Here is a 72,089-nt window from a genome sequence, read left to right on the forward strand (position 1 = left end):
GCGACAAAGTGTTATTGAAAGTACTTGGAAAGGTGTAGTAAGGTTCGGAAAAAAATGAAAACTAAGTCCAAGATTCATTGGACCTTTCAAGATACTCGAAAGAGTTGGGCCAGTTGCCCTATGAAATGAAAGGAATTCACGACGTGTTTCACATATCCAATCTACGCAAGTGTTTAGCCGACGAAACCCTTGCAATGCCATTAAAAGATGTCAAGATCAACGAGAAGCTTAAGTTTGTAGAACAACCGATTCAAATAGAGGATAGCATGATTAAGTTTCTCAAGCACAAACGACTCAAGCTCGTAAAAGTCAAATGGGATTCAAAACGAGGACCCGAGTATACGTGGGAACTCGAGTCAGAAATGAAGAAAAAGTATCCCAATCTATTCCAATAAATCTCTAGGACTAGATTATTCAAAAGGTGGGGAGGATGTAACACCGCGTCCTTTACCCTCTTTAATTTAGACTTAAAAATACTAACCTATAAAGTACAGGGACCAAAAGTGCAAATTCTGAAAATTTGCTCCCATTGCGGCACGCGACGGGGTAACAGTCAACCCATCGCGTAGCGCGATGGGCTTGGTGAGTCACCGGACACGTGTCCAACACCGTGTCAACACGTGGCGCAATGTGACAGGCCACGTGTCACCACCGCAAAAGGCGGTGTAAAAGTGCGGCATCGCGATACGCGATGGGTCACCAAGACCCTATCGCGTACCGCGATGGGGTCCAATTTCGGCTATAAAATGGGGGTGACGGGCATAAGCTCCATTCATCCCAAAAACACCTTTCTTTACACACACATAGCCTTGGGAAGCGTACGCCGTTGCCGTAACAAGCCGACATGCTGTTTTCTCGTATTTCGTGCAAGAAACGAAGTTATAATCAAGTAGCAATCACTTAAGCGAGTAGATCAAAGATTCTGCCTTTTTCTTATTATCAATCTAAGTGTCCGCTTTAAGGTAGGGTTTACGCTTAAGTTTTCAACACCGACGGTACAGATGAATACGTTAACCTTTTCAATCAGTCAAAACATATTTGTACTCAATGAGACGAACGAGTGTTTGTCTTAATGAGTCAATCAATGTCTACATGAGATAATGAATTCTCTAAAACGTTATAATACAAAGTAGAGAATAATATCAACTCAGACCGAATACGCATGTGTATGGATCCAAACATAACTGTTAGAGCTCAATCAATCAATCAAAGGCAATGAAGCCGCGAGCTTAAACGGTCATGGCCAGTTCTCAGTTCAGGGCCGTTTGGCTCGGGGAATACCGTTGTGTGTGTAGGGCAGTGGTACATATACCGGAAGCAGAATTACTTCCGCTGAGATTGTCAAGAAAACTACATTTGTATTGTAATCGTCATTCAAAATGTTTTATTGAGTCATACGTGTTCACCAGCATATAGCTGACGTATTTTTCCAACCCATTGCAGGTAATTAAGCATAAGTAGCATTAGCAAGGATTGGAGTCTATATGAAGATAGAAGCGCATGACAAGATGGCTCCGTTTTTGATAAACAAATCCTTGTATTATGAAACATATTTTGTAAACAAATACTCGGGTATTTAACTCCCGAGTAAATTTTCAATGTAAATTAATATTATATTCAACCTAAAGTCTTCCGCTAAAATTAACCCATAAACTCTGATATATTTACAAAACAGGTACCAACTTGTGGTCACACGCCTAGGCCCTAAGCCGGGGTGTGACAAACTGTAATAGTACCTGGTTCACTCAAGTGGACATAAAACTCAGTCCAACTAGCATCAGTATTAGCAACAGATTCAAGATAGTCAGACCAATCCCACTTCTTACTTTCTTCAAAATGCACATCTCTACTAATCACAACCTTTTGGTTTGCTACATCAAACAATCTATGTGCTTTTGATCCAGGTTCAACCCCTAAATAAACCATTGGCTTGCTTCTATCATCAACTTTCTTTAATCCTGGCTTGGTAGTTTTCACATTCCCTGTACACCCAAACACTGTTAAATGTTCCAGATTGGGTCTTTTCCCTTTCAACATTTCATATGGTGTACACTTATCTAAAGACTTAGTATGAACTCTATTGAGAATGTAGACAGAGTGTCTAACACCCTCAGCCAAAAATTTTTGAGGCATAGACATTGCCTTTAAAAGACCTTGTCATATTGAGCACTGTTCTATTCCTCCTCTCAACTGCACCATTCTGTTGAGGAGAATAAGGTGCAGTGAGTAGCCCAGTGATCCCTTCACTTTCACAAAACTTATTGAACACTTCTGATGTGAATTCCCCTCCACGATCTGTTCTTAATGTCTTAATTTTTAGGCTATGTTCATTTTCAGTCTTTACTTTGAACAACCTAAAAAAGTCAAAGGCTTGGTTTTTACTCTTTAGGAAGTAGACCCACATGAACTTTGTATGATCATCAAGGATGAGCATAAAATTATTTCCAGAATGAGTTGTGGGTGATATTGGTCCACACAAATCAATGTAAATGTATTTCAAAGACATATTAGCTCTATTGTGAGCCTTATCAGGGAATGCTTACCAACCAAACAGGCATAACAGACCTGTATTGGGTGGTCAATAAGTGGTAACCCTTGTACCATTTTTCTCTTTTTCATTTCTCTAAGTGCATCAAAGTTTACATGACCCAATCTCCCATGCCATAGCCATGATTGATTGTTTAGTCTAGCCAACATGCACTTTGGTGACCCAATTCTCAAACAAATCTTATACGACCTATTTGCACTTCTAGAAACTTTCATTAGCAACTTTCCAGATCTGTCAAACATCCACAAAAACTCATTCCTCTTCCTAACCTCACATCCACCTTCTGTGGCCTGACCAAGGCTTAAGATATTACTTCTCAGATGTGGTATGAAATACACATCTGTGAGCAATCTTTGCTCATCATTTCTTCCCTCAAGAACAATTGTGCCCCTGCCTTTTATGTCTACACATGACCCATCTCCAAATTTCACACTACCACCAACTTTCTTGTCTAGATATGAAAATATAGAAATGTTACCTGTCATATGATTAGATGCCCCATTGTCAAGATACCACACTAACTCCTCTTATCCATAATTGGAAGGAACAACACTCTATTCATTCAAGAAAACCTCTTCCTTCTTGGCTTCTTCTTGAATCATGAACAGGGCTGGATCTTTATCCTCTTCTTGAGTCAGATTTGCCTCTTGATCCATTACTTTTACACCAGGGCAATCACTTGCATAGTGACCCATGTTATCACACTTAAAACATTTGATTTTTGACTTATCAACTCTCTTTTAACAATTGATTCTTGAGTTCTTGTTCTTTCTTCTTGAAATCAGATTGGGACCCTTGTCCCTGTTCAGTTTTCCCCCATTTTTTATTCTTCCCTTTCAAGTCCTTTTTCTTATTATGCCACTCAGCATAAGTATACAATAGATGGTCTTCTTTGGCTATTGTTTGCTTCTGTTTTAGAGAGACACGCTCATCAAACGCTTTCAATCTTCCAATGGCTTCTTGGAACAACATTGAATCAAGATCAATGAATTGCTCAATTGAGGCTACTATCTGGATGAATCTTTCAGGAACACCATTAAGCAATTTACTAACCAATACCTTCTCTTCGTATGGTTCTCCCAAATCACTAGCTCTTGATTGTATTGCAGTAATCTTTCCTGCAAACTCATCAATGTTGTCACCGTCCTTCATCACCAGTGCCTCAAATTCATTCTTTAGAGTTGCGAGCCTTGCCTTCTTTACACGGTCAATTCCCATAAATCTTGATTTCAACGAATCCCAAATTTCTCTAGCCGTATTAAGATGAGCAACCTGGAGAACCATCGCCTCCGGTAACGCCTGAAAAAGGTATGCTATTGCAGCATTATTCTTCTTGACATCTACAACAGCACCGGCGGCCGTTCCAGTTTCCGGTGGCTGTATCACTTCCCACAGGCCGTGTACATTGAATATGGCTTTCAATTTAACAGCCCAGATTGTGTAATTCGTCGATGTCAGAAGAGGACATTGAAGAGGAATTGTACTGTACGTTTCACGCACCTGATTATTGGCCGTAGAGTTTGCATCATTCACCATTCTTGTTCGTCGACGAGTATATCTTTGTGCGAATCGGTTATCAGAATCCAGTCCGTTGGATTATCTGATATGTATGAACAGACAGAAGAGCAGACGAATCAATTGAAGGATTGAAACGAAGCTCTGATACCAAATGTAGAAATTAGGTATCTTGAACAAGAGAATTGATCAAGAAGGAAAAGATTTCTATTAAGAACTGTTGAATTGGTTACAGAAATTGAATTACAAGAAATCCCCAGCTTTATACAAACCCTAGCTAACGATTAACAAACTATTTACACTATACACCCTCAAGTTTGGAATTAATACAAAATGATCCTTGAACTTCTAACAACAATAGCCTTCCAAAAAAAGAATTTGTTACAATATTAATATCCAACTCAGATAATTACTTTGATAAAAATGGCGTTTACCAGTTCCACATTCTCAATATTCCTCTTTATAAATGGAATAACATGTCGTGTCTCTGGGTAATTGTTTACAGACGCTGGCTTTAGATGAGGGTTTTCCTTGGTTCGGAGGCGAGTGTATCCCGATGGAATAACATTGTTGTACTTTAGGACGAGTGTTCTTAGGTATTGGTCTTAGGTGAGGGTTTTCCTCAGTTCGGAAGCAAGTGTATCCCGATGTGGTGAATTTTGCTAGTAACCCATTTAAATAATTCTATGGTTGTTAAGAAAATAAATGGAATATCACATCTCGTTTTTTAATATCTCCTCGGTTACATAACGATTAATGTAGGACATTTGATTAAAGCTCTCACAAAATATTTAAGCATTTGTTAAAGCATTCTAAAATAACATTGTGTCACATGGTGGTTATATCTTGTTTGTACGTTTAGCTATATTTGATTACACTAGGTACCCTTAATTTGTTGAGGTTGATGTTTCATGGAAAACAATTAACCGACATATATCAATATATGCACTTAGTGTCGTCCTTGAGACTCAACTAGAATCACTAGACCCCCACATGTTGTCCTTGAAACTCAACTAGAACACAATAGCATTAACCCCCTCCATCAATATATTTACATCATTCTCATAATCAGGGTCATTTCAAGCTTTTTGAGCTATAAAACGAATAGAAGATTGGGGTTTTTTGCTAAAATGAATTATTTTAATTTCGATCTTTAATTGTATAAGAAAAAACAAGGAACATAAGTTCACTAAAAATAAATATGAAGATGTCACAATACCCTCACATCCATCAAATACAAAGGGCTTTCTTTGTGGACTAATCGACCAAGCAGTTAGAAGTGAATGGTAATCTAGTTATTGATCTCTTCGTTCCCTACTTCTGAAGCTGGTGCCCTTATTGAAGTCCCGTACTCTTCGTTCAGGTGTTTAGTAATTAGCGGTCTATGTATCACTTGATATTTGAAAGGCAACATACATAATTTTGTTTTATAAAGAAAATGAGACCATTGCTTTTCCTAACATAATTGTTGTGATGTTCATGCCCCAATGTCCACTCATACATAATAATGAAGTATAAGAGTGTAAACGATTCGAATTGAGCTTGAGCATGTTCAAACAAGTGCTTGACTCATTTTCTGGTAGTTGTTTTATTTTTATAAATTTATATATCACATGTTATATGTGATATATAAATTAATATATTAAATAAAATAATTGTATTTACATAAATGATAGGCTTGTTTAGGGTCATGATACTCTGGTCAAGCTCGGTATATGGAGCTTGAGTTCATGATTGTTTGTTAAATGAGCTTCCAATTAGCCTCGAGCTTGTTTAAGCTTGTCATGATCGAACTTTTAGCAAGCCGATCTCGAATTATTGACGCCTGACAATCAGATTGACTCTTTTATCTGGCTTTATCAATGAACCCTAAATTTGTGTAAGCATATGTAGGTTTTACTTTAGTTGTAATTTGTGATAGCTTGATTGATGATCATAGATTTATTCTTGTGTTTGCTGCTTAATTAAACAAAAAGGTACGTCCTAAACTCCTAATGGTGTTTTTTTGGGCATATGAAATCAGAAATAAGGGTTTTGTCAAAGAATTAAATGAGTTTTAAAATCATAAAATATAATAGAAATTAGCTATTCGTCCCAATATTTATGGAGCTATAAGTCTGCTAATTGGTTTATTGATGCAAATGTATTTTGAAAGGAACATGTTATTGATTTTCTTGCTTTGTACGTAAGTGATTTTTAAATAATGTGATATATGTTTCTTTGATTTACATTAAATGTTTGTGATATGATCTCTAACAAATTTTATTGTTTTAACTTGTGAAAATGCTTTAGCAAAATAATAATCAATATAGGTTCATCACATAAATCACATGCCCTCATTATCCATCATACGTTATAATTTATAAATATGAGAATAAGAGTGTAAACGATCTAGAGTTGAGCTGCGTTGAGCACTTTCAAATAAGTGCTTGACTTGTTTTATTATTTGTTAATTAATGGTTTTATTTATACACACAGATTAAGAATTATCTCTAAATGACATGTTATGTAAATAAATTACTATGTTAAGTAAAATAGTTATATTCATTATATAAATAATTAGCTTGTTTAAAGTCTAGATAGCATGGTCAGGCTTAGTATCTTCAATTTTGCCTCGAGCTAGTTTAAGCTCGAATTGATTCAACCATATGTTAGTTTTACTTTAGGTCTAATTTGTGATTGATTGTAGATCTGAAGAGTTATTCTTGTGTTTGTTGTTTAATTTAACCAAAAAAATACGTCTTAATGTTTTTTTTTGACATATGAAATCATAAATAAGGTGTTATCAAAGAATCAAAATGAGTTTTAAAACTATAGACATTAGCTAGTTGTCACAATACGTACACATGGATCCAAAATTCTGTTAATTGGATTTGTTGATGCTAATGTATTTTGAAAGGAAACATTTTTGTTGATTTTCTTGCTTTGTACGTAAGTGGATTTATAATAATGTGATGTTATATGTTTCTTTGGTTTATATTAAATGTTTGTCAAATGACCTCTTAACAAATTTTATTGTTTTAACTTTAACTTGTGCAAATGCTTAAGGAAAATATTAATCAATATAGAATATATTTATAATTTCTCTCTTGTTTTTTCTTTTTTATTTTCGTTTTTAAATTACAAGAGATAAGTTTATTACGTTTAGTAATTACTAATTAGCAAAGAGCTCAAAATAACTATTCAATCAATGATTTGCCCTTATCTCTCTGATGTAGGGATGAGTGTTTGGGTATCGCATCGATAGACTCGGTATAGTATTCGAAACCCACGTTTCTTAAAATTTGTTACAAGTATTGTCGGTACCAATATTGTAACGAGTATTGGTACCATCCCGATTGATTCGGTATAGTATTCGGTACCCACTCTTTTTGAAATTTGGTTCCAATACTTTCGACACCGGTGCGATTTGGTGCAAAAACACAATAATCTTTCCCTAACTTCATGTTAGTAAAAGTAAATTCATGTAATTAACACTTTTATTCCATTAATAAAAGTGATTTAATAATAATAGTTTTTCGGTTAAAACATTAAACATTTTTTAGTTACATTACTACATGATATAATTTACGCACGAGAACTTTGATTAGTGGAATAATAGTTTTAATTACATGAATTTACTTTTACTTAAAAGAGATTCTAACTTTATGACTCATTAATAATAAGTACACGACTTTTACAAATTTTATTGTTTTAACTTACAAAGTTGCTTTAGAAAAAAAAATTAATCAATATAGACTATTAGGTTTTATTCTCTGTATTACGGAGGTTGTTTTATATTTTCCGTTTTCTTTATTCTTTTGGTTTGATGATGAAAGAGTTTCACAAATAAACTATATGTTATAACTCGTTTAAAAGCAATCTGGGTTTGGTGACCCATGATCCGTTTATTTTTTTACTATAAAATTGTTTCTTAATTATAAATAATATATTTTTTTAAAATCGGATATTAAATTATAGTATATCCCTATTTTATATAATTGTCATATCAAATATTCTGTAAGACTAATTTTTAGTTTAATGAGATTTTATAACCTGTGTAAGAGCTATATGAGTTTGATGAAACTAATGTCCGTGAATTCGGGTCAAATGCATGAGAAAACTCAATTTACAAATAAAACAATCTGATGGCTTGAAAGAATTCAGAGAGCAACCAAAGAGCTTATAAAGGTTTCGTTTATGTATATTATAGATAGATATTAACTTTTTCTCTTACACTCCTTTTTGTAATTTATAACAAGAGCCGGTTTATGATAAATAAGTGATACGGGTGTGTACATGTTACATGGTTTTATGCGTTCTCATATTAACATGTTATGTTTCATTGTTACGTACTTACATGGTTACATAGCACTTCGTATGAAAAGATAAGGTTTACCTAGCACGGGCTACATTGGGCTCCCTTTAGAACCACCCCTGCCTTATTGTATACTATTAAGATAAATGTCAAAAATCCTTATGTGACAACTATGGTTGAATATCTTCATATATTGTATAGTGATGCCTACAGTTGATTGATAAACTGACCCAATAAATTGTACCAATTAAATTAGAGTTGAAATAAAGTTTTATTCGAGGGGTCAACGAGTTGCACATGGAGGCAAGAAGGCTGAAGCGTGAACAAGGGTTTTATATTGATGGGTGCAAGATTAAATGTATCAAGAGCTAAAATGATAATTAATAATATGAGGTTGGTCATATTTATCTATTTCAGATAATGGGATATTTCTTATTCTTTTCGTTTCTCTTTTTTAGCAGCAAACTAAGCTACTACTAAATGACACCATATTTTCTAAACTAATGTCATTCTCACAATTTGAACCTGAAACTTCTTCTAAGAGAACAAGACACTATCATAGCACAACTACTTACTACTAATATTTCTTATTCTTCTTCTTCTTCTTAATAATAATAATAATAATAATAATAATAATAATAATAATAATAATAATAATAATAATAATAATTTTTATCAATTATTCTCATTCGACCTTTCTTAGATGACATCACCTCCACCAACAATCATCTATAGAGTAAAATAATGGAGAGTGAGTCGATCAATCTAGTAAAACATAAACGGGTATCTATACAAGAGGTTACCAACCTTATTTGAGTTGGAGATGATTAGTAATAATAATTACAAATATATCGTTTTAACATTTCCTTGCAGAGTTGGACTGGAAGCGTATGACAGAAGTGGACGCAGACTCTTGATAATTACGACATACTGGTAGTAAGTCATAAAATGTAGAACTCGAATAAAATTGACGCTTAACTTTCCATGAACAAAGTGAATTTCAATTTCCAAATTTTCCTTTCGTTATTGATGCACTGGATTTTGGAATAGCGGATGTACAAGTATTATATGGTCTTTACTTATTGATTCTATTTTGAACAAGTTATGTGAAATTTTATACAAAGAGTAACAAGAAACTTAGTGTTGCATATGCATTTCATACACATGTGATTCCTAATGGTTAGGATTTACATACCATAGGTGACAAATAATTATAAATTTAAATTAAAAAGGCCATTCAGAAAAATATTAAGTACCATGTGACAAATTTAAAAAGATTTGTAAGCCATTTATATGAGACATAATAAAAGGATTAATAACAATCCAAGTTCTGCATGTCGCTTTACCGTCGATCTATCTAATGGACCATGAACATAAGTGTCTTTTAGCGGGGTTATCTTTTGAGTTGGGTTTAGGAAATTTGTATATGAACATACATACATGTGTGCATTCAATGGACATGTGATTATCTATCATAGTCTAATAGTCTTATGTATTGATGTTATTTTTGGCATAAATAAGCATCACGGATATAAAATGGATACGTTTGTTCACGTACTTGATGTATTCCATGATTATAGATTTATAGTATTAAAGTTTTGTCTGACATTAAAGCTATCGTGTAAGTATATAAAACATAGTCAGTAATTAAGATTTTTCTTTCCATTTCATAAAAATGTGTTTACTGATCGATTTACGTCGATCTATGTTAAATGTTGCACTTGTCTTTTTCCCCTTTTTTAAAATTGATTATTTCTTTAAGGTTTCTTTTTCCTTTTTACATTTGTATAATTCCTAATGGTAACAAATATACATATATAGCTAGCTTTGTTGGAGATATAAAATTTATTTTAAACATTTGTTAATATAAGACTGTATGAATTTGTCTAGTTGTAAGAATCATGATTTGGCGTCAAATAATCACAAACTAATTCTGATTTAACGCTAGTCCCACCCCACCGCTAGACTACGATTTCTTCGACACTTAATAACATAATGATATGTTCTTCTAGATTCATACTTAATTTTATTTATTTATTTATTTATTTATTTTACTATAGAACATTTGATGTTATACATTTAAAAAAAATCACTACCTCCTGTAGTCCTGTGACTATTATAAGTTATCGATAAGAAATTCATATTTTACACATTAAGTTTCCCGTTCATGATTTTAGACACAAATAGTAAAGAGTAAAACATACAATCTTTTTTGAAATATAAACATGTTTCATATGCTATCTAACATGAGAAACATATATCTCAAAGGTACTCGCATCGACATCATTAATTTACTATCATGGCATCGTTTGACCAAAAGTCACATGAATTATTTTATATGCATGCATATAATGGTGGAATTAGTACTTATTTTGTTTAATGTATGGTTGGTGGTTGAAGGTTGAGTCACGTCTGTTGAAGTGGGACTCACGGTGATAAAAATATATAATTATTTTTAAATGAATTAATTATACAATGTATATGTGGTTCCACAAAAGGAACATGTACGTTGCTACAACATATAGTAAGAGGGGAATGGTGTAGACAAATTCCGCTCGTAGGACCAGGGGCGGGGGTGTTTCAAAGGCTTAAAGGGATATGCAAAATGAACAAATCGTTAACTCATGGTAGGAGAGGGTCTCATGTAATTAGCCTCTAACTTGAAAATAAATTTGATATTTTTATGATCGGAATAAGAGAGTGTACGGTGAGAGATAAGCTTAGATTGTGTTTACATGGAATGCAAATTCATCCTGTTATAGTGGAATGGCTGGACTGAGCCGACCTTTTGTGAACAACTCAGAGGCTCGAAATGGTATGGCGCTCTACTTCTTTCCTTGATCGTGAGTAAGAGTTTATCATTTGGGTGAATGAAGGCTTGGCCTGCTAGACAATCGTTATCCCTCGCCCAACCACGTGCTACAAAGTTGATTTGGTGGGCACTTAAGCACTTATCTTTTGGTGATGAGCCCTGTCGTCCAACTACACCTCCGCTAATCTTAAAGGTGTAACTATAAAAGTTTAAACGGTTGAGATCTCTGGTATAGGTTTCTTTTTCTTTTTAAATATTTTTGTCAATTAATTTATTATTGATTTTTAACATTGCATAAATACTCTTTGCATTTCTACGTAAAAAGGTAAAAATGTCCCAACTTTGTTTTTTAAATATGAATCCACTATTAAAACCGAAACCACAAATCTCAAAGATACAATGTTTTAAACCTAAAATGCAATATCTAATTTTCATCAAACGATATCATTATTTGTAAAAAAAATACTCTTTAAATAAACAAACAAATAACAATCACACATAGCAAAAATTCTGTTAATGACAAGACTATTAGCAGGGTCTGGAGGGAGGGTTGAGAAATAGACAAATGTAACATCCCAAAACTTGAGAGTTAATTTTATCAACTTTAGAAGTTAAAGGACCATTTGGTCATTCTGACAAAGATAGTGCTCAGGGAATAAACTGTAGTTTAACCAAATTTGGTTTGAGACTAGCCGTCTCATCCATTAGACGGCCGTATCAAGCATGCCTTATTCATTTAAGATATTTACTGACACGGACCGTCTAACCCGTCTACAATTTTGAGACACCACGTCTCAACTTGAGACTCTCAAGTCTATCTTATCCGCGAAGAAAGGATGAGACAGACCTTCTCATCATTAGACAGCCCGTCTCAATGCTAAGTCAGCAAAATATTTGACAACTCAAGCCATAACGTGTCAAACTATTATAGTTCATTATCCATGTCTTCTTGCTATAAATATGCATGCGTGTACGTTTCACTTCATTCACAACCATCTAAAACGTTTAAGCAAGTTCCAAGGTGTTAAGCAAGTAAAGAAGGTGTTAAAAGAGCTAGAAGTTATGTTCAGTAGTTTCTAGAAGATTTAGATCACAAGCCATTGTTAGGTTTCTAAGTTCTTTAGAAATAAGGTTAACATGTTTGTATTCTTGTAAAAGTCCGTTTGCCCTCGTTATAGTCATAAACGAGGCTTGGGAATAAATTTTGTCAAAATCATGTTGGTATGATGCTAACATCTTTTATAAGTCATAAAGGAACCTTATAATACATAAACGGATGCCGGTAAACTGTTAAAAGTGGTTTTTAACCAAACGAGCCTGATCCGACTGATGAGACGAACCGTCTCATCAGTGTGACAGTTCGTCACATACCAGGTGTGATACCCCATTAAATACTTTATACCGAGTCAACAAAAGTCAATCCCCTAATTGAGATGAGCAGTCTCAACTTGTGACGGTCCGTATCAAACCAATTTTCAATATATTAAAGAGAAAAATAATCAAACTTAAAGCTAGACTCACATGCAAGTCTAGATAGAACTTGGTAGTGTAAGATTATAAGAGAATATGAGAGTAAATACATAAACATCAAATAAATAAATAAACAGAATTATAGAGACAAAACAAAATAATTAAAAAAGGGCTTCACTAGGGTTTTTCATGTACTTTCTAATGTGGTGTAGTGGTAGGGAGTTTGGCTTCTAACTAGAGACCCAAGTTCAATTCTCATTCATAACACTCTTGGGGGGCATGGATGACTCAATGAAAGAAGACTGCAATCTTTGTGATCTCTAGTTCGATCATGAGGGCTTTCGGGTTTTACCACCAATGGGCCTTCGAACGGTTGGGTTTTCCCCGTAACTGGAGATAAATTGGAGGCGCTTAAGGGCTCTGTACGGCTGGGTTGGGCCAGCTGGCGATGACCTTAGCCATTGGGTCATCCCGTACAGGATACATAGGCATTCTATGTTTGTTGGTCGTTTAAAAAAATGGCTAAGACACGTGTTTTACCATAAATATGCATACCCATAAAAGTTATTAATTTCAATGGAGACTAGCATCTCTCACAATATGTTTAGGGGGCTTAGGTTTATATTAAGCAGAGGATGGTTCCACATATGCTTTCGTAGTATCGAGGGCACAATCTTGGAGGTTGCAGGACCACATGTGTGCGCGTTGGGTATTTGCATAGTTCCCTTCCCGGTTTTGATCTTGGCGGGTTCGCTAATAAGGACACCGCTCCCTAAAGCTCAATATGCTTTGGTGAGTGCTCATTATAGTAAAATCGTCCAAAGTTCGGGAGAGAAGTTTAGCTTATCTACTCGCCAGAGAGCGGTGTTAGAATGTCTTAAGGCTCCAAGATTTTATGACCGTCATCCCCATCGAAGGGTTAGACCAACACATGTCAACATTAGAGTATCGAGCCATTCTTAAATATCGTGTAATGATCCAACTATTCCAAGTTAATGATCCATGCCCGGTTTGTTGTAAAGTTTGTTTGGATAATTTTGGTGAGCATGCAGTTGATTGCAAGGAGCTTATGGAGTTTAAATGTATACATGAGTTGGTCAGATGTGTCTTTTGTGATGTGTTAAAACGAGCGGAGATCTCGGCAAAAAAGTAAGCTCCCGTGAATTTCTTGTCGGATCTACTTGAAGGGAGATCTACTCTCCAGCCGACAGACGTTCTTGTGTTTGGATTAGTGCGGGAAGCACATTTGTATATACCTTATTAGAGTATCCCCCTTTTCAGGCTTTGGGACACCGGGTTTTTTGTTAGACAGGCCGTGTTGAAGGCGGAATCAGAAAAAAATGCTAAGCATGAGAAAGCATGTGCCGAGTATTATAATGTCTTTATTATTATACTTATAGACACCAAAGAACTATTACTTTGTTTTAAGTAGGATTGGGTTTGCCATTCAAAAAGGGGTGACGGTGCAACTTTTTATTCGCTTATCTTTCTCTCTATTGTAATTGGATACTTTTGTTTAATATAAGTTTTGAATGATACGTAATTTAAAAAGAAAAAAAGATAAAAAAATCCAACATCTCTTAAGAGTTTTATCCTCGACCACATCCTATAAAAGGGGAAGATCTAGCAAATTGTGTTTAATTCTTTCATCTTGAATAAGTTCGGATATACATTTACCACTCATCTCATCTATAGTAATGTTTTCTAATAATTCAACACGAGATTTGGTTTGTCTGTTCTTTACATGCCAAACTATTTTCATCTCTCATCCCTTGTTTTATCTAATATGTTGGTCACTTCTAATGTCTTCCATATTTTACATGTCTTCTTTTTATATGTTGAAACATTTTATTAAATAAAAAAGAGTAGACAACCTTTTCGTATGGATAAAGTCATAAAACTAAAAAGCATGCTGAACAATATACATGTATTATGCACCCATTTGCAAGTTATAATTATTACTCGTCGTTATCATGGAGTTTTTTTTACTAAAATGAGGTTTGGGTATAAAGTATTTACCAATACAGGGATACTTAAACTTATTTACCAAATTAGGTTTTTCTTTATTTATTTGTTTTCTTATTAATAAAATACTCAATAAACTAATTCAACCTATTATTTTATAAATGAAATCAAACAAAAATGCCGATTAAGTAGCACAACTCTGACCATTATTGTTGATCTGCAAGTTATATTTGTTGTTTTAATTGAACAATTATTATTTTATTAATGTTATTCTTCAACCCAGATCATCAAGTAAAGGGTATGAATTTTAAAAAACTTGATTATGAGGTGAATTCACAGATGTATTAATCAAATGAAATGAATATTTAGACAAACTAACAGATCTGACCTCTCTCCGTTTCTTCGAACCGCACAACCATCGCTTTTGTCTTCTTAAAAACCATTGATTTATGTTATGATATACAGCAGTGAGATTTTCAATTACTTTGATGGCTTGTCGACGAGAGAACGACCCTAGTAGACTTTGGCGAAACTGCGACGGCTCAAGAGGCGCGTGGACGGCGACATGCCTAATGGACCCACTGTTGCGAACCTATTGCTGCTCAACCAATCGAAGGACTTCAACCTTTTGGTGATTAATTTAGGAGAAACAGAATGTCGAATAAAAAACCAGTCGACGAAGTAGGTGGCCGGTGAATTGAGGAAGACGAGAGGAAGAGAGTGGGGCCATTTTTAATAACTTTACTTTTTTTTTTTTAATTTCAACCCCAATTTAGTAAATAAGTTTAAATATCCCTATATTAGTAAATACTTTTTACCCAAACCCCATTTTGGTAAAAAAAACTCCGTTATCATGTAACATCCTTCTAGAACCTTTTCGACAATGAAAACTACTGAAAGTCTATTTTAATATCAATTTAAATAAGGAAAAAAATATAGTTTTGTACATGTAGATGCCCCCGGCTAATAGGCTATCCAAACTATACGAAATCAGTCCTCGGGTATAACCTATATGTCACGTAATGATCTATACTGTATCGGATGCCTTTCTTATTTAAAAAAAAACTGTGTCACGCAATGATCTATACCGTATTGGCTGCTTTTCTTATTTAAAAAATTTCTTACTTATTTAAAAAAAACCTATATGTCACGTAGTGATCTATGCCGTATTGGATGTTTTTATTATTAAAAGAAAGCTATACGTCACACACATATCTATGCGTGACGACGTATAGGTGTTTAAAAAAGGGGAGATCATACCAGATCTCACATACGCACTGTACCATTATCGGCCTGGCTGTAACGAACGTGCAGCCACTTCCAACCAGGAAGGGTCCTATGAGGATGGATAGGCGCACGTATAGGCTTTTATATTCACAAAATCTAATCATTGCCGCCTTTGTTATGAAATTTTAAAATTTGTTATTTTATGAAACGATCAAAACATCATACATATATTTGTAATATTTAATCATTTTTATAACAATGCCATAATATTAAAAAAATATAACAATGGTTTTTTTAGCGGCAAATATAATAAATCAAAAATATTCGACAAGAAGCCGAAAACAAAACAAGCAAATTACATCAGGAGAGAGTTGTTTAACCAGTCGTCCCAAGAAAAAGTCACTTTACAGTTCCATGACATACCAAAGATATGAATAATGTAAAATAGAATAAAAAATCTCTTTGTTTCTAATTTTGTTCGACTGAAAAATAGTAGTGTTTTTGTATCTCCATAGCACTCACCAGGTAGAGAAACAAACAGTTTCGTAAAGCTTTTTCTTCTTAACATGAATCCTAGCACCATCAAGTAATTTCATCAAAGTTTTTGACCGAACCGCAATCATAAAATCATTGTTTAACCAGTTCGCAATCAATTTCCAAGATCTCGAAGCAATGAGACACGAACAAAAAATATGACTATAGGACAAACAATGTATTAAATACCAATTGCACGACGACTAAGATTCCATCTAGTAGGGAGACGATTAAGAAGCACCCACCAAACCAAAATGTTAAGTTTTTTTTTTTTTTTTTTTTTTTTTTTTTTTTTTTTTGTAATAGTTACTACTTTTTTTGTAATAGTTACTACTTTATAAACTTGCAAAAACCATGAAAATTTTATAAAAATTTTTATAATATGAATTAAATTTTATAGCAATGTTGTGATATTAAAAAAAACTCATGTGGCTCATATAGACCTTTATATAACCATGTTTACCCAAAAAAATTCAAAGGGATCTACATGCCACGTGGCGTATAGCCCAGCCCACCGACCAAACATGATTCCTCGTTCTAGCATCCTCAGACCTTTATAGATTTGACATACTAGGTTAGTTCCTCGTGTAGTACACGGGTTAATATAAGTAATTCATTTTAAATAATGATATAATGTGGAATACAAAAAAAATGTATCACATATATGATATGCTATACGGTAAAAAATTACACATTACACAATTTGTAAATAAAAAGTTGTTAGAAAATTCATAAATCATAAATTATTTATTTGTTATTTTCTATATCAAAATTTAGTTGTAAATGACTACTTTTTTAAACTAACTTGTGGACCAAAATCCATTCTAATCTTAAACTGTTTTGACATAAACAACATTTGAAACTTTAACCGGTTAAAGAAACCCATCCGTTTCGTATTTGTTACTTAAAATCTAATATTGATAATTAATGCAATATATTTTATATTAAACAAATTAACATATTTATGATGGTATTAATTCTTTTAGATTATGATGGAATTATTAAAAATTAAAAATAAAATATTAAAAAGAGAAATGTACTTAATATGAGAGAGATGAGAGAAAATTTTGTAAGAATCAACATAATGACGACATGTGGTATTTATAAAGCTTTATTTATTAAATAATATAGATTCGTGTATAGAACAATACAAAACATATAGAAGTTAGGCCGGATGTGGAATTAAAATCTTCGGATGTGAATAAAACCATCCATAAAGAAGTAGGACAAAATATAAAAGTTATTTGATAAAGCTGAAACTTATAAATATGTGAGGGATGAAAAGACATTTCACTCAACTAATCCATCATTTTATAATCTACAATTTTAATCAAACGAAAATGAAGCCACGTTTAAATAATCGTGTACAAATTCATTTTGTATTGCTTCTCTTAAACATAAATCAATATTGAAATTAACAAACTACATAATATCTACATGATATTTTTGTTAAGATAAAAGTATAACATAACCAACCGTAGAAAACAGTATATCACGGATCAAGTGATCAACTAATAGGATCATACAAGTTTATGCAAAGAATAAGAATGTCCTTTTACGTGAAAATTGTAATTTAAGTGTGTTAAACAAACAAAGTGAGTATATTTATATAATCGTTGATCTATCATAATAATTGAGATGAAATGTCACAACTTCTCATGAAAGAGTATGTCAGTTAAAGTATAACCGTTGACAAGTATGTCAGTGGAAACTTGTGAAAAAAACTCATTCATAGGTAACTAAGTTACATTCATAACCATTTGCCATTTATACGTAGTTGCTACCTGAAGAGGTAGGTTCCTGCAAAGCCCAGTTGAACCCGCAAGACTCACCTGGAAGAGGTACGTCTGCGCAAGGACCAACTGGATCCGTAGGACCCACCATGCTCAGAGAGATGAAGACCTTACACGCAGTAAGCCAGCTGTTCCCGCAGGAAAGTCTCCCTTGGTACAGTACCCGACCTGTCCCCGCAGCTGTGGGTACAAGCCAAGAAGGAAGGCTACCCGCACTAACAGTAAGGCTACACGCATAAGGCACTAACTCTTAATACTTCAGTAATGTCACCTGAAGAAGGAATGAGCAGGGCGGGAATATTCCCGCCCAAAAGAGCCAGTCCGTACGCTTCTAGAAGATCTTTTGTACTATACCTACCAAGGTATGGACAAATAGACAAGATCTGACAAAAGCAACCCATGAACCAATCACAGGGTGACAGCTCACTGACAATAGTACGAGGAGGAGCACGCTCCAGTACAAAATGTCACTATCAGCCGCTGCCTACCCACCAACTCCCATCGTGGCACGAACGTAGCCCATAGTTGGTGGAAAAGGAATATTGTATACAGCTGGCCGTACTTGCTTGGAAACCTACCTTCGGCTATAAATACTCCAACACCTTGAAACGGTATCGTCATCTTCTCTCTAGCTATTTCTCTCTATATTCACTTATATTCAGAGCAACCTAGTCTGATTCTCACGCCGGAGGGTGGTCACAAGGAGGAACCCCCCCTTTCTCAGTGACGAGCTTACAGTGTCTGTTTTGCAGGTTGAGAAGAATAACCATCTTTGCCGGACCTAACCCTCGTGGGAAACATCTACTTAACCCTACGATTATCCTTAATCTGCCGGGGTCACTTAGTGTTTCTTCATAGGCGCCATCCGTGCATTAAGCTAGAACTTACTCTTCTTTTTCTCAGTTTTTTCAAACTTCTGGAAAGATGGTTAAGGTTACTCCGATGCCAAAACCACCGAGTAACCAAGAAACTCCGGTACCATAACCCCAGCTATTGGGGGGAACACCGGTGAATACACGATTGTTACGAACACTACCACGGCCACCCAAGCCGGGGCAAGTGCAGTAAACAATTCCCCAGTTGGGGAAACAACAGACGAGACTTCCGCGACAAACACCAGAACAAGTTAAAGCTTGGGCGGAAGCACGTCAGAAAGAATTCCAAGCCGAGTCGGACGAACGTTTACGTTCACTCCAACAGGCCAATGACGAATTCGGAAGCACTCGACAACAGCTCAACATGAGCAATGATTGCGAGTATGTGGATGATGAAGATTGGGAAGAATCTGACAGTGACGCAAACCCTCGTCATAAGGCGAAAGGGAAGCGTAGAGAAGCAGACTTCCACTCGAGAAGAAATTTCTAGGAAACCTTCAAACCAAAGAACACGGGGGGAAACCCACGTGACTTCTCCAAAACTTTCAGACCAACTGTTGCGAATGCGGGAACGTCCAAATTTGCAAGGGACATTGCGAAAGCAATCGCTCCAAATAGTGCCAAACAGATGTCCAACATAGGCACTTACGATGGCATATCTGACCCGGACGATCACTTGAACATATTTATAGCGGGGGCAACCGTCAGTAATTGGACGGAACCCACATGGTGTTACATGTTCCAAATGACGCTCGTCGGGGCATCCAGAGCGTGGTTGATCGTCTACCGATCCACCACATCTACGATTGGGCAGACTTCCAGCACAAATTCAGCCAGCACTTCAGTCAACAAAGAAAATATACTGAAGAGCAATGGACGATCCTCAACTGCATCCGGGAAGAAGACGAATCTTTGCTAGACTTCATCACTCGCTTCAACTCAAAGAAGCTAAGTCTGGGCACTATTACCGAAGATCTTGTTCGCGCCGCTTTCATCCAGGGCGCTGAGTACCCAGAGCTCATCCGCACGTTGACAGGTAAAGACGGCATGCCATCCACGTGGGATGCCATCATGACGGCAGCTAAACGCTTTGCCGAAACGGAGAAGCAGCTGGAAAGAAATCTTCCCCAGAGCACAAACCTCTACACGCAGAGAACAAGAGAAAATAACGTCCGTACCGCCCGACAAAATAAAAAGAGGAAGCTTGGTATTTGGCAGTCAAGGGTAAACTTTGACACCTCATCCAGCTCTCGCCCTCTCTTAGGCGGAAGGGACAACATGCAGTCGTCAAACCGGAATCCCAGATGGACGCCACTCACCAAAAGCGTCACCGAGATATTTGCCACCAAGAGGCTCCCATGGCCAAAGGCTCCAATAATCCGACAGCGTCAAAACGCTGATCAGAGCAAATCCTGTGACTTCCACGGGACAAAAGGCCATACCACGGAGGAATGCACATCCTTGAAGGATGTCATCGAAACATTCGTCAGAGATGGAAAACTCACACACCTCGTGGCGTCAATCAAGAACGGAGGGAGGAAAGACAATCGGTACAAGGGCAATTGACGGAAGCCCATTGACATCAGCATTCACATGGTTCACGGCAGCATCAGAGAAAGAAAACGACGAACAACAGAGCCAAGTGCGTGGAAGGAAGCAGAAGTGCGCTTCCCGCGTGTGCCAGGGGGCCCAACAAAGAAGGCCCCATAGTCATTAAAAGCCAGCTGGGGCACTACATCACCTCCCGCACCCTTACTGATAATGGCGCTTCATCAACGGTCATGTATAGGCAGTTCTTCGACAAGCTAGACGACGAAGACAAAGAACGCCTAGAAACAGTTTACGCCTCGATGGAAGGGTTTGACGGCAGCACAAACACCCCCTTGGGAATCCTATCCTTCCCCGTCACTCTCACGGACGGGAAGTACTCCCGCACAGAAGATGTGGAATTCGTTGTAATGAGGAAGCCACACCACACATACGACATTCTCTTCGGGAGGGATGGGATGGCAAGATTTAATGTCGTGGTGTCTTCAGTCCATGGTATGATGGGATGGCCAACAGCTGAGGGCGTTGCTATGATCACGGGCATTCCCCAGGTATGCATCGCATCTGTCTCATCTAAACCCAAACCAAAAATGGCTAAACCAACCACCTCTGAGCCAGAAGAATGGGCCTTCAATGGCAAATACCCTGACCAGGCCATTACCGTTGGCCCAACGATCACTAATCCCACACGCACCTTACTCAAACGCTTGTTGCAAAAAAATGCTGACATCTTCGCGTGGACACCAGCTGACATGACTGGTGTACCCCGAAGTAAGGCTGAGCATAAGCTCAAGTGTGACCCGGCGTTTGCGCCGGTCATACAAAAGCGTCGCGTAATGGGTGCTGAGCAGACTAACGCGTGTAGAACCCAAGTCAAGGAACTCCTTGACGCAGGCATCGTACGCGTTATTAAATATCAAACATGGGTTGCAAATCCCGTCATGGTACCAAAATCCAACAAACAATGGCGCATGTGCATAGATTTTAAAGACCTAAACAAAGCATGCCCCAAGGATTGTTACCCGTTATCCGAAATTGACCTTAAGGTAGATTGATTAGCACCGTTTCGCCTTAAATGCTTCCTTGATGCGTATAAAGGGTACCATCAAATCCACATGGCTGTTGACGATCAGGATAAAACCGCATTTCAGACGCCCGATGGCACATTTTGTTACCAAATGATGCCATTCGGACTAAAGATCGCTGGATCCAAATACCAACGCCTGATGGACAAAGAGTTTCATACCCAAATCAGGAGGAACTTGGAAGTTTACATGGATGACTTGGTCATCAAAAGCCTCAAGCCAGAAGCAATGTTGAAAGACATCGAAGAAACTTTCAACACACTCAGAAAGATAAACATGAAGCTCAACCCGAGCAAGTGTTCCTTTGATATGGTAGATGGGAAGTTCTTAGGAGTCATCATTACCAAAGATGGCTTCAGAGCGAACCCTGACAAGGTCGAAGCCATTATGAAAATGGAATCACCTACTACCATCAAACAGGCTCAGACACTGAATGGACGACTAGTCGCACTCAACCGCTTTTTGGCAAACCATGCGGATAGGTCGTTCCCATTCGTGTCAACATTGAGAAATTGTTTGAAGAAAACGCACTTCCGCTGGACACCAGAAGCAGAAGCAGATTTTCAAGAGATTCGGTCACGCTTAGTTGAACTCCCAACACTCACAGCACCAGAAGTGGGGGAGGAATTAATTCTCTACCTCTCCGCCACAGACAGAGCAACCGGGGCAGTCCTACTAGTAGAACGAAAGGGCATCCAGATGCCCATCTACTATGTAAGCCGCGTCTTAACATACGTGGAAACCCGGTACTCCACCCTGGAAAAATTAGTCTTAGCGCTTGTACAGGCTTCACGCAGGCTAAGACGATATTTCCAAGGCCACCCAATCACCATTCTCACCAACTTCAAACTTGCAAACGTTCTTGGCAAACCCGAGTTGTCAGGGCGCCTAGCCAAATGGGCAATTGAGTTGGGAGAATACGCGATAAAGTACAAGCCAAGACCAGCCATAAAAGGCCAGGTCTTGGCCGACTTTATTGCAGAAGTCCCCGCTTCGCGGGAAAAAGAGTGCCAGGAAGAGGCTTAACCCTCTCCAGCACAAGACATTAACGATGTCTAGCGTCTCTATACTGATGGAGCAGCCAACAACGAAGGTTCAGGCGCAGGGTTGAAACTAACTAACCCAGCAGGCCAAGAGTACACTTACGCTATTCGGCTGGATTTCCCAAGTACGAATAATGAAGCGGAGTACGAAGCATTATTGGCCGGATTAAGAATTACGCGTAAGATGGGGGTGAAAAACTTGGAAGCCCACGTGAACTCCATGCTAGTAGCCAACCAGATAAACCCCGTACACGGCCGTGAACGACACAATGGCCCTGTACCTCGCACAAGCATAAACCCTTATGCGCGATTTCAACGATTGCAAAGTTGTGCACATCAAGCGAAGCGAAAACAAATCTGCGGATGCTTTAAGCAAGCTTGCATCGTTAGCCTTCACCCACTTGGGAAAGGACATCCGCGTTGAACTTCTTGGAGCACCATCAGTCCCGCACAAGGAAATTTGTGTCATCCAAACCGGCACGGAAACATGGATGACGCCAATCATAAGTTACCTCGCGACGGGTGTATTACCAGAGTCAAAGACACAGGCAAGAAAGATACGCTGTAAATCACTGAACTATCAACTTGTTGATGACATACTTTACAAGCGTAATTTTCATGGCCCACTCCTCAGATGCGTTGACGACCAAGATGCCGACTACCTCCTAAGGGAAGTACACGAAGGCATCTGTGGAGTACACGCAGGTCCGCGCGCAGTTGTAGCTAAGCTAAACAACGCGGGATACTTTTGGCCGGGGATGCACACGGATGCGCTGGCCTACATCAGAAAATGTAGGTCCTGCCAGCTCTACGCACCCAACACGCATCGCCCGAAGAACGAACTTGTTCCAGTCACTTCTTCATGGCCATTCCAGAAGTGGGCCATCGATGTGACAGGCCCATTTCCCACAGCAGCAGGGAACGTTCAATTCCTAGTGGTAGCCATCGACTACTTCACCAAGTGGATAGAAGCAAAACCCCTAGCCCAAACAACCGCAAAACATATCAAAAAATTTATTTGGGAATTTATTATTTGTCGTTTTGGACTTCCACAGAATTTAATGAGCGATAACGGCACCAACTTTGCTGACCAGAAGCTACAAAAGTGGCTGAAAGAGCTTCAAATCACCCACACCTTTACCTCAGTGGCACACCCGCAGGGTAATGGTGAGGTGGAAAGAGCAGACAATAGCATCGTCGACGGCATAAAGAAAAGACTCTTGGAGCATAGATCTGGCTGGGTGGACGAAGTTCCAGATGTCCTTTGGGCAAACAGAACGCTGAAAAAAGCAAGCATGGGCGAAACCCCGTTCAGCCTCACCTATGGCACTGAAGCCATGGTTCCAATCGAGATTGGTCTACCCTCACCAAGAGTCATAACTCAACCAGAAGACAATGATGCGGAAAGACGGTTAGACCTTATGCTAACCGAAGAGCGCAGAGACTTAGCCGCAGCGCGTGAAGAGAACTACAATCGACAAATGCAAAAGTACTACAACACGCGGGTGAAACTCTGCAACTTCAATGTCGGAGACTACATACTGCGTAACAACGAGGCTTCGAACCAGGAACGCCCAGGAAAGCTGGCCCCGGTCTGGGAGGGCCATACATTATTAAAGAAGTTCTGGGAAAGGGCACATACCGGCTCGAAAGGCTCGATGGCACCCCCATCCCAAGAACATGGAATGGGGCTCAATTACGCAGATGCTACATGTAGATCAATTCCAAACTTGTAACGAACAGGCCTAGAGCCACTTCTAATGGAAATGATTCTCCTTATCACATTGATGTTGATAGCCTTACCTTTATACTTATGAACTGACCACACTGATATGCCGGTATTCACCGCATAAATAAGTGAGGGAGGAAGTAAGTCGTTGCGTGTGGAAAGCGGCACAACCCGCATAAACACAAAAACAGTAAAAATTTCTAAGGGGAAGATGAGGAAAACCTTCGCGCAGGTCAGATATAGATGAAGTTTGGTCATCCTACTAAGTGAAAGTGACGGTCCTACCTGCACAATCATGATAGAGGAAACAGAACATTAACCTATTATCTGACACGCGTCGAAAGGATAACTTATTCAAAACACTTAGAAAATTGCTAAGTTAAACTAAAATATGCATGAGCAAATCATATAATGTTTACAAGGCAAGGCATTAACAAAACATTTATATTCACGATAAAAGCTGTTCAAACATTACAAAATGGCTAGGTATCTACCCGCCTACAAAAAATGCAAATCTATCCTAACTTAGAGGATTCTGAAGATTCAGGCTTTAGGACCACTTCCTCCAAACCCACTTGAACCCGCACCATCAGTCGGCTGCGGCGGTTCGAGGAAAGCTTTGAGAATAGTTAGCCCGTCATCAGCAACAGCAACTTCATTAACCTTTTCCACGACCGGATGAGAGAAATCAGCATACTGGTTCACAGCTTGGTCATAGGCAGCTTCAGTGTCAACATCGTGTAGAGGAAATTTGGAAGGCGGGATGCCTTTCTCTGCAAATCCTAGACCAAGTAAGAAACCGGCTTTCTCTCCATCCTCATGAGAAGCGTTGAGGGCTGCGCTCATGGCATCATCATAGGATGTGTTCGCGAAAATCCGATGCACAACCTACAAAAAAAAAAAAATCTTTTCTAAGTATAAAGAAAAAGAGCAAAAAGCAAAGAATAATGGAGCTGTGCGTACCTACGGCAACGCTTCTCGTAGAAGCCAATCCTTATTGGACAGAGCCTCTTGAAGGGTAGCTTGAGCTTGATCGCGGGCGCGTTCGGCCTCATTCTTGTTTAGGTTGGCAAGCAACACTTCCTTGGCAGCAGCCTCCTCAACGCCTTTAAGCTTGCGCTCAGTGCGATCAAGCACACCCCTCTGATCCAAGAGCTCCTGTAGCTTCTTGGCGTCCTCCAAAGCCAAAGCCTCATGAGCCTGCTGAAGCTTCTCCAGTTTGGCTTTCAGTTCTTCATTCTCAGCGCGTAGAGGCTCAGCAACGGCTTCAGCTTTTGTGGCCCTTTCAGTGGCATTACGCGCCGTTTCCTTAGCCAACCTAAGCTGTTCGTTAACAGCTTGAGTAGCCTTGGAACGGGCCTCATGCCTAGCTTGCACTTCGGCCTCAAGGTCCTTGAAGGCCTTCTCTTTCTCAGCAACGGTGGCGGCAAGCTTCTTGTTCTCTTCCCTAAGCGACCGCACCTGAGCCCCCTCCAAGCCACGCGCAGTCCTTAACTTATCGTTTTCACGACAAAGTAATTCGACACGCGGCTGCATCCGGGCAAGTAGAATTCGGAGCTCGGTGGACAACCTGCCTTCCTGATAGCTAACCATTGCCTCCCCCAATGCGCCACTTGAAGCGGCATGGCGCGCCCAGTCGACGCAGTCTGCGGCCGTCCTGAGAGTTGTTCCTCGGCGGATATTCCACCTTGGAGCGTAAACCTCATTGGAATCCGAAACTGTGAAAACAGAAAACAGTTAGGAAAAAATGACAAGGATGGATAACAGGCCAAAGTAACCCCACGCACCTGTAGGGTCGATAACAGGCCGATAGCCGCTAAACCCATCACCCGAACCTAAAGGATATCCATCCAAGAGGTCAAGGAGATGGGAAGGAGGCAAAGATCGGACCCCCTCATCAACAGAGGTAAGTCTAGAGGTCCAAGCTCCAAACATACCTGAAGAACTGGCCAAGGACGAAGTAGTCGTTGACGCCGAATGTGACACCGTAGAAGTCACAAAGGTAGAGACCATTGGAGATGAACTCATATGAGATGAACTCATAGCCGCTGCAGTCGCCGCTGATGAGCTCATCGCAGAGGAGCTCATGGAAAAAGTCACCGCCGGTTCGGTGAATGACGTGTTAAATATGGCACTGACGGCCGGCGATGAAGTTGAACTGCTCAACGCAGCAACAAAAATGGACGCCATCGTCGGCACAACAGCCACGACAGACGACGTCATAACCGGAACAGTTGCTTTAACAGTATAAGCAACTGAACCAGTACCAGAAACAGGCGCAGCCGCCTGGGTCATCGCCTCGGATAGGTTGACCAAACCTATCGTCGTGGGTCCTGAACTAGCTCCTCCCGCACCACTTTCTTCAAAAGCAGATAAGTCCACTCCTGCATAAAGAACAAAGATATAAAAAACAAATGCGGAAAAGGTACACAAAAAATATACTTACTGGTTTTCTTGATCTTGAAAGCCCTGACAGGCGGAGATGGACCCGATGAAACTGGCCTCTTCACGCCAGTCACCTTCGCAACGCTTGGCGGCTCGGAAGTGACAGCCGTTGTCTCAACCTTTGAGACAATGGTCTCGTCACCACCACCAAGGTTCCCCGCCGCCTCCTCACTTTCAGTCTCGGAATCAGACTGATTCCCCAGGTCAACGAAGGTAGCAACCTTCGTTTTGCCCTTCACGCCAGCCGCCTTCTTTTTCCTCACAATAAAAGGCCCATCTGCGGATCCCTCATCAGAAGATGACAAGATCAGAGGAATTCCAGCAGACGTTTGAGCATGAAGAGGACGAGGATTAAAGAACTCCTTACCTGGCCGAGTGGCGCTTAAAATATCATGGCCTGGCGGGTAGACCTCTACGAACCTATCCGCAGTCCTCTCCAAAATGGGCAACTCGTTCTCATCAAGATCACGAGTACCCAACCGCGCTGGACCACCAGTCTCCCGCGGGTGCAAGAGCGACTGTAAGTTGTTCCCTTCTGAAATAAAAACGATAAAAATGTTAGAAGGAAAACCCTAAACCAACACAAAAGACGGGGCGTACCAAAAGGAAGATAGTTCAAACCATATTCAAGAACGATGGGTATTTGCGGCGTCCCAGACCCGGCGTCCTTCCACACGCGACTCATCCCAAGCATGACCATCCCAGACTCCGCGAAGCGATATACAGGAGTCTGAATATGGGAAATCTTGGTGAACCATTCCGTCTCCTGGTAATTGGAAGCCGGAAGGTTAGGGAGTGCCTTCCCATTCTTGAACGGCATCGCGATGGGAACGACACGAGCCGAAATGAAGAAAAACTCGCGCTTCCAAGAACGAAGACTACGCTCAGTAGCACAGATCTTCAAACCCTTGATCCGAGTGACAAGGGTATACCAACCCTGGACGCACCTCTAGGTATAAAAGGTCATCAGGCGGTCGACTCGAGGCTCGATATCCAAAATACGGCACACCCATTCGAAATGGCGAACTTTAGCAATTGCCATTGGGTGCACCTCCATCAAATGAACACCGTGTTTCTCCAAAACACGGTATACGAACTTCGTTAATGGGAATCTTAGACTCCTATATAGGAAGAACGAAGCGTAAACCCCTATCTTGCCATTAGGGGCATCGTACACCGTCTGGTTGGCCTCCGGAAACTCCGGCTCATAGGGCTCCAACATGAATTTCTTGACGATGTAATGGTATACATCGACAGAAAGAGTACACTGACACTCGCCAGCAGTACTCTTATCGTCCTTATCGGACGTGGACGTCGGATTCTCGGGGTAAACGTCGGACTCCTCGACGTTAACCTCTGGGTCATGAGAAGAATACATTTTTTAATGTTGAGGAAAGAAAGCGGTTTCAGGAGAATGCTCGCCGAAAAAATGAGTATTCGCCGGAAATCGCTTAAAAGGAAAAGGAGAGTGAAGTGAAGATAATGGACGAAATACACCCTCTCCCCCTTATATACTCATCGCAATGAATGCGATGAATTTAATGCGGATGAGAGAGAAAGCGCAGGCGCAATGACACGACGACACGTGGATAAAGCAAGCTGGCAACATGTGTCAGAATGACGCGTGTCATGAAACTCGCGCCCACGCGCCTGAAAAAGCGTCCTGATTGACCACATGCTGTCACGTCGTCATAACTTCCTGCACATCCTGAAACCGTCAGAAGACGCCAACGTCACTTCAACCGTTTGGACTGTCCTTATCCTTTCACCAACTCTCCGAATTTCAAAGAGATTCAAAAAGATTCAAAAATAAGAGAGAATATACCCCCTTACCTTGGAAACAAGAAACCATAAGACAAGTGCGGGTACAGTGTCAAGGCGAAACCCTTCACGTACTTAGCACTTGTAGGGAATTGAAACCAAGATCGATCTTATGGGCCATGCTTGCGGAAAGGGAAATAACACCCCCGTATGGCGGGAACGTTGAGAACTAGATTGTTTGAAGCTTCAAGGTGGAATTGGTTGTTTAACATAACTGATCACTATGTCTAAAACTACCAAAACCTCGTGGAGAATCTACACAAGTGAAACTCAACGCTCCCGATTTGCGAAGAGGTTACACACCTACCCGCATCATACCCAAAGATCAAGCAGAAAAAGTCTGGAATTTTCTGCAAGTGACATTAGGAAAACTGCGGGAAGAATCCCCACGGAGAACCTTAAAACGAAAACCCCTTTTTAAAGCCCCTTGTTTAAAGTCCAAAAGTTCCCCTCACTTATTAACAATTCATGAGAGGAACAATGGACTGGGGGGACTTGAAGAGGTAGGTCCCCGCAAAGCCCAGTTGGACCCGCAAGACTCACCTGGAAGAGGTACGTCTGCGCAAAGACCAACTGGATCCGCAGGACCCACCATGCTCAGAGAGATGAAGACCTTACACGCAGTAAGCCAGCTGTTCCCGCAGGAAAGCCTCCCTTGGTACAGTACCCTACCTGTCCCCGCAGCTGTGGGTACAAGCCAAGAAGGAAGGCTACCCGCACTAACAGTAAGGCTACACGCATAAGGCACTAACTCTTAATACTTCAGTAATATCACCTGAAGAAGGAATGAGCAGGGCGGGAATATTCCCACCCAAAAGAGCCAGTCCGTACGCTTCTAGAAGATCTTTTGTACTATATCTACCAAGGTATGGACAAATAGACAAGATCTGACAAAAGCAACCCATGAACCAATCACAGGGTGACAGCTCACCGACAATAGTACGAGAAGGAGCACGCTCCAGTACAAAATGTCACTATCAGCCGCTGCCTACCCACCAACTCCCATCGTGGCACGAACGTAGTCCATAGTTGGTGGAAAAGGAATATTATATACAGCTGGCCGTACCTTCTTGGAAACCTACCTTCGGCTATAAATACTCCAACACCTTGGAACGGTATCATCATCTTCTCTCTAGCTATTTCTCACTATATACACTTATATTCAGAGCAACCTAGTCTGATTCTCACGCCGGAGGGTGGTCACAAGGAGGAACCCCCCCCCCCCTTCTCAGTGACGAGCTTACGGTGTCTGTTTTGCAGGTTGAGAAGAATAACCATCTTTGCCGGACCTAACCCTCGTGGGAAACATCTACTTAACCCTACGATTATCCTTAATATGCCGGGGTCACTTAGTGTTTCTTCACTACCGATGATCAATTTCACCAATCTCAGTTATCACTAATAATTAGTTCCAACTGATTATCATTTCACATTTACCACCATTTTGAATGAAACTTCAAACCATTAATGTAAAATCTGAAGCATTTTCAATAAGTTTCTCTTGGTGTGACCCTCGCTATGGGTGGTGGACTTGGGGTTTTGCTTATTAGAACATTAGGAGTTTCTTGATGCCAATGTTGTAAAAGTAGGTATACAAGACCGAGTACTTTTCGAGTAATCGCTACAAAGTATGGTGCCGCAACAACTTTCTTTAACTCCGCCCAGTTACTAAGAACCGATCAAAGTTGGTCAACCTTAGTCAAATCAGATATAGTCATCAAATTGGGCCGATTTTAACCTTTAAAAACTAAAATATAATTCGTAGTTCTATAATATTAAAGAACGAATATCATTTTTCTAAATTAATGATTAATATTTTTCAGAATAATTTAGTATTTAAAAATGATTTTCTCTTATTTGTATTTTACCTATTTGTTATAAATGTTAGTAAACTATGATATTTCATAGGGAAAATCTCATAAAAACCAACATACTTTCTCTTTTTGCTTATAAAAGTCCCTTAACAAATTTTTGCATGTTAAAGGCTCTCCACATGCTAATTTTGAACATAAATGTGATATAACTTATAATAACATGTTTTTTTGCTTATGTTGCATACACATAAAATTAAATACGTTAACATGGACGTCAAAAATTGACATGTGAGCAAATTATGTTGATAATTTTTTTTATATTGTTCCTTTTGAGTCTTTTGTAATGTGGTTATTGTTATTTTTATATTTTAATTTTTATACTTTTATAAATATAATTATATGTTTATATTGGAAGATAGTTGGTTATTATTATTGTTGGATGATCAAATAAGAAGATGTATGAGCTAGGGTAGAATAGTTATACCGGTGATTATGGTGATGGCCATGAAATAGAACGAGCTGTGCACACAGTATTGACAAGAGCATTAGAACACGAGTTGTGCACACATTATCATCCAACAATAATAATAACCAACTATCTTATAATATAAACATACAATTATATTTATAAAAGTATAAAAATTAAAATATAAAAATAACAATAACCACATTACAAAAGACTCAAAAGGAACAATATAAAAAAAATATCAACATAATTTGCTCACATGCCAATTTTTGACACATAGGCCGTCCATGTTAACGTATTTAGTTTTATGTATATGCAACATAAGCAAAAACAACATGTTATTATAAGTTATATCACATTTATGTTCAAAATTAGCATGTGGAGGGACTTTAACATGCAAAAATTTGTTAAGGGACTTTTATAAGCAAAAAGAGAAAGTATGTTGGTTTTTATGACATTTTCCCTATTTCATACATATATATCATCTAAAAATTAATTTTCTTTATATTTACTATGTTCGAGTATTCCGAGTACACCTAACTCTCCAGTCTTCAAACAGCCGTCTAGGGTCCGGCTAGCAACTTTTGCAACCTTACTTAATGCCCAAGATCATATTATTGTTGAACTAGAGCGTATTCCACACCTCCTAAACTATACCGATTTTTATTATAATTTTCATTTCATCTAAGTAAATTCAGTTAGCTTAAATTGATATTAATTAATGACAAAAAAAAAATTACTGACATACAAGCCACTTGAAAAAGTGATTGCTTTATCTCAATGATGCAGTTGTGTGGATAAGAATAAGTTGTGTGGATAAGAATATTGGTGATTGTGTTTTGCTCAAGTACGATGGGGATACTTTGTTAACACTTACTTAACAGTTAACTCATTCATTTCTCATTGTGTGTGAAGAAGGTAATGGACTAGAGTGTGTTGGGTTATTCAGTTTTATAAATTAACTTCAAATAGGAGGTAAAAATCAAGAAGAAAAGTCACTAAATATTCACATACATAAGTGTTCCATTTATTTAGTTTGAATTGAAGAAAAAAATATTAAGAGTAGCCAAGATTAATAAATGCTTCAACTAGATCACTTAAATACATCCATAAAAAAATCACAATAATTATTGAATGTTGAATGGGTTTTCTAATTAATAAAAAATGTTTAAATGACTTTAATATGACACTTAGAAAAATTAGTTATACTGTACAAGTCACTTATACATTTATTATTCTTAAAAGAACTCGGATAGGGAAATTTGCAAATCATCTTACCAACGGATCATTGGTCTAGACGTTTAGTGCATAGTGATATTAAGAAGTTGATAAAGTTTTTGTCTTTATAGTTTTACCGCGTGTACAAGTACAAGTCATCCCATTATTAAAATAGTGTAATTTAGAAATGAAATCAGAGTGTGTAAGTTGTCATTAATAAAAAAAATGCTTTTTTCCTTGAAATTTACAAGATATAAATAAAAATATTGAATGATTATTTACTTACAAATATTTTAATAATTGAACTTTAATAATAATAGAAAAAAAGTTGTGTTTTGTATACACAAATTATATATGTAAAATATTTGATGATACGGCAGCATAAACGGTGATGATATTCTAAATTTATAAAAGAGTTTATCAAATAATAAAGCCAGCATAAACGGGGCGGGCACTGCACTTTTCAAATTGTAGAGTCTCATTGTCTCATTATGGTAAGACTATGTTGTATTAACTAGGTTTACGATGGCTAAAGAGTTTTGCTTGGGCATTCATTTGAGAAACCATAGTGTCGGTTGCTACTTGATGGTCGTTGTACCGTCATAAGAGCAGAATTCTCTGGCGTAACACATGATGGGATAAAAACCCGGGTTGGCTCGAAATTCGAACTGACAACCTTGCACAAAGGGCTAACTTAAATTCTTTATTGTCTTAATCTACCAAAAATAACACAAGTACGGATCAAACCGGAGTCTCCACTGAAGAACACAAACCTCCTACCACTAAGTCACAAGTGATAGATAAGTTATTAGCTATTTAATATTTAAAAATTCTTTTAAGTGAAAATAAATTATAAAATAACTGATTTACAAATATTACAACTACAAGTGAGTAAAATGTGAACACGATCTTTGTGTTTGATACAACACGCTAAATGAGTTATATAATTGATTTATCATACAAAGATATATTTTTTAAATAATGTTTTCGTCTTTATTTGGATGAAAAATATCCTTAATTCTTCATCATTGTCGTTCCTTCATTCAAAACATAGAACCCGAGCTATTATCACTTGATAAGGTGGTTAGGGTATAGATTAAGAAGTTCATAAAACCAATGTCTAACTAAAACCCAATATATTCATTTAATTCATAACTAGAGACCACAAATTCATAGATTGTCAAGTCATTTCTTAAGGCTTTAGCTACCTAATCAAATCGTGTCTTATTCTAATTTAATGGAAATATTGATAAAAATCTCATGCTAGAACATATTGATTAGCATGTTCAAGATAAATAGACCTTAAACTTGCATGGTTGTATAGTACACTCAATAGTCAATATTATGTTCAAGAAAATTTAGTATAGTATTTTCAAATAGATTTTATTATTAACCATTCATCGGTGCTTATTCACATACTAGGAAATTAACTTTTAATGATGACAAATCACCGACGAATAAATTATATAAATAAGTTATCACTGATTACCGACAGATCTCTCACGACTATAATAAAAAACATGAAAAATCCACAATACTCGTTAATCTGTCGATGATTACCCATGGATTTTGAGGATCAGGTTTAGGATAAGATATTACTTTAGAATTAGTCGGTTCAGTGAGTTTTAACTTGCAATGAATATGCTATCAGTGATCCGTCGAAAACTCGAAATATAAGTTTCTGAATTCGTATTTCTTGTATGGTTTTTCAGATGATTACAGTTAGAAAAACAGATAGATCGTTTTTTATCCAGCAAAATTGTTTATTACAAGGCATTAAATTTTATTTTCACTCATATTTGTTGTGAAATGTGATAACTAATAAACACTTTTAAGGTATTGTGATAAGGTTAACATTTCACCGGGTAAAATGATGTAAAATTAGGAGTACTAAAGAATATGTGAGTTTACCATAAAAAATAAAAAATAAAAAATACACAGGATTTTCACTTTTAACCATTTTATAGAAGGCTTATTAGTCCGAATTTATTTACATGGTACAATCATATCTAGTGACTTATATTACAATCTCGTGATACTAGAAAAAAAAATATTTAAATTTTGAAGCCGTTCTAAGAAAGGTTCGCTAAGTATTAATCTACTTTTCGTCTAGGTTTATATTTAGCCATTTAGGATGATTGTATTACATAAATTTTGCAGTTATGTAACATACAACTTTAACCTCTTTGGCACGATACATACAATTCAAAATAAAATTTATGGCTATATGATATTTTATGTCATAAAATCATTTTAACTTATAAACATCATCATAAACATAGGCGGTGATTGAAGCTTGGGCGAAGACACAGATGGTTTATATTTTTCGGATAAAAACGGGTAAATTTACACCAACGTAGAAAATTTTCGGATAAAACCGAATAAGTGATCCGGTTTACACTGTTAAAAAACCCTTAACACCCGAAAAACAAAAACCAAATAAAACCGCCTACCCCATACTGCCAATAAGCTACACCCCTAAACACACGACAAGAACACCACATAGCAAAGAAACCCTTGCCATAAAAAGAAGATAATACTTGAGGACAAGAGAAGATGTGGAAATATCTTTTAATTAATGATGCTTTCTTGTCATTTTACACCAGTCATATCTTGATATTATATCACGGTGTATGAGGTGTAAGTGGATTGAACTGAATCGGACGAGACGTTGTTCGAGTTTGGTCTTTTGTTGGACAACAGACGGTTCACGAACATCCAACCAAACGAAAATCCGTGCACGTTCATTAAGGAATTGAGTTTGTCCGTGTTCGTTTTGTATTCGTTCGTTAGTATTGTAAACGGACGCTAATGGACATTAATGGACAATTGAACACTAACGGGCAAACAAACACCAATAGATACTAATGAACGTTAATAGACTGTAGGGGTAACACCCCAGAAATGGCATCCACATCCATGCCAAAGCATCGCTACAGGAAAGACAAGGAAAACATCTACTCGCTAAAGACAAGAAGGAAGATCGTACGCGGAATAACGATCACAGATGAAAAAAGACAACCCTTGGGCATCGCCAACCATTAGGAATAATATTACGATTGTAGATGTTGTATTGTCTCTACAAATAGCCTATATGTTTGTAACAATCCTCAAATTAGTCATATCAATAAACATACACCTTTAACTGTATGTATCACAATCACTCTCATATTACTCTCAAATATCACTCATATCGTCATCTATTAGGGCCAGTCTTAGCCTACAATCAGTTAGGTTAGGATTTGCTTTAACATGGACAAAGAAACATAAACATATCAAAGTACTTAACATAAACATTGATGAATATTAAACCACATGATATCCAAAAAATACTTAACACTGAACCAAACACATAATCATATCAACATAATGTTCTGGTGTTCAAAATCCACAAACTTCTAGTTTTTCACCAGAAGCAAGCTTCAAATTCTTCATTCTTCAAGGAATTTCAACATACACAACACTGCTAAACGGACGTTACTGGACGGATGTTACCGAACGTAATCGGACTGACATTACCGGACGTTCACGGACACTATTGAACGAATGCGAACTTTGTCTGTGTTCGTTTTCTAAACGGACAAACATAAACGAACTTCCCACGAACAAACTGGTGGACGTCCGGTTCGCTTACAACCTTGATGTTGTACATACAAATATAAAGATATGCAAACAAATCAAACAAACGTGAATAAGAGAATGCTTGTGTTCGTTCATTTAACTTTAAACGAACACATAATTTTGCTCATGTTTGTTCATTTAAAATATGAACATGTTCATGGTCGTTTATGTTCGTTTGTTTAAAAAATTTAAACGAACAATTCACGAACATAAATGAACATAAATAAACGAGGATAAATGAATATATACGAACAAAGGTAAAAGAATGCAAACATAAACGAATGTAAATAAACGGACATAAACGAACATTCACAAACATCTACGAACGAACGAAAAATGTGTTCATGTTCATTTGTTTAATTAAATGAACACAAATAATTTGTTCATGTTCGTTCGTTTAATTAAATGAATACAGATTTTTTGTTCATGTTCTTTCGTTTATTAAATCAACAAACATAAACGAACTTTGCGTCGAACGGTTCACTCAACGTTCAATTTGCTTACAGACTTAAATATTCCTTATAAAAATTGCTACCAAGTTCAGGCAATTCAATTGATACGTGCTGCATGATTAGGAAAGACTCAATTTTGTGTAACTAGCGTGCTTATTCTAAACAAAGTTACATACATATGACAGGCGCAACAAATGCGCCCACACACATGATAACCTATGTCTTTACAAAAACTTAAGACGCACTCAGAGGCGGCCGCCCACCTTAAAGATTTTTTTAGTGTTATTTGTATGTGAAAATCTCAATCTCCCCACTAAAATTAGTGTTAAGTTCCGATGTCGTCCAAAAAAATAATTCATGGGTCCGTCACTGGACGCACTACACATAAACTATGCTTTTGTGTTATTTTTTCAACTTCATGATGTGAGTTAAATCTTTTACACCTTTGTAAAAAAATCCCTTAGTTTTTACTTTTTTGTTATTTTGTAATCGAGAATGAATCAATTTTTTATCTATAACACGTTGATATGTTAAAAGTATATGATGCTTTTTCATAACTTTGAGTAACTTACTGGTTTGATATAAATAAAGTTAAATCTACATTTAGTTAATTTATACATTAATCATCTTAAAATAAAATAAATTAATTAGATAAATACAAATACATTACTCTTAAATTAATATAGGACAGATATTTATGCAGTACTGGATATTCATTGATCGACATAGAAAAAAGGATAAAATGGGACCCTATGGGTCATCAAATAATGGAGGGTGCATGTTGTTGACAACTTGCACATGATCAGCTTGGTGATACGGCCTTTGGTTATGGATATGGATAATGGATAAACTCCAAACTTCTTGGGCCCATGTATGACTTGGATAAATTAAATTTATAGTTTTTTATTACTATTATTATTAAACATATGTGTTCAATAACAAAGTATTATTATAAGTTACATAGTAATTGTCCATAAACAAAGTATTATTACACGTTCATAGATTATAGAAAGAAAATAGATATTAAACTTTTGAATGTAATAAGTTGGTATTCAAAATATTAAATTAATAGTGTTTATTGACTCGTTTGATCAGTTTTAATGAAAATTTTGGGCTGAACCATTAACTATAATTTTGAAAATGAGAACCTAAATCTTAATATCTTCATAATTTAAGTAAAATAGATATTGACCAAAGGTGGTTAGGCTGTGTGAAAAGTAAATGTTTGATTCGGTTCAGAAGATTGGTTTCAAATTTCAAACCGGACTTAACCGGTGAACATAATTTTTTGTAAAATCAAATCATGAACCGAACCATTCTGACATCAAACCCGTAGACCTTTTCAGATTTGAATAATTAGAATTTTGGATATGTTTTAGAAGTTTATAACCCCCTTATGTAAATATGCTATCTTACTCAAGGTTAAAGAGGAATTCATTTTATTATCTTACTCTAGGCTAAAAAGGATTTAATTTAATCATTTTATAGACTTAAATTTTATGCTGTAAAACAATAATAGAAATTGAAAGTGCTGCCATGACGAGTTTGAGGCCCAAATCCTTTGACTGTTAGCCCGTGGGTAATTGCGATGGGCCTTATGTGAACAATAGTTACTTCTCTTATGGGCTTTAAAAATACTTTAAACGTATTTTAATTATGTTATACAAATATGGAGTATCACTTTAATGAAATTTAAATATTTATTATTTTGTTAATATGCACATTATGTTTAAAATTGTTTATGGTATTAAATATTTCGTGTTTATTACCGAGTAGTTATTATCACCTAAAAATTTATCAGTAGATATTTTGTTTATGCTATATAACACGGATTTTCTAGGAAAACTTTTTGAGTGATAATCTAACTCTTGCTCAAATTACGAAGGAATATTAGAGTAGTGTATTCATGCCATGTATTGTATTTGACATCATCCATATCAAGGAGACTATATTTGATTAAAGTAAAACATTGAAGGTGGTAAATGTTGTTCCATGTAAGTATGTAACATGGATTGCCCTGGTTTGATCCATGCATCCTTCTATTTTTCTTTTGAGTTTTTATATCAAATTCGCGTCGACTTGTTGTCGTAGTGTCAAATGTTTATGTTTTATTTTAAATATGTTGACTTGACGGAATTTTTTTTGGGTTTAGCTCTGGTAGCATAAAGAACGTAGTCGATGCCAACCTAATCTTCGTTGACCCGCATAAGCAACGCCCGTGTTTTACCGATCGAATAAATGGTGTGTTTGAATATGTTGTATTTTCGCATCATATGTTATACGAGTATCACTACTATCATGAGAGTTTACTAATTTATGTTTTCGATTTAGTGTCGGTATCTGTATGTAGTTAACTGATACTGACCGAATTCGTCACTTTTATCATAAGTTATATGTGTGTTGGTACCGTTTTGGTTATTTAAAAATTTATTTTTTTATTTATAGTCGGTGTTGTAACAAGCTTAACCAATATCGACTGAATTTGTGTCTAGCTGCCATCACATGGCGGGTCTTCTTACCTAGTTTTGTTTAAACAAGATTTGGTAATTCTAAATATATGCCCATTTAAACACCTAATACATGAGATTATGAGAAGGTTGTTTCACATGTTAAAACATTTGTTTTGGGTGCTATGGACGTATAAAAATTTACCCAAATTTATGATGATGGAGTTATCACCTATTTTTTAACCAAATTCTTATAAAACAAACAAATTGGTAGGATATCTATGGAGAAGTACCCGAATTTGTTTTTTTCATTAATTCAAAACAATAAAAGAAATTATATAAAAAATCTAAGATCTTGAAATTACAAGGCCGATCCCACTTTTTCGCTATTTCCCGTTTTCTTCGTTGAAGGGTAACTTACTTACTTGCAACATCGGCCTGATTGAAGGTTCACTTACTTACGTGCACAAACTAGTTTAAAACCCACACAAATCAAAATCGGCTTATGATCGGTTTGGTTCGGATTAAAACCGGTTTCTTGACAAGGTTACGATTAGTTTTTGGCATGTTTATCCGGTTTCCAGTTCAGTTAACCGGTTTGAAACCAATTTCGGTAAAGAGAATTACAAACTGGTTCTAAACTACGGCTTTAATCAAAACCAGTTTTTATGTAATCGGTTTCAATTTGTTCTAATCAGTTTGGTTTTGATTCGGTTTTTTATTCTCACCTAAGTAATTGTTCATCTTTGAAAAAAAAAACTTTCATTTTTATTTTTTATTTTCTTTTAGCAGTCCCACACCCTTTTTCACATGAATATTATATAGTTTTATGATATCTCAACTAAATAATATATATCCAGAAAACTAAGGGTAAAAGAAAATATTAAACAACTACTTCCCGCCATCTTAGCCGTTGGCAAAAAGGGAGCCTTGCATGCCATCCTAACCTTGATCATATCCATCTTCTTTATTTAAATATTCAACCAAACCCATATGTTAATTCCCATATCTGTGTGCACTTATTATTTTATTAATCTTGTACGTGTTTGATTATTGTAGGAGACTATTAGCTAAAGATCAGACTTTCCAACTTTCCAACCAACATCTTCCAACTTGCAAATTACCCTTTGTGTGATTCTGCTCATTTTCCAATTTCTCCTTCTGGAATCCCTTTACATTTCTCTTGAAAATGATGGGGACGATGTCTCTCGGTTCTTCCATCGCCATCCGCCAACAAAAGCTTGCGAGTTTGGCCGGTTGTGACAACAATTACACATGGTTGTCAAAGAGGAACTTCAAGTGTTTGATGAACTGCCATAATGAAGGGAATGTTGGTAGGAATAATAATATTAATGGGGTGTCGTCTATTTTGACGAAGAGATCGGCTCTGGTTAACGTTGATCCTGGAACCGCTCTTTTGGATACCGAAAACTTGGTTTTGACGCCTAACGGGAAGGATTTGGTTTCCTACAATGATGCAACGAATGGTAATTCGGTGATGGGTATGAATGATGATGATGGTATTGGCATTATTAATGTACTTAAAGGAAAGGGGTTCTTTGTTACCGGTGCAACCGGGTTCTTGGGCAAAGGTACTACACATGATCCTCTTTGTTTAATCTATATGCATGGTGTTATAATTTTATGTATGCGATGTTTTATTTCAAATGAATCAAATAGGTAAAACGAGAATGAGTAGAATAGATCAAACATGTAGAAACTCGCGCAAAATATATATTTGATGCCTAGAACATAATATATTGGTTAGTTCAAAACTTTAGATTGTTAGGGTCATAGCATTATATTTGTTAGTAACAAACAAGTTGTATATAAAAATGTTTTGGGTAAACCTGAACTGACCCGTCCGTTTTGACACCTCTAGGCTCTAGCACTAACTTATAGATGAAACCAGGATTTTCTAAGTGTAATATTGCTTTGGTAAACCATAATTAGCCATCTTGACACATTTATTCTATATGTAGCCATATTTGTTTTGCTCATTTTGGTGTCTATATGATTCTAGGAATGATTATTCTTGGATGCAAGAAACATTTTTTTGCTTGTTAACCTTCTTTAACTATTTGAATTTTTCATGAATATCATATCAACTATGTAGTGTTCATAGAGAAGATATTGCGCACGGTGCCTGATGTGGGGAAAATATATATCTTAATCAAGGCAAAGAACGCGGATGCTGCCATGGAAAGATTGAAAATTGAGGTATGCAACTTTCTTTTGTTTGTCTTCTTTATTGTCCTTGAGGGAGTCTGATATGTAGATGTGACATTATAGATCCGTTTACTTCTGAATGGCCGTGTTTTAATATGAAATAAGAAAATGGGTTAAATGGGATACGCGTCACACGAGTTGAAAGTCACCTAATCAGATCTATGCATTATACATCAATGCATTCAACCTCCTAATTAATTGTTTGTATAAAGATTCAGATTATTATTACTGTTCAAATAAAGTTTTTGTAACCATACTTAATTAGAGCTTTAGTTTTAGTATAAAAAGTTTAAAAGATGGGGAAAAATGTTCATCAGTCAACCGACCCGACCCATATTGTTTTGTCCTATACAGTAAATACCGGTTTTTCCCCGTTACCCATGGCCACTTGACACCTCTTGTCCCATGCATCACTTCATATTTACATGATCAGTCTCATTATCCTTAAGTAGTAAAATTTAAATTTAATATAGGATTGCATTACAGATAATCAATATCGAACTTTTCAAGTCTCTCCAACAAACTTATGGGAAGTCATATCAATCTTTCATGTTAAGCAAGCTGGTTCCTGTGATTGGAAATGTTTGTGAAACTAACCTTGGGTTAGATGAGGATACCGCAGATGTGATTGCGAAAGATGTTGACATAATTGTAAATTCTGCAGCTAATACTACTTTTGATGAAAGGTTAATCTCCTTAAAACTTTTAATTAACTAATTAATTAATAAAATAGCAAGGAAAGCTTAATTAAGGATTCACTGCTTTTAAAAAATGCAGATATGATGTAGCTCTTGACACTAACACCGGTGGGCCGAGTCGCCTAATGAGCTTTGCAAAAAGGTGCAAAAAACTTAACCTCTTCCTGCAATTGTCTACAGGTAACATAGTTCACCCTTGAAAAACTTAACCTCTTACTGTGAGTTTCTGCTTAAGATCGGACCTGTATTGAATGCACCCCTTTATATCTAACCAAATCTTTCAATTTTACGAGAACACGTAGAACAAAATAAATCATTCACTTTTCAATCTTAAATGATTTTTAAATATTTGAAAATTGTTAAAAGTGCATTATTGATTCAAACAAGAATAAGAACAAATTTGCTTATTTATAGAACCTATACAAAAAAAAGTGTATGAATAAATAATTTTAATAGTTTTTTTATCCATATACCATGCATTTTTATATGTGGAACGTTTTTAAAACAAGTAACCACTGATAAAAAGCTTTGTTTTTTTTTTGTTTTGTTTTCATATAACTTAATGTTTTGTAATGAACCTTGTATATATATGTACACACACATATTTAACCATGTTCTCTTGGTTGTAGCATATGTTAATGGACAGAGACAAGGAAGAATCATGGAGAAGCCGTTTAATGTAGGGGAGACTATAGCACGCGAAAGCCTCATGTACGGGAATCATACGCAAAAGTTGAATGTAGAAGACGAAATAAAAATGGTTTTGGAATCAAAGAAATTTTTGGGAGAAAACGCATTAGTTCAAAAGCTAAAAGAGCTTGGATTAGAGAGGTATACCGGGTACACGTTAAATATATGTTTTAATTTTTGTTTTGTTACTGTTCACTTAAAATCTCTAACAAAACACCTTGCTTTCCTTCGAATATATGATTTAACTAGGGCGAAGCTGTACGGGTGGCAAGACACGTATGTTTTTACCAAGGCAATGGGAGAAATGATGATTAATAAAATGCGAGGAGATATACCTGTTGTCATAATCCGGCCTAGTGTCATTGAAAGCACTTACAAAGAACCATTTCCAGGATGGATGGAAGGAAACAGGTACAAATGTAAAATTTATAAGTGATTCTTGCTTTAAATAAGATTTAATAACTATACTACTAGCACAATCATCTAACTTTTTTTAATAAAGCCATTTAGGATGTTTTTAGTCATTTGCATACACTTTCGTTGATCGACACATAAAAAAGTCCCATTTTGGGCAAACTAATTACAACTTGATATTCAAGATTTGTGCTTATATGCCCCTTATTATTTGAAGGATGATGGATCCAATTGTACTTTACTACGGAAAGGGGCAACTTAGCGGATTTCTTGTTGATCCAAACGGCGTTCTTGATGTGGTAAATGATATTCTTTATATATATGTTTTCCCGGTTAGAAATTTTTAAATGATCCCATTAACCACTTGCAAAACCTTTGCAGGTTCCAGCTGACATGGTGGTTAATGCCACCATGGCAGCGATGGCCAAACACATAGCAAATATAGAAAACGAAGAGAATTACATTTATCATATAGCTTCATCGGTAGTGAACCCGTTGGTATTTAAGGATTTGGCAAGTTTGCTTTATGAGCATTTCAATTCTTCGCCTTGTTTGGATTTAAAGGGAAGGCCGGTTCATGTGCCCGTCATGCAACTTTATCGGTCCATGGAAGAATTCTCCGCTCATATATGGAAAGACGCGATGAACAGAACCGGGTTGGCTTCTTCAGCCTCTACAAATAATGGGAAGCTAACACTTAAACTTGAAAATATTTGCAAGAAATCAGTGGAGCAAGCAAAGTATTTGGCAAACATATATGAACCATACACATTTTATGGTGGAAGGTAACAAGCGACTTTAAGTTCTTATAATATTATTATGTGTTTGCACTTTCGGTCCCTACATGATCGTCGAATCTTGAAACCGTATTTTGTAGGTTTGATAACAGCAATACTCAAAAGTTATTCGCAACGATGTCTGAAGAAGAAAAGAAGACATTTGGATTCGATGTCGAGAAGATAGATTGGAGAGATTACATCTCAAATGTGCATATTCCGGGGCTAAGGAGGCATGTAATGAAGGGAAGAGGAATGTGCACTTAATGAATGAACCTTATAAATATTATTCAAAACACACTACATTATATAAGGCATGTTTTATATAAAAAATAAAAATCGTATTGTAATAAATATTATTATGTTTTCTCTCTTTTATTGATTTAATATTATGGATATTGTATGTTGTTTGTGACATTGTGTATTAAGATTTAAGATTGTCTGGATGGAGCAAGATGATATAAAACATGTGATAAACTTTGTTGGCCTTAATTGTTTGATCAAGATTGATAAATATGAAGAATCAAAGTTTAGACTTAATTATGCAATTAGTGTAAAGTTTAGTTTGAGACATATATCTATTCATAATGTGTCAGAGAGTTGGTATATTGTAACATAGGAAAGTTAAAATCCATTGAACTGGAGGAATACAACGATTATGTAATATTTAACCGGTTTGTGTATAGGTATTAAGATTCTCGCGATGGAAAATTTGGGGTTGCATTGATGAATCGATGTTTCTAGATGCAGCTGCTCATTACGTTCGTGCCAAATTAGTTTATTATGGTCTAACACGCACTGATAATAATTTTTGACAACGATATCATTATTATTAATAATAAGAGTCTGTTATTGAAGTTTCCATTATTAAGTCATCAATGGCAGGCATATAGTTGAGAGTTTATAAGGTCAAATCTCGCAGTGTAGCCACGAGAGGTTGTTGGATCAAGCCCTATGATTTGTGGCTTCTGATTATGCTGGTGCTCTTGCTGCGGTTTCGGTTATTAAGCTTAATAACTTAAAGATTAAAGGGACGTTTCAAGTTTGTGTGTTTCTGATGTAATTTGGGAGCATTATGCGCGAATGAGGCTATGAATGAAAGAACAGAAATTGGCATTAGGAAATGATCAATGGTATGTTGCTGTTGTTGAGATTTCTATACAGATTTTACAACATTTTATTTTATTAAATGTATACTCTGTTTTGACTTAAATTTATAAAATAATGATCATTGATGTCAATTTTAAACTTCAACTCATCAAGGATCAAATTGATCTCTTTGTCCAAGTTATTGTCTTTTGATACAGGATTAGCAAATTATTGAAGTATATTGACTTTTTTTTCATTAAATAATTCATGTGTAAATGAATTAATCTTACCTTTCTCTGTTTTAACTTTTTAGTGGTTAGAATTGAACTATGTAAATGACTGGACATGTTGGCGTGACGGATTGTTCAACCTGAACATAACCCATATGTTTACTAATGTAAACAAATATCAAACCTTACTTTATACACTTAACATCGTGTAACTCGAACATAAATTATTTAACTCATTTATCTAAACGTGTCAAACCACTTGACAGACAACAAGTAACATTTAAGTTGTAAAGTGTTAATTAGGTTGTAAAAAATGGATTAAACAAGTTAATGGGTCGACACATTTAGTTAATAAATCAATCTAAACACGACCCGTTTAATTAAACATGTAAAACCGAACGCACGTCGTTTATTAAGTAAGCTAAATATGACAATCCAAAACCTAATTATTTTCATCTTGTGCTTCTAATTGTGTCGTAAACTACTACCCTTCACATCATGATTGATTTAAGTCAATCGTGATTGTAGACTTTTTTAAACATCAAACTCTCACACTCATAAACTCTACACTTTTATTTCGAGTATTGAATCTATCGAGTGTGAGAGATCGCTATTCAGATGATTGATAATATTTAACAAGCAAGAGAGATTAAAAAAGTTAAATGTCCAAAAATGAAAGTTGCAAGATAGTTTATGGATTGGTTTTATTAACATGGTGAGCATAAACTAAGTAAGGCCTATGAGACCTAACCCGGATCAAACCCGGTTATTTACGACAAGGTCGATTCTCGGGTTCTAAGAATATCATTAAATAAGTCTGGGTCGTGTCTCACGGATCTGACCATTTAATATTTACATAAACAAGGTAAGATATGCAATACCCGAACCGTCATCAGACCTGATTATTTACAATAGAGTCTGGTCCCGGATATTGAGAATACGGCCCGGGTCGGATCTCGCTCTCTTGTTAATATACTCACCCGGTCTAACTTAACGATCTTCTTCTTCTTGAACGGCATCGAACTTCCGGCGACAATAAACGGAGCGGTGAATCCGGCGGTTAGTTCTACACTCTCTAAATCATATTATTATTTTAATTAATTTGTTACTTTACACCACGAAATTATAACCTTATGATTCGATATGAGCATTAGCTCTTAGTGTTAGGGTTTGATTATTGATACAGTTATAATATTAATATTGTTCGCCAGTAATCGAAATTATTTGATTCTAGTAGTTTTCTAGCATTTATTTATCTGCTTAATTAACAAATAAAGTTTGTTAATATTTTTCTAGTTATTCATGTGCATCCTGTGATATGTTTGTCATACTGTAAGCTTTGAATCTTCATATTATCAGCATCAAAATACAACAGCCTTCAAATAAATTGGCATAAAAGGTTGTAGTGTTCGCTAGTCGGGCGGTGGGGTGGGAGCTAGCAATTAACTCGGATTAACCGGATCGGTTTTATACACACACATTTTATATGTAATTTTCAGTTTTTTATATACACATACACATTTTGGCCGGAAATTGGATGGAATCAAACCACTGATTTTGGCCTGATTTGACCATTAACAGATTGATTAGCCGACTAGCCCAAAATTAATGAGTGGGGTGGGGAGTAGCTATTAATCGGCGCCTAGTCAGGATTTTACAACCATGGGCACACCAAATCATATTATTAATGGTGGCAGTCTTCAACAGGACAAATTTGCTGAGAATTCTTACGGTGCTTCAAGCTGCACTTGGTTAATATTGAACAAAACACCATTGACGATATACAAGGAAACTCACTAAACTTTCATTAAGGAAATCTGGCTTCTTTTTTTTTCTGAATTTCTTTTTTCTAGGGTACAGTTGGCCACTATTTCTTGTCTACTAGACTGCTAAACTTGATAAAGAGAGAGAAGTGACTGATCACTTGGTTGCAAATGTATGTGTGTGATTGTTATGTATTATGTGTGAACTAACATAGTGTACTCAGTGGTCCATGTGTATTTTGGTAGTGTATTAATTTCGACATAATAGAACATATTGTTGCCATCAATATAATTCTACTTTGCAAATTTACTTATATGCTCCTTTGAAGATGTCTTAATGTCAAATTTCAAATCGAAAATGCTAGTAGGTTGAATGTGATTTGTTAAAGTATTATAGTATTTAATAATTTTAATCAGCATGCGGCATTAAGTTTCACTTGAGGTGTATGGTAATAAGCTAATTACTACCAAGTACCAAATAAGATCAAGATAGGCAAAATGGTTAACCATTTATTGTGAAATTCTGATTTGTTCTGTTTGTAGTTTCATCTATCTGAAGTAGAGCATGTTATTTTGAAGTTCTTTTATTTCTGATTGGTGTTTAGAATCCTGAAATAGGAACACTTATATATCACAAAGAAGAGATGGGGGATTCGGATCCTAGAAGCTCGTTGAGATGCAGGCACTGTGCAGGTCCTCTCACCAAGGAAGTGGTAACTTTTTTAAGTAACTTAAGCTTTTTTTTATGTTTAAAATATTTTCAAAATATGGCTCGGTGGTTTATTGGTTTTTGTATATATATATATTTTCATCTGTCTATGTGTACATTACTATATGTGTTCTGATTGATGGCAGGAAACGAGTGCTTGGACAGTTGGACCTCTTATTAGAGATAGTTTTTCTATGGTAACTGTTTTATTTGCATATAATTTAATAGGAATATGCCAGATGTAAAATGTTCTTATTTTTATCTTTAACCCAGATTGGTTCTGCTGTTGGTGGTGTGTCAAGTGCGTTCTATGGCTTTAATTTAGGTATGCACAGTTGTATTAATCAGTGCCTACTTATGATCATTAATTCACTTATTTGACAGATTAAACATTATTTTCATCATTTCCTTGTTGTAGTGATGCCGGTTGTTCAAAGGCGTGTGAAAGGACCCATGTGGTTACATTTTCTTATTGGTGTAAGTTTCTTAACACCACACTTCTGTTTATATCGCCCACTTATTCATAATATGGCTGGGTGGGTTGGCCCAAGATACTTTTTGTTCAAGTATTTTATAAATAATTAGACGGGTGCCCGCGCGATGCAGCGGGGTGCGTGCACAAACATAATCGAACGCGTAACCGCTTGTGCTGCTATGCTCGTTACGTGGCACAATACACGCGTTGATCAGTTGTAGTACGTGTAAACAATGTCATCCGCGTAATTAATGCCTGAATGCACGTACTCAGTGCCGAAAATCAAGAAGCAAAATTGAAATATACAACTATTTCAATTAAATTATTTCTTAAACCAACCTATTTTAAGCTGAATCCCGTTTCGACATGACATCATTCTAACCCGAACTTGTTATGACTTGACCACTTTCAACCTGAAACATGTACCAACTTGAACGTAATTAACTTTTTATTGTATCGACACGTTCTGACCCTAATCCGGTTCGACACATGACCCGAGCTCACATGACTCGATCTATTGTTGGTCATTACAGATATCACGTAATATGTTAACATTATAAAATAAAAAAGTACAACAATATCATACTCAAATTAAAGAGCATAAAATACTTGTTTTTATGGTATATTTTTTTATAAAAAATATTAACCTGTGAAAAAATTACGACTGTTAAAAAATCGTGGGGGTAGTTGGTTTTGAAGAAGGGGTAAATTTGTAACAATATAATAAGTTTACAAAAATTGGTTAAAAAGGACTATTATTGTAAGTTTCTTTTGAAACTAAATTGGTTAACGTATTTTATGTTTGCAAAGACTATATTACCCTTATTTAATGTTGTACTATATGCTTTATGAGTTGTAAAACTCTTAAAATGATGCTCTTAATTTTGCACATCACTCACTCTTTATATATAGTAGAGATAGAGATTTGTGTTAAATGTTTGCAAAAACATATTATTACATAATAATCTATTTTTTAATAGTTGTGTTACAAGATTGTGTTCATTAGAAATACACTTTGGGAATTTTTCTGTTTGCCTTTTAGCCAAAAAAGGTTATTTAAGCCTTTACAGTGCCCATTTGACCCGTTAGAGATAAAACATGACTCACATTAACCCGATTTGTAACCTAACGGGTCTAAATTTGTGGGGATTGGTGATCAAGCTAACTTCGTAGCTAGTTCATGATCAGTCTTCCATGTTTAAAGTAACCCTTAAAAGCCATTTGCTCATCCATGGATATTCATGCCATTCAAGCAAATGGCATTATCATTGATTTTTAACTTGGTTAGTGCATGCCGATCTTTATATATGCATATAATAGTTTTATAGTTTTGTTCCTGTATCTCTTTCATTTTCTGTTCCGAAACCTTTCGACCTTGTTGTTTGCGATCATCTTATGTTAATTAATTTCTTCTGAATGCTGAAAATTGTGATGCAGGCCCCACCTGTGATAGTTTTCTCATCAGCCTGTGCAGGATTGGCAGGTTTGTTTCTTACGGTGATAGATTTGTGGTAGTTTTTAACTAATTTCATTCAATTCACATACTCTATAATAAAATGCAATCCCAAACACCCCCCTTGGGGCTTTTCTTGACCATATGCAATCCATTTAGATTTCGACTTTTTTTTTCTGTTTTCCTGCGTGTTATTGTATTTGTCTCGGTTATCAAATGAAATTTTGTAGGTGGTGCGATTCCAGCGCTTGCTCAACTTGCGTCGTCATCTTATCACGCAGCAGTCTCGTCCCCATCTTTATCGGTACCGCCACCTAAGGACGAAGACATCAGCAAATCCCGATCTTCATCTACTCTATAGTTATATGGAATTGGTTTCTATGGATACAAATATAATGCCATGTGTGGCTGCAAGTGCTACATGTACATATTTTGGATTTTTGGGACTTAAATTATAAAAGATAACACATATATAGTAGGTGGATACTGTTTCTAATGATTTAATGTTTGACAAGGAACACAAAGATTTGGCCTGTTGGATGTGAAATGAAATCTTATTCTAGCTCAATTTGCTTTGATTATTGGATGTCATAATGTGAGGTTTTGTATTTACTACTTAATTTCTTGATTTTATACTTACTCTTCATTTATAAATAAAATATTTCTCTAAGATGAACACTACTCTATTTTATATAAATCTTGTAATATATCTTTCAGTATAGTAACACATCTAGAAAAATACAAGGAGCTTAAAAATCTTTTGGATGTTTAGCATTGTATAATTGGACTAGCTATTGCCACAATTTAATAGAAAACTAAATTCTTTTTTTTTCACGTATACGACCCAAACTAGAGATGCACAAAAAAACAGTTCTGGACCCGACCCTACCCAAAAAAACCCGGAAAGCCCGGTCAAATACCTGATTATACCCGAAACTGGTTTTGACTTTTGTTGACCATACCTGAAATCGGTTTTTACCCGGTTTTAGTTCCTAAATATACCCGATTTGTTCTAACCCAAACCAACCTAATCTAAATTTTCATTCACTTTCACAACCCAACCCAACTTTTTATTAAATAAATATGCGTCAGTTTTTATAAATTTATATAAGGATGTTCACTTTTTTTTAATAAAACTGTGCTTTTATATGAAAAAAAAAAGTTAAATGTTTTAACTTTTAAGAAAAAACCAACTTATATAAAAAAGTTTGATTGCAACCTTAGGTTGGTTGAACAACCAAGGATGCAACCGGTTGAGGTAAAAAGACTAATTTTTTATTTTTATGTAATTCTCAAGTGTTGACTGTGAGCAACCAGTCACCATAATGAATAGTCTAAGGTGATATGTATCAGGCTTGCTTATAGATTGTTGGAACCAACCAAATGGAATGAACTGGAACAAGTAGGCCGGTTTTGATATTTAAACAATTTAACTTGTTTGGTTTGAATTGATTTCTGAATATGTTTGTTGCGTTTTGTTATGCATATTTAGGGGGTGTTTGGGATTGTCTATTATTTACCAGCTTATAATTTATAAACATTTTAAGAAGTAATAAGGTGTTTGTGATTGCTTTATATTTGAGAGAAAAAATTCCATAAGTTACATTTTTGTAACTTATTAACTTAATGAAAAATTATAAGAAAGTAAAATAAGGAATCCCAAACACCCCCTTAGTGTAACCATGACCATCTTAATCATTTATTTATTTTTTAATAAAAATAATATTTAAATGATATAAAATCAGTCCAAACCATTAAGCCACAAAGTCAGTCAGACCGAGCCAGTCCTTTCGGTTTAGTTTCGATTAGCGGCATGACTCGTATTTTCGTCAAAATGGTCCAATTATTATATATAACAAATAAGAAGTTTGGTGCCGCAAGTGCCCTATTGGGCCACTTGGCGGCATTGAACTGGTCCGTAAATTTTGTTTTTATTTTTTGTTTTTTTTAGCTCAGTCACCATAACGAACGTAACGGAAACCAACTATTTTTTTAGTTCCGGTATCATAACAAACATGACGGAAACCGACCGAATTCCTATAGATTCACCGTCTCAACACCCAAGATCAACAACTGTCGGGTTTTACCAACATTTGAGTTTTACAGACCGACGCGACTACATTGGTCCACCTCAATTTTTATAATTTTTTTTGTTTCATATTTGGTATGAATTCAAGTACAATAACGCACGCCACCGAAACCGATTGAATTCGTGTCGGCTTATCAGCTTACCATAGTTTTACTGACTTGCCCGGCACAACGCGCCGGATAAAAAAGTTGCGCCGGATAAAAAACTAGTTAGATCATAAACAAGGCTAGAAGAGTAGAAGGAATCTTAAGTTCTAAAGGAAAACCCACATGTGTAAATGAGTCGACCCAGCTCAACCACACCTAGTTTAGATTACCAGAGCTCGAACTTAAACTCAGACCGTGTTTAACTCTTTTATTAATTATTAAAAGATAAAAGAAATATACATGGTTCAAGTTAGTTTGAGCTCTACTTAATCTAAATGAACCACCAACGAGCTTTAACTCAACTGGTATTGGAGGAGAAATAAAAATTTGTGCCGGAGCCCGCAATGTTTCAAGCTCAAATCCGACTTCCAACCCAAATTCGATCCCAACTAGGTTTTACCGCAATGATTCTAAACGACAAATTTCCCTCAAATGTATATGGGTAGAATCACCTTTTGTTATTGGGTTACCTCGTGTAGGCATTAGCTAGCCTTAATTCATTGGTAGTTGAAAAAAATAAATAAAATTTAACGAACCAGGTAACCCGTATACCCGAATGTAATACGGTATCCATCCAAGATAATAAGCTAGGCTCTATAAATAGAGACCAAAACCCTAACGCTAGAGTTTAACACTACTTGATCTTATCTGAGCGGTACCGGAGTGGGGCAACGGCGGCGGTGGTTTTTGGCGACGGCGGGTACAGCCACCCATCCACCACATCTTGTGATGGTTGCTGGAGGCCCCGTTATAACCTTCCTTCCACGTTCGCCTCCGTAAGCTCCTCCGGTCACCGCTACCGGAGCCATATATTCGATTTTAATCGGGCGATGATGGCCTCGCGGGCTTACCAATTAATATAATATTAATATTTTTTTGTAAATTGATTAGGTGGAATTGATTTATGTTGTTTTTCTTGTGTTATGATTATTTTATGTTGAGTTATGATTTTATTAGCCTAATTTGAAATCCAGTTTTTATTACAATATTGATAATTAAAATCTGTATAGGAAGTTTATTTCATCAGTTGTTTTGTATCAGGTGACAGTCAAGGTGCAGGGATACGGCTGTTCAAAAAGCTCGTGGCTCGAAGCTTGCTTGGAAACAGGCTGAAAAAGGCTCGCCCGATAAGATCAAGTTACAAATTACAATACCCTGTCACACACAACCACAAGTTAACTAAGAAATACATCAACCAACCCTAGTTGGCATTCTAACATTCTTTAAATTCTTAAGACTTTAGTTTAGTCATTCAATCAGGACTGTTCAAAAAGAGCCCACCTAATTAAATCTTGATCACTATATTACAGTAGAAGTTGCAAGTTACAACAATAAAAACCTGTTGGAAATCTTGAGTTAGGATATTGAGTCAGATAAATTAAAACTGCCTTCCCATGTAGGTTTGACCAAAACACCAGTTAGGAGGTGCAACGTTATTAGAAACAACGGTTCTACCATCGCTTGTTGTAACCTTAAACGATAGAGATTGACCATTTAGGTAGGTGTTACTTTGCCAGTTTTGACCCCAATTACGTGACATTGATTGCCATGTCATGCTTTTAGAGCCCTTGACTGAGACAGAAATAACATTACCGGCACCACCTACGTTGGTCACGAGCACAAGGTTAAAGTATGAGTGGCCGTCGATTGTAAATCTTATTCCACCAATCTTTCTGCATGCGACTCTGCAAATATCAACCAAGGAAAACAAACTTAGTACACGTGTCTATGTTAGTTATAAAAACATGATATTCTTAGCGTTTAGTTTATACTGGTTTGGTAAAGTAACGGGTGGGTTTACGTGGTTTATAATTTGTAATTAGTTTGGGGTCTAGCATTGATTTTGGTTAAAAGTTCAATTAGATTTTTAATTAATTTCATCTTACCCTTTTAGCAAATTACGTAAATATTCTCGTTTAACATTTGTAACATATTTCGTATAATTACATAAAGTGTCCTTAAGCTAGACCCAAATATGTTACAAAAACATGACTATGTAATTAGTTAAAAGGGCGAAACTGTGATTTTTTAATACTCAACAGAATTTTCAACATAAATTAGTGTTAGACCTTAAACATGTTACAAATTGAAAATTGGACTATAAACCTGTTATTTTTGTCAAGCCACATGGACCGTTTATGTAATTAACCTGTAATAAATAACATGATTTACAAGGTTTTGGGCATTAAAAAGTAACATTTTTTTTTACTTTAATCGTTTGACTCCTTAGAAATAAAACATGACTGAAATGACTTGTTTCAATTAAATTGTGTTAAAACTTAAAACTACTTAACATTCATGTTACCTTCTGTATTTCACAGGTATAATTCCAGCTTTTTCTTGAGCAATATGCTTAAAGATTGGTTGCGCAAGATCAAAATGTTTCAACGGAGGATTACACCACCCGCCCGCATTATTTGGGAGCGCGTTATTTGGCGGGCAGAAGTTTGTAGCTGTCACAATTATGGATCCTGGGAGACACCATTTGGCATCATTAAAGCACGAGTTCAAAACAAGCTCCACATGTAAGTCCATTGTTGAATAGAGCAGTACTCAATGCAGCTGTGTTTGTACCATAGCCTTGACTATAAAGATTACCATATCCACATGCTCCTCCTGTGCAAAATAGGCCAGTTAAGATCATATCATTATTATCAGTTAGAAGTTGGAACACATAGAGTGGGCTTGGGTCTAGTTTTTAATTAATAATAATGCATTGAATATAATTAAGCAATTTTTATTATTAGAATAGCAAGTTTAAAGTATATTTAAAAGCATCAGGGGTGTTAATGTTAATTTCTGACACAACTTGAAACATGACACGGAAATAGTAAGATTTTTAAATCTAATGTTTAGTTGTTTAACACGTTTGATTAAACACGTTTAATTTATAGCCAGTATGTTTAACATGTCACTACTTGATTGCAATATGTCAACCACTCTTTCAGATAAATGTTCTACGGAGTCATCTTTGGGTTACATGATTTTAAGTGTGACATCTAGACTCTAGGTTAGGGTTAATGTTTTTCTTAAGCCAGCCGATTTGAAATTCAATAATTAACTTAATCGACTTATAATTTACAAGTAAACGAGTCAAAATTATGAAATTTTTCGCATGAAGTAGCTTACCCATAATACCGGAAGCGTCTTGACCTCCATAGAATGTGGCATGGGCATTCAACCATGAACCACCACCACCACCTTTGGCATTAGCACCAATTGTTATAGAGCCAGTGGTTATGGCCACTAGTAAGCAAAGATCAAGAAACCTCATTTTTGTTCTTGCAAAACTGAAGAATGAATTGTGTTGGATATTTTAATGTAGAAAAGTCAATATTTGTGAAGTTAAACTATGATGTAGAGAAGTGAGTATGAAGATGTGTAAATGGGATGAATGAGACTATTTATAAATGAGATAAAGGGTTACATGTGCTGATGTTGTTGGTTTCTATTCTTTAATCTATGCTTTTTGGGTTCTCTTTTTTGTGCACTACTTTTTTCTACTGTAAAAGTCTCTATTTCTGTCCTCACATCATCATATCAGTTATAATTAGTTTAAAATTGATTTATGAGTTTGTGGGCCTTGACGTAGGACAAATCAAGTTTTTTGTCCTTGAAAATGTGCAACTTGGAGTTTGCATACTCGAATGCACCAAAAGATGTAGGGTTTTTTTAAGCTCATAAACGTCATACGAAATAGACAGCCTGGGTAAAGGGATATTAAGGTGTATAAGATTGCTCGCGGCAAATAACATCATCATAATTTGGATGTACTGATTGCTCGTGTCAAATCGGGGCAATTGATGTTTTGGAAACCTCTACTCAGTTAACAAAAAACAAATATGTTAATCCGTTAATGCTAGAATGTCATCTTCCATATAGATGCCATGCTTTTTCATTTTATAGTTATAATTCATAAATCTCTAAAATACATGCTAGAATGGGACAGGTGAAGCCAATGAGCTTGTTTTTAAAACACTTTACAAAACAATTTAATAAAGTTTAAACCTTTACACTTCTGATATTTTGATTATTTTGTCTACATTTTACCCTCCTCAGACCCTACCATAACATTGTTATTGGTGGGATATACTGAGTACGACGATGATGATGATATTTTGATTATTTTCTCATATGTACACATAAAGCTTAAACTTTTACACTTCCGATCGACCTATGACTCGTTAGGGGTTTCATTGTGTGAGGCTTGAACATGCTGATAATATGGTGGAGATAAACACCAGATGCCGTTAGACCAAGAGACCATCGGCTCTTATTATTATACAACTCTAAATATTTTAACGTATGACATGTACATGGCGAAGAGAGGATTAAACAATATCCGTGACCACTTATGATCACATATAGAGGTTGGGTGATATATTTGGTAAATTTTAACTATCTTTATTTTAGTAATTTGGAGTTTCAACAATATAAGATTGTTAGAAACTATAAATCCCAATCCTCAAGATTTTAGATTCTCAAAAACTAAAATTAAATAAAATAAACATTGTAGAAAATGATAATTGATTGGAAAACTGTGATTAAATTATACCAACCTTTTCCAAGTAAAACATGCAACCAACCAAGTGATCAACTTCCTTTCACTTATTCAAATTCTCCACTTCATATCATGCATGGAATCAAATTCTTTTGACCCTAAAAATGTTAACGTATAGGCTGTCACCATTTCCTTTGTTTTCAACACGATTATAGTTCATCACACACCCACACAAGCACACACGCGCACACGCACAAGCACAAGGATTTTGCAACGTCACAATGATTATTTAAACATAGTTAAGGAGGTGTTTGGGATTCCTTATTTTAGCTCATTATAGCTTATAACTTAGGGGCTATAAGTTATAGGGTGTTTGAAAAAGTTCGTTTTGTAAGTGTATAAGGTATAAGTTAAAACTTTGTAACTTATAACTTATGCCTTAAAAAGTTATAAGGAGGTAAAATAACGAATCCTATAAACCCCCTTAACTTCGTTTTTATGTTGTTAATATTTTGACCCGAAACTTTTTGGATAAAGAAAGTAAATGTAAATATTATTGTTAAAAGTGAAAAGCATGGGGGACAATTATGATGCGATTCGTAGGGGTTTGAGGCCACTTTACAGCATATGAAGTGTAAGCATACTTAAAATTAAATTAAAAGAAAATACTTTACAGCCTTAAACTCAACCGACCACTTTTATTTCATGCCTTTTTTTTTTTGAATGTTCAAGCTTTCCTTCTACTATTTACATTATACCCTGGACCTCTCACCCAAAGGCTAAAGCCTTTACCATCCCACCAAAGTGGTGATGGCTCATGCCTTTGCTTTGCTTAAGGATATAAAAATCCTTATCATATCATCACTACACTTTTGGGTTTAGCTTTTCTTGAAGATATTATCTTTGAGATACATGTTTTTTTATGATGGCTGAGATCGTTACTTAAATCTAGTTTTAGGTTATAATATAAAAACGTTTTACCATGAAAACAGTAAGCATTAATTTCTTGTTATTATTTGGTTTGTTATTATAAATGTATGTTGCTATATATTTTTTTAATTGCTGATTTCCGATTATGAGACGTTATAGGACCAACTGTAGTGGACGTTTTAGAGAGTAGAAAAATGCCCATAGCGTCCGGGGCACAACGGAGGGGGGGGGGGGGGGTGTTTAGAGGCTTTTGAAGGGAAAATATGGCTAGAGCGTTTTGTGAAAGGCGCCTAGGTGTTGTTGACTTTGGTAAACCAAAGTTCCAACCAATGATCAAGATTTCATCACTACACATGGTTTAAGTATTTGTTGATTTGTATTTTATTGTTATTATTATGTGTTTTCTTTTGTTATTGTTTCGTTGATGATTCTAATTCTTTTGTTGTTGTTATTATTATTATTATTATTTTTTGTTGTTACAAAACATCCTTGATGTCTTTTTTAGTTTGGAAACCACTCTCTAATTACCAAAATGTTACCTCTTATTTTCAGCCCTTGATTATTGTAGATTAGTATCATTTCTTACGTTCTTTTCTTAGATTATTTTATCATTTCTTACGTTCTTTTCTTAGATTATTTCGTACATGAACCCTCCACTTTTAATTTATATTATATGAAAGTTTAGGGTACACAAAATGTTTATAAAAGAATTATCTGATATATATAAATGAGAAATTTGGTGTTGCTAAGTCGTGAATGGGCCACTTTGCTACTCTTTACTTGTCCATAGCATTTTGTTTTTTTTTTTTCGTTTCTAGGGATGACAATGGGTCGGGTCGGGTCTGGGATGGGTCTAGGTATTCCCAGACCCGAACCCGATTATAAAACCCGTCCCAAACCCGTCGGGTTTTTATCGGGTAATTACCCATCAGGTATAGGGTAAACCCGCGGGTTTCGGGCATACCCGTCGGGCACACCCAAATTAAACCCATCGGGTTTTGACAATATATATATATATGTGTGTGTGTATATATAATAGAATAATATTAAACTTTTCAAATGTTATGATGACCAATTATCGGAACTAATAAAAGCAAACACACACACACATACACACACACACACACATATATATATATATATATATTAATTTGTAATATTATTATAGGGTGGGGTTAAAATAAGAAGTGGAGTTTGTCTAAGAAGTGTAAGAAGTAATCTGGTGCGTTAAATATGTTGATTTGATGGTGGATATGAAAAGTGTGTTTATTGTGCGGTGTGTTTTATTAGATCTAATGGTGAAAACTCACTTTCTACACTTCTTAGGAAGAATCTACTTCTTATTTTAACCTTGCTATATTATTATATACTAAACATATATATAACAAATATATAAAAAAAATTATGTTGGGTATATCGGGTAAATGGGTCAATGTTATCGGGTAATCGGGTCGGGTAACCGGGTATTTAATAAATCCCAAACCCGTCCCAGACCCGCGAAAAATTTCGAAACTAATCCCAAACCCGTCCCAAACCCTAATGGGACGAGTAATACCCGCCCCAATTATGTCGGGTTTCGGGTATTCCCATCGGGTCCGGGTTTAACTGCCATCCCTATTCGTTTCGGTACCGTAACGAACATAACGGAAGCTGACCGAATGGAAATGTTGTTCTTTTTGTTTGTCTTAATTCCGATATTGTAACGAACGTGACAAAAACTTATCGAAATCGCATAGACTTACTGCCTCAACGTCCAGGACCGACAACGCTTGGGTTTAACAATGCCTGAGTTTACCCACCAACACCACCTGTTGGTCCAGTCAAATTTTATATTTTCTCATTTCTTTAACTCAGGTACCGTAACGAACGTAGTCGAACCTGATCAAATCCGTGTCAAGTTACCACCTCAATGCCCGGGCCCGACAATGCTCGGGTTTTACCATCGTTCGGATTTTGCTGACCAAACAAACGTCGTTTTAAATAATTTATTCTTTTTATGCTAATTTAAGGAATATATTTTTTGGGTTTAACGCTAGTGTTTTACCAATGATGTCTATATCATAGCGAACATTAACGATACTAAGCGGGTCATGGGTCTCACCAAACTCAGATAGCTCTTAAACTGGTTTATAATATCTCATTTATTTGTGAAACTATTTCATTATCAAACCTTGTGTATATTATTAACTTACTTACGATAAATAAAATTAAAACAAAAAATATATATAAATATCAGAAACGAATGACGTAAAACAACCGCGTAATATGGGAGATAAATGCTAGTTTTTAAAAAATTCAGTCCCGATTCTAATGAATTTACGAATCATAACACGCCTTACGGTGGATCCAAGTAAAGATTAGCGGTAACGCCCTCACTTCCCTCACTAAACAACATCAATAGGCTTAGAAAGTTATTAGCAAGCGTGTTACCTTTTGTAGCATGAAATTGAAAAGCCATCACTAAGAGGCTGTTTGGGATTCCTTGTTTTTGCTCCTTATAGCTTATAACTTATAGGTTATAAGTTATAAGGTGTTTGAGAAAGTTAGGTTTTGTGATTGTATAAGATATAAGTTATAACATTGTAACTTATACCTTATTCTTTAAATAAGGTATAAAGAAGTAAAATAAGGAATCCCAAACACCCCCTAAGATGAGTTCTATTATTGTTATTTACCTTATTAGCCTAAAAATGAAAAGCCCTCACTAAAAAGTGCAAAGGTCTTGCTACAAAAATGAATAGTCTTGTGGCCCACTTCGGATTTAATGCCAAAATGTTTGTTTTCTTAAGGAATATTGGATTTTAATATACCAAATTTTTTCTCATTGTTAGATAGCACTCCAAACTTTTGATTTGTCACCCACCATTTCCAACTTTCATCATATTTTCCTGTACCACTCTCCGTATAAATAAACACTAACCTCGTTAATGTTTTAAACTAAAAATGTCATTCAAATTAGTTGAGGGGGTAAAACAGAAATTTTATTTTAAACACACAACCTCCATTTCCGGTGACCTCGTATTTTCGGCGACCACGCTTTTTCCGGCAAATTTGAGTTTTCCGGCTATCTCGTCTTTCAGAACACAATATTCATCATTTCACCGAGCTTCACATATGAATTTGAGTTTTCCGGCGAGTTGCAGGTTTCCGGCGAACATCATATCCATCATTTCACCGCCCACCACCCCAAAACCGCAACCCCCGCCCCCGCCACCACCAGTGTCTCACCCAGCCACCTTCCGGGATCGCCTGCGTGCCGGAAAATCGAGTTGCGGGTTTCCGGCGAGCATCATCTTCATCATATCTCCACCGGTGCACAATCTTTATGATCTCCATCACCTTTTTACATCTATGAACCATCTCCATTTTCTGAAAGACGAGAAGCCGGAAAACTCAAATTCGCCAGAAAAAACAAGGTTGCCAGAAAACGAGGTAACCGGAAATGGAGGTTGTGTGTTAAAAATAAAATTTTTGTTTTACCCCCTCAACTAATTCGAATGACATTTTTAGTTCAAAACATTAACGAGGCTAGTGTTCATTTAGACGGGGAGTGGCACAGGAAAATATGGTGAAAGTTGAAAGTTGTGGGTGACAAATCAAAAGTTGGAAGTGTTATCTACCAATGAAAGAAAGTTAGGAGTATTAAAAACCAATATCCCTTTTTTCTTAACATTGTTATTTTTGGTTTAGCAAATTTTATTATACAATGCCTTATGTGTGATTGTTTAGTTGCAATGTCGATGACACGATGATATGATTTTTTTTCTCTCCGTAATCCCACCCGTTGTGCACTTGTGCCTCATGCCCTCGCTAAACAAATTTGCCGGATCATGTCACCTTAGATTATTGATTTTATTTTCATCTCTTTTAACATTTGGTAAAAGTGATCTTCTTAAGAGACAAAAAGCTCAAGATATTAAAAGCTCAATTACGTTTTTATTTATTTGTTTGAAACACTTGAGATACAAAAATAAAATTCGACAAATATGGACACTGAGAAACCTTATTTCATAGTTTTTTACAGCCTGATGCTGATTCTTTGAACATAAAGAAGACTGTAACGTAAGGTAGCCCAAGTGAGTCCAGCCCAAATTTGAAATGAACCAAAGTAGCCCATCTCGTTTAATAACCCAACCTACGTTAAAGTTAAACTCTACATCAAAGTGATCAAATCAATCCATCACCATGAACTATATTAGTAAAATTTACACAAAAATATCGAAATGGTACCTACGGTTGACTATGCATCAACCATGGGTCGACGCCTCGACGGTGGGTCAACAGCGGGTTTCTACTGAATATTACGAGTGATTGTTGACCAACTGATCGAGTGATGTCTTAAGTATTATTAAGAAACTGTAACCTTTTAAAAGTTAAGTTCAATAGTGTGCTTAAACTTTTAAAACAATTATAATATAACGTTCGACTAGGGCGATTTCCCCTCACCCTGAGGACGAGTGTTTGACGAAGACATACCGGGGTGATACTCCCAGTCTTCCTCATCCAGTGGCAGCCCAACTATTTTGGAGGCTTAAAACGAAAGAAATAAATCGGGGCCCTTACATAGAGTTCAAGAGATGAAATTACAGAATTTGTAAATTTTTATTTTAAATTTTACTAAGCGATTGTCGTATTTTATATATAGAATTTAAAAGTTTATAATTTTAAACGGAGGCCTTATTTTTAAGATTTTAATATGTTTTTCGATATTTATACATATATATAAACGTTTTAAACGGGGGCCTTATTTTTTCGGGGGCCTCAACCCTAGCTTCACCCAACAACACTGTTAGGCCGGCTCTGGCCTCATATAAGGGCAATTCAAGTAACATATTCAATCATGTGTTATCTTCACATGCATTCAAAGTAAGGGAGATATTGAAACTTCCTATCACTATGCACCAAATTATGTAATACTACAATATATGTATTCAGATTTATAATATCCGTATATTCACATAGCAAATGATTCAGTTAGAAAATAAAAATTATAGAAGTAGTCGACTGAGCCTTTAGGCCGAGGATGAAGCAATAGTAAGTGTCAAATCCGTCCGGTAGAGCCGTCGTGTTCAAATGCAGCTTCAACTAGCTTCTTTTTGTCTCCAACCCTTTGAAAGTCAAGTTGTGTTTCACACCTTTTAGCTGACCTTGTTGGTTAGTATAGTCTTGGTGAGATCACAAAATTTAGAGAAAAAGTAATGTGTTTTTTAGTTAAATTTTATATATAGAGGTGGAGATAAGGATGCGATGTGGATGCCCTTGTAGATTTTGTAGAATTCTCTATAAATTTTCTCTAAATTATAGAGATAGTGTATGGTATAAAGACTTCAATGTGAGGGCCACGTCTAACGCCTTGTTCTTGAGTTTTTTAACCAAGGAAAGAAAAGGAAATGAGAGGGGAGGATAAGAAAGGAAAGGGAAGGGAAGGGAATGATATTTTTTTTAATTAGGTGTGTTCTTGAGTTAGAAGGAAATTAAAGGAAAGGAAAGGATAATTATGTTATCCTTAGTTATCATCCCATTTTTTGGAGGATAATTTATTGGGAAAATACATTAATTTAATCCCTCCTAACTCCTCCTACTCCTTTCCTTTCCATCTTAAAAAAACTCAAGAACACCCATTTTTTAACTATCCTTAGTTTTCCTTTTCTTTCCCTCCTTTAAAAAAACTCAAGAACAGGGCGTTAATGTTTAAAATGAAAAAAAAAAAATTTAATGTTTTTGAGTAAGATATAGCCAGAGACGGCGAGTCGGTATGAAAGGTTTTTAATACAATAAAACTTATTAAAAGATAATGATTTTTTAATTAAATTACAGAGATGATTAGGAAGGGTTCGACAACGTCTTTAGGTCCACAGGCTCCGTGAGGGTCTGGTGATTTGTGTATATTCTTTTTTGAACTGCCATTTAGATCATTAACGACTTACAGACTCATCCGATTATATTCATCTTCATTCTATACTCAGGAGAAACCCATTACATGTAAGAAAACTCTCTGACACATCTAAAACCCACATTTTTTTTTTGCTACGTGTGGGATTTAAATAAAAGAAACCCTTCTTTTTTTGGGTAAGTTGAAATATTTGGATAACTGACCTAAACCATTTGATGAGATCATTGGCTTGTTATTTGTGTATATGAGAGGGAGAATGAAAATTACTTATTTTCTTCTTTTTTTTTTTTGTAAAATCATCTAAAAGTGGTGATAACACCAACATTCATTATGATCTTTTTTTTCAAGTATAAAATCCATTTTTACTTGGTCAATTCTAAACTCAAATTTGTCTAACCAATGTCTATGATAATTAAAGTGTAATACTTATAATAGTAATTGATGTAAAAGTTAGCTATATTTTAATAGCTCTTAACTGTAAACTAACATTACAAAACTAGCAAACATAAAATCCAGTGCCGGCCCAATCATTTTGGAGGCCTAAAGCGAAGTAAAAGTATGAGGCTCTTTCCTATATTTTTTAATTTTACACTAGTGTGTGATTATGTTGAAAATTAAGGAGAACTTTGAATAAAAACGATGCAATTAAGCTATAAAAATCAAATCGCAAAAGAGCAAAGAAAATTTCTAACTGATGAGTTAACATGTAATGTTACATATGTTAAATATAATTCAGATCTTGTCATGCATATGTCCTATTCGTTCGAATCAATTATTATTTAATTTCATCAAAAGTTGATTTTAATTAATTTGTTGGCTGCATCAAAAACTGATTGTAGAAATAAAACAATGGTAGAAAAATGGAAATAAAGTTAAGCTCTCCATGAGAATCAAACCTTGGGCTTAATCTAATAGGAATACTTAATATATACATAACTTATATTTTTCTTAAAAATTGGGGACCTTTTTATTTTGGGGGCCCAAAGCCCTAGCTTTGGTTGTTATAGCTAACAGGCCGGTCCTGATAAAATCTCATTATTATAAATTAATTCCATGATATTTATTTTTAACAAACGTATCCACGTACATGTCCCACTAATATTTTGTGTAGAATTATTTATTACGTGCTAGTGTTTTAGGATGCTTCTTGCTAAACGACATCGTTAAGTCTTTGTTGGGATAGGTGGAGGAAGTTCAATGTATAGTTTGTAGCAATCTCTTTGTTGTTTGTTATTGTTTTTTTCCGGCTGGTATAGTCATGGTGCTTGTGCTCTTGCGGGCCATTTAGCAACTTGTTATTATGGTTTTTGGTGTTGAATATATTGTTTCATGTTGGTTGTTAAAAAAAAGTCTTGTTCCCTTTCTATTTCTCATAATCATATCACATCTTGATTAATTCACTTAATTCAAAGCTAGAGTTAATATCTTTGTTGTTCAAAACTAAAATACGCACACTTCGTTTCGGGTCAACCTAAACACACCATGTTTGATAAATGGGATTAACCAGAAAACAACATATTTAATAAACGAGTAGACCCATAAATATGTTTAAGATTTTTTAAGAAGTTTCTGTTGAACTTTTTAAAGGAGTTATTTAAAAAGTTTAACATCAAACTTTTGATACCTTTGAATTTTAATTTTTCTAAAACTTTTTGTGTACACACGTGAAATCATTTTCCCTGTTAAACTCTTCGTCAACCCTTCATTTTTAACAAGTTTGTCCATTACTTGTAACTACACATTCTTCAAATTTTTCTAACCAGTTTATTGAGCTGCGTTTAAACCAAAGATTGTTTAGTTAAGAATACAAGATAACAAACAAATACAACTAAAAAGACACCAATTACGGAAAAAATATAACTTGAACTAGAGCTATTAGTTGCTTAAGTTGTTACTATTTCACTAGATATGATATTACTTATATTTGCAAATAAGTGTTAAACATGTTGACACAATACATAGCATGATTTCAATTGAGTCCGAGTTTGAGCTAATGTTTTTTTCATAATCAATTATCTGGGTAATGCCGTAATGCTCAGGTTCACTTATCAACTCGTTAACCCAATGACAAATTTTTTAAAATTTATTGCGATAATTACACATTTCTAGAGCATTATGCATTTATAGTGACCAAAATGGTCATATTACTATTGTATTAAATTGTACCGTTTACGTTTTATTACTACACATTGTTTTTCTGAAAAGTCTATTTTAAGACATATTGACTATCAATTATGTGGCTACTTTAGGTTTTACCTACATATGTTAACTGATATTGTTGGAAGATTTAGAGCATTTACATCACACCATACCACAAGTGGATCATATCTTCCCAATGTGAAATCGAAACCAGAAGCTTCACGGACGACTATTGCCTTCTACTATTCTTACATCCACCTCCTTCCTACGCATGCCCTGACGCCCATATCGAGAAAATTTTTCATTCTCTTATTTTCGTGTCCGTCTCTTATATGTATTTTTAAAAATCCAGTTAGAGATGATATTACAAGAGATATATTTTTATTTATTTATAAAATAAATCATAGTTTACACTTTACATCCTAATAAGAAAGTATAGAATTTGATATGACAATTTGATATAATATTAACACATCAATGATTGGATTATAATTTAATCATATCTTATAAGGTTTGAGTGATTTTTATAGAGGAGAGTAATTAACGGAAAGGCATATTGCCGCCACTTTTTTCAAGGTATACTTTTCCACCTTGCCCTCTTTCGGTTTCATACTCTTATGAAATTATGCCTTGACCCGTCAATTTCCAACTTAACACATTTGACCCATCAGTTTTCGTTTCTCTAGCATGTGTTTCTTCTCCTTTCATTCCTTTTCTTTTAACGAAAAGAACTTACGATGTCAGCGTCGTTAACCCATAAAAATAGAGTTTACATCTGCGATACAATATAAAAACGGTTTTTGATCATCAGAGTGTGTAATCAGTGGCAGAGCTTCGTTGTTTTAGAAAACATGTTGAAGAGGTAGGTCTCCTATTCTCCTCCCGGACAGCCCGCGCCTGAGCTACTTCTTGTATACGAGCTGCTTTTAACTTGTCGTTTTCACGACAAAGCAGCTCGACGCGCGGCTGCATCCGGGCCAGGAGAACCCGAAGCTCATTGGTTAGCCTACCCTCCTGGTAGCTAGCCATGGCTTCCCCCAACGCACCACTGGGAGCTGCGTGACGAGCCCACTCCACGCACTCCACAGGTGTGCGAAGGGTTGTTCCTCGGCGGATGTTCCATCGTGGAACATACACTTCATTGGAATCTGACACTGCAAAAAACAAAAAGCAGTTAGGAAAAGATGATAAAAAAAAAACAAAAACAAATAGGCCAAAAGAACCCTACGCACCTGTAGGGTCAATAACAGGCCGATAGCCGCCAAACCCATCACCTGAACCCAAGGGAAATCCGTCCAAGAGGTCAGGTAGATGGGAAGGAGGCAGAGGTTGGCGAGAAGCCCCATGCATACCTGAAGGATCGGCCGTCGTTGCCGATGACGGAGGAGGCATGGTAAAGGCCGCCGCGGCCGCCGCTGCGGAATCCGCAGCAAAAGTAACCGCCGGCTCAGTGAAAGATGTGGTAAAAATGGCACTAACAGCCGGCGGTGATGTCATCACAGCTGGAACAGTTGGCTCAATGGATTGAGCAACTGAACCAGCGGAAGCAGGCGCAGCCGCCTGGGTCGTCGCCTCAGGAAGGCTGACCAAGCCTACCGTCATGGGCGGAGGGACACTCTTCCCTGCTCCACCCTGGAATGCGTCAACATCCACGCCTGCACAAAGAAAAGTATTAAAGATGGAAAACTACGAAGTTAAAAATAAAGTTTGTACTTACGGGTTTTCTTGAGCCTGAAAGTGCGGACAGGCGGGGATGAACCCGATGGAGCCGGCCTCTTTGCGCCGCTTGTAACACCCCGACCAAAGGCGGATTATACATTGGGGCGCCACATATTGCTCCATTACTCGCGACACTATTGGTGTCAATATTTATTAATACACATTTTATCGCGCACGCGCAGCGGGGAAAATAAGGAACATAAATCAAACATAAATCAATATATTATAATTTTTAACATTCAAACAACATTAACTTGTCTTGATACATTTTAATTCTAGGTCCAAAAGTAAAAACGTCCTACGTGTCCACAAGCTCCAAAACAGCTACTGCAAACCTGAACATGTGTTAAAATAAACGTCAAACACTTGCGTGTTGGTGAGAAATCAAGTTTAATACAATACATAGATAACAATAAATCTGCGCGCAACATGTGTATGTCTGGTTTTCAACAAGGGTGTAATCTGATCGGGACCAACTCTAAGAGACAAGACTGCCAGTGCTCACAATTGAGCTCACAAACAAGACTAACTGTGCATGTGTAAACAAAAGAGAAAATCATAAACGAATGTTCTCCCGTGTTCATCTAATGGTACCATGAAAACTGCGGAATAGACCGTCCATACGGTTAATGATCCACACATACAAATAAACAGCCAAGTCTACGTCCTCAACACATGGGATACTGCGCGACTAAAGTTCATAAACAAGTTTGAGACTCTAAGTTGTATGAACACATGAACATCCCAAAACATTAAAAGCAAAAAGGGATTAGATACGAGATAACTCACTTGATAAACGATGCGGTGAAAGATATGCAAGAATCAACTCTTAAACAAGCAAAGTTAACCTATAATTAAGATTATTGTTTTAACGATCTGTTTTAAGTCTTGATAATAAGTTAGCATAATTAATAAGTAAATTATTATATAATATATATATATTACCGGAAAAGCAGGGCAGAACAGGGAGGAAGACGGAGGCAGGAGAGGAAGATGGCAGAGAGAGCAAGGAGCAAGAGAACAGGAGAGATTAAGTGTTTGTGTGTGATGTGTTATGAAAATATTATTATTATTTATAGGAAAACCCTAGGAGACACAAACCCTAGAAAAAGGGGAAGAGATCTCAAAAAGTAAAAGAAAAGATATCAACGGTAAAAAGTTCTGAAAAGTAAAGATATCAAAAGATATGGCAGCTGCAGGGGGCAAGATAAAGCTGACAGGGAACAGTAAAAAGCATGGGCGGATCAGATAAAGGTACTGGTTAAGCATGGCAAAAGCAGATCTCAAAAGATAATGTCAGTCACTTTTTCTACCAACCAATGGGGGTTGGTACGCATGCTGCGCCGAAAGTAACTATTCAGACATAAAGCAGATTAGGTCAACAGCTCAAAAGATAAGACAACACAAAAGCAAACGGCTAGATTTAAACAGAAGATACAAGAGTTAAGCGCGGGAAGGCTGAGTGCGCGAGCGCGAAGGCTGGCACAACAATCCTTAGCGCACTGCGGGAAGAATCACATCCTTAGCGTGCTGTGTGAACTAGAATTCTAAGCGCATCGCGGGAAGAACATACATTCTTAGCGCATTGCGGGAAGAACATGCATTCTTAGCGCGCTGCGAGAAGAGTTCTCTTCACGCATCGCAGGAACAAGATGTCTTCACGCAGGCTTCCATGTAAGGAGTCTGGCGCGTGGAGCTGCAGACATCCTTAGGCGGGAAGAACCAAAGGATAAGCAAAGAGTTAGAAGAAAAGAGGGAAACAAGGCGTAAGGGCGGGACGGCGACAAGAGGGAAAAGAAGGCGGAAAGAGAGAAGGAAGAGGGAGGGGACGGCGGAAAGAAAGAGAGAGAGAGAGAGGCGGGAAGGAAAAGTATATTATTATTATTAAAAGTAAAATATAAGTATAAATAAATATTAAATCATAAAAGAAAGAGATCGGATAAGGGAAACGGGTACCTGGGTCGGGTCGGATCGGGGCAGATGTTACAGTCTCCCCTACTTTAAGAAATTTCGTCCCGAAATTTATCTCGAAGTAGGTTGCGCAGAGAACAGGTGTGGGTACTTGATCTTCATGTGATCTTCCCTTTCCCATGTAAACTCGGCTCCGCGCTTGGACTCTCAGCGAACTTTCACGATAGGGATACGACTGCGCTTGGTTTGCTTAACCTCGCGATCCATAATCTCAACAGGCTTCTCAACGAAATGCATAGATTCATCAACTTGAACTTCATCAAGTGGAATGTGAAGGTTCTCGTCAGCTAAACACTTCTTGAGATTGGATACATGGAACGTTGGATGCACATTACTGAGCGCGGGCGGCAGGTCAAGTCTGTAGGCAACTTTTCCCACACGCGCGAGAATCTTGAATGGTCCAACATATCGAGGAGCAAGCTTACCTTTCTTCCCAAAGCGGACAACACCTTTCCAGGGCGACACTTTGAGGAGAACAAGATCACCAACTTGAAATTCGAGAGGCTTTCGCCTGCGATCTGCGTAACTCTTCTGTCGGCTTCTAGCAATCAGCAGATGATCACGGATCTTGGCGATTTTATCTGTTGTCTCTTGAACAAGTTCGGGTCCTGTGATTTGAGTTTCACCCACTTCGCTCCAACAAATCGGGGAGCGGCACTTACGACCGTAAAGTGCTTCAAATGGGGCCATACCGATACTGGAATGATAGCTGTTATTATAAGAGAACTCGATCAAAGGCAGGTGCGAATCCCAATTACCTCCAAAATCAAGAACACAAGATCGGAGCATATCTTCAAGAGTTTGAATAGTTCGCTCAGACTGACCGTCAGTCTGAGGATGATATGCCGTACTCATGTCCAAGCGAGTTCCTAGCGCAAATTGGAGAGATTTCCAAAAGCGAGATATAAAACGGCCATCGCGATCGGATATGATGCTCAAAGGAGTACCATGGCGGCAGACAATTTCCTTGACATAAAGCTGCGCGAGTTGCTCAACACGGTAGTTTTCACGAATGGGCAGGAAGTGAGCAGACTTAGTCAATCGATCCACTATTACCCAAATGCTATCATGTTTGCTTGCTGTCAAAGGTAACTTGGTAATAAAGTCCATCGCTACACATTCCCATTTCCACGTAGGAATTTCTGGTTGTTCGAGCAAACCAGATGGGCGTTGGTGTTCAGCTTTCACTTTAGAACAAGTCAGGCATTTAGCTACGAACACAGCAATATCCTTTTTCATACCGGGCCACCAATAAGTTATGCGCAAATCCTTGTACATCTTATCAGCGCCAGGATGAATAGAATACCGAGATTTGTGCGCTTCACTCAGGATATCAGCGCGAAGATTCTCATCAAAGGGAATCCAGATGCGATTAAGATAACAGAGAATTCCACTCAGATTAGGGACAAAGTGCGCTTCCGCGCCACACGCTAACTCGGCGCGAAGGTTACCATTACTGATGGATGCGCGCTGCGCGTCACGAATACGCGATTCAAGGTTGCTTTGAATCGGCGCGAAGTGAAGCTGGGTGCGCGGCAAGATACAGTTAAGCTGACAGGGTTTTCGGCTGAGCGCATCGGCTACCACATTAGCCTTACCAGGATGATACCGGATCTCACAATCGTAATCGCTGATGAGTTCGTTCCATCGGCGTTGTCTCATGTTAAGTTCCTTCTGATCAAAGATATGCTGAAGGCTTTTATGGTCAGTGTAGAGGATACACTTAGTACCATAAAGGTAGTGTCTCCAGATCTTCAAGGCAAAAACAACTGCACCAAGTTCGAGGTCGTGAGTTGTATAATTCTTTTCATGAACCTTGAGTTGCCTTGATGCGTAAGCGATAACCTTGCCTCGTTGCATAAGAACACAACCGAGACCTTGGTTGGATGCATCGCAATACACGATAAAATCATCATTACCCTCAGGTAGCGCAAGAACAGGAGCTTCACACAACAAACGCTTGAGCGTTAGAAAGGCTTCTTCTTGCTTCGAGCCCCAAATATACGGTTTACCTTTGTGCGTTAGAGCTGTTAAAGGCAAAGCGATCTTCGAGAAGTTCGAAATGAAGCGCCGGTAATAACCAGCTAAGCCCAGAAAGGAACGGATCTCAGAAGGAGAGGATGGCGTAATCCAGTTCTTGATTGCTTCAATTTTGGATGGGTCGACATGAATACCCATCTTGTTCACAACATGGCCAAGAAACTGTACTTCATCAGACCAAAATTCACACTTGGAAAGCTTAGCATAGAGCTGCTCGGTTCGGAGCTTTTGCAACACCAACCGAAGATGTTGCTCGTGCTCGGCCTTGGTCTTAGAATACACCAGAACATCATCGATAAACACAATCACGAATTTATCCAAGAAAGGCCTACACACCCGATTCATTAGATCCATGAAAACGGCGGGTGCGTTGGTTAAACCGAAGGACATGACCAAGAATTCAAAATGGCCATAACGAGTTCGAAAAGCAGTCTTCGGAACATCTTCATCGTGGATGCGCAACTGGTGATAACCAGAGCGGAGATCGATCTTCGAGAAACAAGAGGCACCTTGGAGTTGATCAAAGAGGTCGTCAATACGCGGTAAGGGATACCGGTTTTTAATGGTGAGTTTGTTCAACTCGCGGTAATCAATACACATGCGAAACGATCCATCTTTCTTTTTAACGAACAACACCGGAGCACCCCAGGGCGAAGAGCTAGGGCGGATGAATCCTTTAGCAGTCAACTCTTGGAGTTGGCTGGCCAATTCTTGCATCTCAGCGGGTGCAAGACGGTAAGGAGATTTAGCTACGGGGGAAGCACCAGGGACAAGATCAATACGGAACTCGACTTCACGAGCGGGAGGGATACCAGGAAGATCATCAGGAAAAACTTCAGGGAAATCACGCACAACAGGGATATCGCGAAGCTTCTTCTCTTCAGCAGGTTTAACCACATGGGCTAAAAATGCAACACACCTTTTCCGCATGAGCCTACGGGCTTCGGCGCAAGACATAAGTTTAAGACCACTAGAGGGTTTTTCGCCGTAAATATGAAGATCACCATTTTCTCGAGGTATGCGAATCAATTTCTTGGCGCAAATAACTTCGGCGCGATTCTTCGAGAGCCAGTCCATACCAATGATAACATCAAAGCTTCCAAGAGGCATGGGGATGAGGTCGATTAGAAAATCGTTTTCGTTAAGGTTAAGCGTGCAATCTTTAATCACTGAGTTTATTAAAACAGTTTCACCATTAGCCAATTCAACTGAAAAATCTTCTTTTAAGTCATCGCGCGGTCGCGCAAGCTTCTGCTCGAAGGCGCGAGAGATAAAACTTCGATCGGCGCCAGTATCAAAAAGTACAGAAGCATAAAATCCGTTAAGTAAAAATGTACCATTAACTACGTCATTATTCGCTTGCGCTTGGTGCGCGGTTATGTTAAAAGCTCGTCCACGCGTCACTTGGTT

General features: G+C 36.8%; 2 protein-coding genes and 1 pseudogene across 4 annotated transcripts; 2 read left to right on the plus strand and 1 right to left on the minus strand.

The window, feature by feature from the left end:
• Positions 1-39,554: 39,554 nt before the first annotated feature.
• Positions 39,555-44,528, plus strand: LOC143564608 (fatty acyl-CoA reductase 2, chloroplastic-like). Its single transcript, XM_077051833.1, has 8 exons — positions 39,555-40,317; positions 40,842-40,945; positions 41,441-41,640; positions 41,732-41,832; positions 42,282-42,753; positions 42,974-43,055; positions 43,138-43,541; positions 43,634-44,528. Exons 1-8 carry the CDS (start codon positions 39,915-39,917, stop codon positions 43,797-43,799), a joined length of 1,932 nt encoding a protein of 643 aa, XP_076907948.1. The 5' UTR covers positions 39,555-39,914; the 3' UTR covers positions 43,800-44,528.
• Positions 44,529-45,812: 1,284 nt separating this feature from the next.
• LOC143564609 (uncharacterized) lies at positions 45,813-49,819 on the plus strand. 2 transcript variants are annotated; one of them, XM_077051834.1, is made up of 7 exons: positions 45,813-45,910; positions 47,220-47,327; positions 47,470-47,520; positions 47,597-47,648; positions 47,742-47,800; positions 49,236-49,281; positions 49,482-49,819. In XM_077051834.1, exons 2-7 carry the CDS (start codon positions 47,259-47,261, stop codon positions 49,610-49,612), a joined length of 408 nt encoding a protein of 135 aa, XP_076907949.1. In that variant the 5' UTR covers positions 45,813-45,910; positions 47,220-47,258; the 3' UTR covers positions 49,613-49,819. The 2 variants fall into 2 exon arrangements, with proteins under 2 accessions (XP_076907949.1, XP_076907950.1); XM_077051835.1 differs by having other exon boundaries at positions 45,855-45,910; positions 47,233-47,327.
• A 2,832-nt stretch (positions 49,820-52,651) lies between these two features.
• Positions 52,652-55,024, minus strand: LOC143564610 (expansin-A10-like; annotated as a pseudogene). Its single transcript, XR_013140905.1, has 3 exons — positions 54,616-55,024; positions 53,792-54,102; positions 52,652-53,171 (listed from the first exon to the last, which is right to left on the minus strand). The product of XR_013140905.1 is annotated as an expansin-A10-like (transcript).
• Positions 55,025-72,089: the final 17,065 nt, after the last annotated feature.

Source organism: Bidens hawaiensis, unplaced genomic scaffold, assembly GCF_021521415.1.
Source record: "Bidens hawaiensis isolate Kalapana, Puna unplaced genomic scaffold, B.hawaiensis_p1.1 tig00022097_1, whole genome shotgun sequence".
Lineage (NCBI taxonomy): Eukaryota > Viridiplantae > Streptophyta > Magnoliopsida > Asterales > Asteraceae > Bidens > Bidens hawaiensis.

What these genes read in the sequence shown, in the direction of transcription:
- LOC143564608 (XM_077051833.1), top strand. Translation starts at nt 39,915, where the DNA reads ATGATGGGGACGATGTCTCTCGGTTCTTCCATCGCCATCCGCCAACAA. An exon ending in AATACTACTTTTGATGAAAG is followed by an intron (nt 41,641 to 41,731) that starts GTTAATCTCCTT and finishes TAAAAAATGCAG; the next exon opens with ATATGATGTAGCTCTTGACA. An exon ending in CTTCCTGCAATTGTCTACAG is followed by an intron (nt 41,833 to 42,281) that starts GTAACATAGTTC and finishes TCTTGGTTGTAG; the next exon opens with CATATGTTAATGGACAGAGA.
- LOC143564609 (XM_077051834.1), top strand. Translation starts at nt 47,259, where the DNA reads ATGGGGGATTCGGATCCTAGAAGCTCGTTGAGATGCAGGCACTGTGCA. An exon ending in TTAGAGATAGTTTTTCTATG is followed by an intron (nt 47,521 to 47,596) that starts GTAACTGTTTTA and finishes TCTTTAACCCAG; the next exon opens with ATTGGTTCTGCTGTTGGTGG. An exon ending in GGTTACATTTTCTTATTGGT is followed by an intron (nt 47,801 to 49,235) that starts GTAAGTTTCTTA and finishes ATTGTGATGCAG; the next exon opens with GCCCCACCTGTGATAGTTTT.